Source organism: Prosopis cineraria, unplaced genomic scaffold (genome assembly GCF_029017545.1).
Source record: "Prosopis cineraria cultivar Desert tree isolate PC_DT_omini unplaced genomic scaffold, ASM2901754v1 PC1, whole genome shotgun sequence".
Classification (NCBI taxonomy): domain Eukaryota; kingdom Viridiplantae; phylum Streptophyta; class Magnoliopsida; order Fabales; family Fabaceae; genus Prosopis; species Prosopis cineraria.
This window is the reverse complement of record NW_026555332.1, coordinates 44,210,637-44,282,136: the sequence shown is the minus strand read 5'-3', so window position 1 is coordinate 44,282,136 and position 71,500 is coordinate 44,210,637. Positions and strand designations below refer to the sequence as shown.

Here is a 71,500-nt window from a genome sequence, read left to right as displayed (position 1 = left end):
ATCTCTGAATGTCTCTCCTTTTCTTTTATTCCTTTGTTTATTTATTTATTTATTTTTTGGAAATTTACATCTTATGATATTTTTGCCCTCATTTTCAAAACTTAAATGATCATTTTGTTCCTTACTTGTAAGTTTTTCCCTACCCTCTTCTCTCTCTCTCTCTCTGTGATGTCCCTACTCTATCTATTCTCTCATCCCTCATCTCTTCTATCCTTTATACCCTGCCTTGCGTTCTTCCTCTCCATCTGTCGGACGCAGGTTTCAATTTTTTTTTTTTTTTGCTTAGGCTTTAAAATTCTTCAATTTGTCATTTTTCAATAATTATTTTTATGGATGTTCCTTTTTTTTTTCCTTCACATTTTACACATATATCCGCTTTTAATAATAATTTGTATATTAATAAATTTTTTATTCTTATAAAAATATATATGGTTTTTTTTATTTTTAGTTTCAATTTATGATGATTGAGAACATTATAATTTCACAAATATGAGAATTCAGATTAATGAATATAAGGGATAAAATAATTTTTTTTATAAATATTAAGTTTCTATTTTAGATCAAGATTAGTTTAGAGAAAATACTTATATGTTAGATTGGAAGGAGTATATTTTATCTATATCATACTCCCACTAAACCACAATATAGGGAGTTTTCTAGAAGTTTTTTTTAGTCCTAAATATAGAGCATTTGATGTGTTTTATTATTTTTTCAGTTATATTTTTATTTTATTATATTCCACTCAAGTAATTAATGAGGGTATTTTGAATAACTTAAATATTATATTTAATTCAATCAAGGGTTTGATTGAAACTATGTGAAATTTTTTAGAAAATCAATATTTAACCACCTTTTTTAGAAATATAAATTAGTAAATAATGACTTATTGGTATATTGTGATTTAAAAGGAGAAGTTACTAAATATAAAATAAGATTAAATGGTAATTTAAACTTTAAATTATAGGTCTAAAAATAATTTGAAACCTGAATTTATATTTAATATATTTTAAACCTCCAACAATTAAATTTATACAAATGTGGCTCCTTTTGTTAATTTCAAAATGTGTGTCAATGTACATAGCAAATAATAAACGATTTAAAACTTCAAGCCAAGATTAGCCAATTGAGCAAATATGATGACAAATATGAAGCTAAATGGAGCTCTCATGAACCTAGCTGGGTTAGACTTGATGTTAAGAGTTTAGTTAATACTAATGGTGTTGCTATTAATGAGAGCATTATTAGAGATGATAAAAGAAACTAGATTAAAGGATTTTTCAAGAATCTAGGCTATCACCTTAGTACAACAGTCGAGCCTCTGTGAATGTTAGAAGGTCTCAACCTTTGTAGAAATGAGAATCTTACCAAAATTAATGTCTACTTTGATTTCATGGATATAGTTCGAAGATCTCTATCATGAGAGATGAGATGATCACATTCAATTATGTCTATATAAAAGCTAACAATTGCGCTAATTTTTTTATTTCACAAGACATCTTATGAAGATTTTGATATTTTTATTTTTAACAATCTACCCCACAATTTATATAAGCCTTAAGACTTTAGATATAACTAGACAATAGTCATTTTGTGGCCTTATATTAAAAAAATGTGCATTAATTGTTAATGGTGGCCCAAGAATTTTTTTCCTTCTCATCACTACTCTCTCCTCTACCAGGTGGCTTCCTCCTCTCCTCCCTCTTCTCATTTCTTGGAAAAACTACACTGAAATGTAGAAGGACGACATGGAGCTCCCAAGCCTTTGATGCCAAGTCCCAAGCTTCTGTCTTTGACCCTCCAAAGCGTCAGTGGAAGTATCAACATAAAAGTATGAGATCTACTTGTAATACTCAAGAATTTTAAGTAAAATTTAAAATATATAATAATGTATTTTAATTATATTTGTATTAATTTTGGAAATGTTTAGAGAAGAAGGATCGTTGGTCTAGTGGTAGTTGTGTTGTCAATTACTTCTTTAGGTCCTTGGTTCGAATCTATCTTGTGCAATTTCATTTAATTTGGCTCCAGTGTTTGGGTGAAATTACAAGTTTACCCTTCGGTATTAAAAAAAATAGAACAGAGTGATAGAGATAAAATGCACGATCAATTTCTTCCATTCTCATTTTTTTTTCATTTTCTTCGAAAGCTCCAGAATCAGCTAGCACGTCCTCAACTCCTCCGATTTACCTCCTCCATTTCCCTACTGGTTGACGCCGGCTATCATGAACGAGGAGCCTTCCTCTCCTTCCTCTGTTGTTTTGCTACTTGGGAATGTTGGAGTTCTTCATTATCTCCCTTGTTTCGCATCAGGGATCAATCAACCTCACTAGCTACCAAATCATCATCATTGATAGCTACGATAGCTCCGTTCGCTGCTGATGCGAAGTCTCACAGTGAGCTTTTCTTTCCCTAGTTCTTATGGTTAGCTATTTTTGTGTGCCACTATTTGTTTTTTCCTCCTCCTCTCGTGCTTCTCGTCTCTGATTTGGTTTAAGGGAGTTTAAAATTTTCTCCCTGTTTACAGCGTCCTTTCAAGTGGTTGTAGGAGGTCTATTTTGATGGATGTCATTTTTCCCTATATTTGCCTTCGTCCCTTCCTCTCAGTGTCTACCAGTGTGAACGGAGGTAAAGAGATTTTGAGTCTACTTTTCTCTCATCATTTTTTTTGTGTGTGCGTATCTTAGGACTAAAATGATGAAGCTTTAATTTTTCTACTATCGTGAATTTTTGAAAAGGATGAGAGGTTGATTCAAGATGAAATTTTAATGTTAGACCAAGGTGGTACTTAATTAATTTGAATCCTATGGATTTAAGATTTATACTTTTTTTGGTAGGTATAGGATTTGAGAGGTTGTTTGATTTAAATGTTTATATTGAAAATCTTTAGGAAATGAAATCAAAGAGTAAGGAGTTTGATTTGGGTTTAAGAATTAGTGTTCGGAAGGTGCTTATGATAATGACGAAAAAACTTTACTTAGGTTGTATATTTTTTAACTTTAATTGGTCATTGCAATTAGTATGTTCAATTTAAGTACTATTACTCTATAAACTTACAAAGGGAATTTGAGCATGACATTTGTACAGGAAATTTTGAAATCATAAAAATAAATGGTTGTTGATGAACTATGTGATAAGGGATGTGAATGTAAAAAATAATAATAATAATAATAATAAGAGGGAAAATAAGCCTTATTGTGGAATATTGGAAGTAATGTAGTTTTGGAATTTTGACAAGAAGTTTATTAGGAGATTGTATTTTAGTGGAATGCTGAGTTGTGATCGAATATGATTTTTTGTTAAATTTCATTAACTCTAATGGGTACATACTTAGTTTGGGTATTAATTGTTCATGAATTTAACTTGAATCATATGAAGAATTTTGAGTATGAAATTGTGCTGAGACAAGTTGCATTCTATAAAATTGTATGGATAATAATTATAAATGATAATGTTTAAAAATTTAATTTGGGAATGCCTTTGAGTTGCTTGATAGAAAGGGTGATATGAGAAACTGGAATTTAGAGTGATTAATTATACTATGTGTATATATAATATTAATTAAGTTTTGTTGCTTGCATTTGACAAGAGTTGGAAAGAGTTTATCAAACTTGATTATGACATTGAATTTTCTTTTTATATTAGATAGGGTATTTTGTGGAAGGAAGGTTTGATTGGGTTTTAAAAAGTTAATTTTAGTGCTTGAGCACACTTCAAGTAAGTGGATAGCATCCCAACTAATTTATCAATTAATTTTTCTTATTAAAATTTATTTTGTTACATTGATTATTTTAATAATAATTATGTTGATTAGTGATACTTTGTTAATTAAATTTTTTTCATTTTTAAGTTTTACAATGGTGGCGAAAAATGATTTATCATAACATATGAATGTTTTACCGCTTATGAGAATAGGATTGATAAAATTGCTTTTCATTAGTATTGGTAATTTTTGATTATTTAATAAATGCAAGCATGAGTATTGGATATAAAATTTTATTCTGACAAGTTTTAATGCTTAAAAGTATTCATGCGAGTTTGATTTTAAGAATGAGAATTGTATTTTGAAAGTGATGATTTTCTCACATGTTTGAAAATGATTTTAAGAAAGGACTTTATACAGAACACTGGTTGTTAACGGAAGTTCTATTAGCCATTGGCACATCATGGTACACCTAACTAGCAAGGTGTTTATAGCAGGTGCTAATCCCGTGCGATGGCCAACGCACGTGGAACAGAGGGATAGTTATTTGTAAGCATCGTACTCACGTTTGATTTCATGGCTTTGAGCCGTATTTGGTTATCATTACTCTCGTGGATTGTGTGTCCACATTTATTTTGTGGCTTCGACTGCGTTTGGTTACTTACCCTCGTGGACTGTGTGTCTACATTTATCTTCATGACACAAGTTGCTTTTGGGATATTTACCCTTGTGAATTATGTGTCCACGTTTATTAATTGTTCTAATAAGTTCCTATAATTATGAATATGATTATTTGGTGATTTTATAGGAATTTATTTACAAGTATGTATTTCATTTATGTGACTTCTTAAAAATCAAGTGATATTAATATTTGCTATTATAGTTCAATAGTTTAAGACTTTATTCAAAATTTTATAGAGTCATTTTAGTCTGACATTATACATTTTTTTTAGGAAAATTGTTGTCTCTTTAATTTACATGATTATTTCAAACTTTTTTTTATTCATGTTAAATTATTTATTGTTGAAACGTTATTCACTGAAAAATTGTGTTGATCTCATATAGCATCATTGATTTGTACGTCTTGCTCACCAATGATGGGTGTTTGCGGAACAGAATGGAGGCTTATTCTGTAAATATATCTTATGAATGTAAAGATGAAATTTATGTATTATGTCATGAGATATATGATTAGGTGTTCTACATAACTTATAATTAGAGTCCTTAATTTATTATATATTTTGTCTGTTGGTTGGAAGGAGTCGAGCTCCTGATTGATAAAATGTTTAAGAAAATTTTTTTTTGATACAGAATTTTTGAAAAATCTTAATTAGACAAGAGGTTCTTTCAAAATTTTTATAAAATATTAAAGTAATTATTATATAATTAATATCAATAATATTAAAATGTCAGCATAAAATCGAGTATATTTTAATTAAATAAAATAAACTTTAAATTTATAACTTACGAGATATATGATCTGGTTCGCATTCTGCATTGGTCAACTTTATTTTTTTGGGGCGTGACACTACTCATCAGGCAGACTCCTCTTCTGCTCCTCGCAATCACTTTCAGGTCCTTTGGAAGCTCTGCACAATCATTTTCTCTCTCCTCCCCACGAGCTAGTTTACCGTGCTCCTCCAATGCACCGACTGCCTCTCATTCCGAGCATGGTGTTCACCAACGGCGACTACATCGGCACTGGGAGCTGCATCGTTGACTACTCCAGCCATAGCCTTGTTGATCGTTGACAACGGCTGAGGATTGCTGGGACTACGATGTGCGAGAGCTTCTTTGATTCTATCCAAACTATTCGTGCAAGGTCCAGATCACGGTCTTGTCTATCTTCTAGCCATCACAATCTCCCCCACGCGCAGCCTCCTTCCTGTAGCGGCCAACTGCTTGGCGTTATCCCAATTAGACGAGCACCAAAAGATCAATGCTATGCAGCAAGACGACGTCGTAGCTGTGCCGTCCATCTCGGCTCAGTGGATTTACAACACCGGCTTGTTTTGTTCTCGCCCATCTACACTGCCAACGAAATGAATCAGTTCGATCTCACCTTTACCCCATATAATATTTTCGTTTTCATATTTACTTACACAATTATCATATCAGTATTTAATGATTACTTATCTTGCTCGAGTTCAATAGCGATGCAGGTAAGGTTTGATTTTTTGATTTCGGTGTTTGTATCTAAATTGACAAATTACAGAGTCTCTTCCTCGGAGGAAACCCACAAGAAGAGCCAAACAGCAGTAACCTGAGCAAGAGTCGGGGCTGGAACCTCCAAAAATGTCAGAAGAAAGCGGAGAGGTCAGGCAGCGGAAACCTATCAGGAGATGGTGGCTGATTCTTTCAACAACACTGAGCTCGCAGACAAAGTTCAGGCATTAAGGATTCAAGGTCTCGATCATCTTGGTTGAGGATGTCATTGGGGAGGTTGTCTCCACAAGAAGAAGAAGAACAACACGAAGCAGTCAGCAGAGGAGGAGGACGAGGAGGGAGAGCAAGGGAGTAGAGAAGTAGAGAAGGAGAGAGACGGTGAAGATGAGCCCTTTATTTAGAAAGTAACAACGCTTATTTGGAACTAACGATAAGAGGCTTTTAAGTTTAATTATTCAAAATTTAAAATATATTAAATATAAATTATTTTTGATTCTATAGTTCAGAATTTAAATTATCATTTAACACTATAAAATAATACCCAATCCACCCATTTTTGTTAAACTTATTTTTATAATTACACTCATTAATTATATAAAAATTTAATCATTTATATTAAAGTTTTAAATTATTAAACAATTTGATGCTTTAAATATTTAATAAAATATCATGTTGCTTCATAACAAGTTAACAACATAATGCATAATTTTTTTTCGCTTCATCTTATCATCACTGTAATTGGACAATCATAAACTTTTAATTCCTTAATTAAAATAATTAGCCGAAAAAATTCCTAAATACAAAATTCACGCCTTAGTGGTTGGATTTTATAAAGAGGAACCTTCTACGTATGTTTGTGCCTGAAATTAGGAATATTGAATTAAAAACAAGCTAAGAGAGGTCATGTAGATTTTGAAACTAGTTATATATACTTGCGTGTATTTATGTGTCACAATAATACACTTAATCAAGAACCTATATTGGCTGGCAGGCATTAATGAACACGCACATGATTTTGTTTCCTTGTCCAACTTGTTAGGGAACATTTCCAGTGCTACTCGATCCTTGATCGTAAACTAAAATCCATACGGAAGTTCATTTTGATCATACAAAATTTAAAAATATATAAAAAGAAAATGATAATAATTAAAAAAAAATTGAACACCAATATCAAGGATAGATAGATGATTAGAATAGCCAGGCACATCATTAAGCTTGTTATTATAAAACAAGCAAGAAAAGTAGACAATCAAAACAAGTAATTAAAGAAAGCCGAGTCTTTTTGTTTTTCTGGCTCGAAGAAGGCCATAACAAGTCTTGCAGAACAGATAATAGCTCCATCACTGTTTTTCTGTTCTTAACCAGTACTATTTAAGACATGTCAATGCCTCTCGTATGAAATATTACATGACAAACCATACATATAATGCATATTAATGATACAGGGAAAAAAAACTGCAATCCATTCTCTCACTAGCTCCATTACTTGGTCACGGTCGGACCACAATTACAAAGGAGTATTGGCAGGTCATGGATTCTGCTGTAACCACTATGTATACTCTAGCTTCTGTTCTTGCATTTCTCCATGGCTCTCGGTGCTGAAATTTAAACCCCAAATGATAATTTCAATCTCAGAATATGACGACGTACTATATATATTTACATAATCACTAGATATTTTGATGAGATGATCAATTATAATGGAAAAGTGGGGAAAACGTGTTACTTACCAAGTCCGATAGCCTCCTTGCCTTTCATGATACGCAAACGCTTGCATGATTCCACAAACATCCTGGGTGGACATATGGGAAAAGGTAATTATAATTAGCAGGGAGAGAATACGATACTTATTGTTATAATTAAGGATTGGGTCGTTTTAATTTTTGGGTATAATGATAATGAGATGGAAAAACTTACTCCCAAGGGACGTCGCCCACAAGCATCCAGTCGCCATCTTTGTCTTCGTAGGTTGGGACGTAGTCAAAGCTTTTTAAGAGATTCATCAGCTTACTCTCATTCATGAAATCCTTCATTCCTTGGGATCCACAGTTGCCTTCAATCGACAACGCAACATTAAATAACTAGCAATATATGCAGATCATGAATTTATATATAATTTTATTTGAGTGTTAAGGGAAAAGAAATTAATTAAAATAGAAAAGAGGTGGGGCATATAGGCACGTACCTATGGTGAAGGAGCTGAACATTTTGGCCAAGGCGTCATAGAGATCTTGGTAAGTGTTGTACAACTTGAGGTCCACTTTGCGAAGGTAAGGAGCTCCATCCATGCTCACTTTCACGAAGCTTCCGCTACTGTTAGGGATTCCTTTCTCGCTCTCTTCTCCACTGCTCTTTAATATGTTCTTTCTGAACGATCTCACTGGTGGCCAACCCACCACTTGCGCCCTGTATCATCGATATTCATACAATTCATTAATCATATATACATATGCATGGGTCGCAAGTAATATCAGCAACAGCACCATATTCAGTAGTTTAACTTTTCTATTCCGACTTGCAATTCTTTGAACGGCTCGAAAAGTCAACATGTGACCAAGAAAAGAATACAGAAAGGTTGAGCAGTTAGGATTTTCTATTGATTTCTTTCTTAGTTTATATCCTTCATTTCACATCCCCTTACAAGGCTTTTGGACTTAATGCGCATGTATGAACCGCCTTCGTTTTGTTCACATCCAGCTCACTACCTACTGCAGTTTCACTTTCTTGCCTCAAATATGTCATCATATATACATTCCTTTCACTAAAAGAACGAAAAATATGCCATAACGGCAAGAAAAGCAAATACTTATTCAGTACAAATTAAACCATCTATCAGCACTTGTACAAGTCTAAAATAATGGCTATATATATTGCCTCCCCTACTTGATTTCGTAGATAACAAATATCATTTGCGGCACGAAACCGTGCGAGTTTGATTTAATTAGTTATATTGTAAATTAAACTTTTGTTTCAAAAAGCAAGCCACTCGCTCCTGTTTCTGCGTCTATCTCATGATTATGCTATCTAACCGACCTAAATAATGCGTGGGCACTGTAAATTATTATATCTGGTGGTAGAGAAGAAGATTAAAGAGAACTGTCATAGATAATATACAGAGTAAATGAATACTTACTTGGCTGGAGGCTTGGCAGGATCAGAGGGCAGAAGTGTCTTCTCCTTTGGGGAATTCTTGCAGAGGTTATCAGTTGGATCTGATTCCTTTGACGATGAGAGATTCAACATCAAATCCACACTCTCTGATTCAGTCTCAGAGAAACCTCTCTTCCTAACCACTTCTGTTTCGGCGCCGCCTCCATTATTTCCGGGTAATCCCAGCCTCAGTTCTGTTTCCTCGAAACCCATCTTCTCCTTGTTCACACCTACGATCACTTCCATCAATAACACTGTTCACCTTCTGTGTGGATCGCTTTCTCTTTCTTACCATTCACAAGCTTCCGTCGCCTTTCTGAATCGTGATGATAATATACTAATAGTACGGGTGGGAACGAAGGAGGGTGTACTTGGGCGTGGTGGCCATTAATAGAAGCACACATGGGCCTTTTTTTCTTTCTCTCTTGTGCTGGAATGGGTTCGTGACACGTGGCACGATGCGTGAGCTGGACTTTCCGAGCTTGCTGGGATAGGTGACGGCAAGCTGATGTTATCTCCTAGTGGTTGTTCAGTGGAAAGACGTGAATATGGACACCCCATGTTCCCTGCTTTAATCCTTTTTTGATCAATCCCTAGGGTTTCGTTATTTCATACTAGAAGTAACTAAAACGATCCCTTCTATATTATATTTTTCGCCTACATCATTGCAAATAGCGTAATTATTCCTGTTTCATTTTTTAATGTAAGATGTATTTTTCATTTTACCCGATCATTACACTACCTAAGTCAATATTAATATGCTACATATTATGACCCACATGTCAACTGTCAAATTCTGAACTTCAGTTAGCATATATATCGAATTTACCCAAATATTATTAGTTAGCTGGTATAATTTTAGAAGGCTTTATATATATATATATATATATATACATATATATATAATATCAATTCGTCTTTGGATTTGAGAAACGAGCTTATTATTATATTGATCATGGATCCAAGGTTTGGACACCTAGGATCCATAAGTTTGTAAAACTCAAGAAGTTCACTCCCCAAGTGAACTCGTGGATACTTGAAATAATGACTTCCAAACGGACCACCCTTACTGGGAATTGATAATAATTGAGCAAAAAAAAAAAAAAAAACAAACAAACAAACAAGAGAAATTACATCTTAACCATTCATATATTTTACACACTTTTACCTCTCTTATCTTCACTTTTTAACGTTTGTTTTGATATAATTTAAAATAAATGGGTAATATTTGTGGTAAAAGGATAGATAAATATTTTTAAGAAATTTTTGAAATTTATTGCAGATTTTTCCAAATTTTATTGAATATTATTTTTAATTCCCTAAAATTTATTTTTTATTGATTTGTTATTTTATGTTAGGTGGCTACATGAAAAAGAGAAGAAGAAAGAGAATAAATTGGGAAGTTTTCTTTCTCTCTCTCTTTTTTCCTTTCTTTTTATTTTATTTTCTTCTCCATTTATTTTTTTAATATTTTCCTTAGCCATTCTTGACTCCACATCTATAGTAATAATATCAGTCCTGATTCTAGATGAAGCGGAATTGAATTTTCTAAAGCCATAGCTCAATATTTTTCAACAAACAGTGACCATGTATGAGAGAAAGCATACATGTTAAATCGAGAAGCATGTTGAAAATGACGATTCTTGATCTTTGTGACACAGGTTTTTTTTTTTTTTCCTTTTGCTGCCCTTCGTTAAACAGAAGCATCTATTATGGTCCCTGATAGTCGCCAAATATAAATCTAAGCATATGGCTGGGAGTGCTTGTCCGACTTAATGTGTTGGCTCTTTCAGAAGTAAGCCTTGTCGCCTATTAGCTAGATATAAACAAACGAAGTTATCTCATTCAATGTTCCTAATCTGGAACACATTATTCAAAACCAAGTGAACCTCGTAATTAAATTGACCAAATTTCAGAGACGAAGATAACAGGATTGCTTAATTAATTAGGGGATTGTCCATCACAACAACCATATTGTTTCTGGTTCTTCTCTGATTTGCTTTGTGACTGCATTTTTTATGGCCAATGGGGCATCGTGGACGAAATAAAAGCATCAAAATAAATGGAATGCTCATTGAATTACTTGGCAGTCTTTTGATTAGCTATATATATCTACACAGGACAGTTCTTTTAAAGTGGTGTGGACAAGTTAAAGTGTTTTTGTTGGGATGTACCCCTCCTGGTTTGCTTATATGATAAAGGTGGTTCGCCAAAAACAAAATGGGCGATGCGCAATTATATGAAAGGCACAGCCAACTGTTTTTGTAGCTACAAATAGTGCAGATATATAGCATTTGTGGTGTTGATGTGTGCCATGTTCTTTTCAGAATTGCAGGCACACATGGTGTCCACGTTCACCAATTCTTTTCCAAAATGCATTTTTCTCTCCTCGGCATATATCTATCAATCTAATTAAACCCAAACCAATCTGGGTTGGGAGAAGCATATAATGAAGGAAATTAAAGGCTGCGTCGGTTTTCCTATCTATTTGTCATTCTTGCTTAATGATACTGTGATACTTATTCACGTTAGTTAAATGAAATTAATTTAGAGACTCCATCCATGATCCCGTTGCTGGATACAAAGAAATGATCAGTTAGTGCCAGATCAATTTACATTTCTTAGTCATATATAGTACTTTATGACGAGATACTGATCTCTCTATATAAATAAAACTAATAAAACTTAACTTTCCATGGGAATATAAAAAAAATATATTCTCTTTCTACTAACTGCTAAGTGGTAGGAGAAATGGTATGGGATTCGGACGGGATGGCAGCTGCTGATTTCACCGTATCCCGTAAATGGAAATTGAGAGAGTTGATCAGAATGACAGGAGAGGAAGCAAGTGGGACCCAAAGGGTAAGAGACACACCAAAGCATGTGGTAAGATCCGTTTGGGTCCCACTATAAGTGGACATGTGATTTGTTCTATGCTTGCCAAACCCTTTCCCATGTGCGCCGCTGTAGGGCACCCCACCCTTACTTCCTCATAATTCTTCTTCTACTACTAGTATTAAGAAGCTCAAAATCATTTCTTTAAATTTAATTAATTAGAATCCATTAATTTCAAAACCCTTCATGCTCCCTCCTCAAGGGCTCTGAACTTAATGCCTTGAGATCTTCGCCCTCCACTTACAATGAACATATCCATATGGTTTAGCGATTCTGCGATTCTCCACCATGTCTAACAGAATAATTATGGGCGAAGTTAGGTTTTCAGATTGTGGCTAGGAAGAGATGGAAAGAGACGCACACATCGTACTAGAATTGTTATATACTATAGGTATGATTTTTATTTTCTTTAGCATTGGTTGAGATAATTGTTCAATGATTATGCCTCAGAGATATTGCTAGTTTATTACCCGCGGACGGGGGCTAACTTGGTAGCTCTGTGTCTTAAAACAGTTAACCGTGTTGAGGTCAGAGGGTTGGGTTTTTCTCAGAAGGTAATAAAAAAGAAAAAAAGAAAAAACCCTACACAGAAAAGTGGTCAACAAAATGTTACCAAACACGATCCAAGACTATATTTTCTCAGTCCGCTGACAAGTTTGATACTATTTTATTTTTAATGCGTTAAAAGTTGTATTGCTTTTTCTTGGATCTTGAAGCTTTTCTTTTCTTTTCTTTTCTTGTTTTAATGTGATCCAAACTGCGGCTGCTTTCATGGGGCTCAATATATAGCAGTGCAAATTCGATACGGTTCTTGCATGAAATGTTAATGCACGCACAACGGTTAAGGTTTCCACCGGATCTTTTCATTAGATCATCCTCGAAGTTCGCGAGTGCCCATGATTTCCATGGAATTAAATTTGTCAATATATGTTTCGCATTCAGTTTTGTGTCATCAGTTGAGCACATGCTCTGGGCCGACTTTTCTTTGTGAAATCGGGTTCGTTTTGTACGCTATACTCATTATATCACATGCCTGGCTCGCTCATATTTGGCAACTCAGACCCAGTCACTTATTGCCAATTATCAAACCTGGCAACTATATCTTGATGAACCAGCAAGCTTCCGTTTGACTTCTGCAACAATGAAAATAAAAATACAACTCATGGTTCGATAATTATATATTATTCATAGGGAAAAAATGAAAAAAGAAACAAGCCAGACATAAAGTTAGGCTGAATTTTTTCAGATACCACTGTGTATGAAAAATTTATATATACAGATTCAGATGCACCGTGGAAGAAGAAACAATGAACGTAGTCTTGTTCAATCTAGCAAACTCTGTGTGCCGGCCCTAATACATGCAGCTAAATTCTGTGATCACTTTAAACGAGAACGAGATGTCTTCCATGGTAGGAATCATTTGTGGGTTTTGAATTTGATTAAGGTGCTCTATGGAACACGGACTAGGACAATTCATTGTTCATGCAAGGCAACAACGCATGCATGAGAGCCAGTGTAAGAAATTAATGGGGTCCAATTCAATCCATTGCCTAGCAAGAACCGTCAGAGACCTTATATTATTGATGATGTTAAATTATCTAGGTGATGCTGTTCTTCGTTTCCTTGTCAATGCGAGTGTATGAATATACATAGGCTGGCCAATATCAGAAGCTGACCAACTTTTTCAAATTTTGTCGGTTTTGACCCACGATCTGACTTCAAAGCCCCAACACATGCATGTAGGAATATGCACACAGTCAAAGTCAATATGGAGCTATACTAGGACACTAATACACTATGTATAGGTATGTTATTGAAAACTGTGATTGATTTCAGATCCTGAGACTTTAAAATTAATAACAATCGATGAACATGTACATTCTTGAGTTATACTTCCACTATTCACTTTTCAGTCTTGCCCTAATTCTAAGTTAACATGGGGGAGCTATCGGCTTTCTCACGGCATTAGTTGATCATATTTTATATGGCAAGATCAAGGGCTTTATCACCCACCATTGATAGAAGAATTGAAAATTGTTAGAGATCGCCAGAACACTTTCTGATGAAAATCTACTCCATCAATAATAACAAAATAAACGAAGTAGATTCCGATCTGCATGACGCCCTGTTGTAGCAGTACAAATTAGAACTCAACACTCCTTTACAATGTGTCTACAAGGGGATCTGATATTACACTAACGAATGAAGTAATTAGTGACCATATTTTTTGTCGTTTTGCTTTTGTTGACATTAATTGCTGTTTAGAACAGCAGAAGGACGTTACACTGATTTGACGTGGGGATGGAGATAGTAGTGAAGAAAGCTAAGCAAAAGAGGAATGGCCAAAACAATGAAGATTAGATTAGTTTGGAGAGATGATTAGGCATATGGTGTTGAGAGGTGGTGGGGTAATACGTAGCAGTAGGGACCAAACTCTTGAATGGGATTATTTCATTTATTTGATCCCTTGTTAAGCTACGTACCTTCTTTTAACCTCTAACTCATCTCCCACACCCACGTGTGCCTCTCGCCCCACCTTTCACCATCACTCTCTTCTCCTTCACACGTGTGTCCTCTGATTCGATACTTCCTTCACTTTCCTTCCCATCACCTCAAATTGACCCTTCTTCGCACCCTCTCTTCCTCTTTATTAATATATAAACCTTCTCGCTAGTTTTTTCTTTCTTAATATATATATATATATTTTTCCGTTGACGCTTTAAAACAAAACAAAAGTTCATACAGGAACTTTATATACTAATTAGCTTGCATGTGTTATGCTTCTGAGAGAAGTGACCATCAGCTCGCCAGGATTGAGAAGAGAGTGCGTGTGGTTTTACGATCACGTATGAATCAAAGGCTTCATTATATGGATCTCTTGTGTCATGATACTTGTCATCTGATAGCAATGAGTTGTTTCTGTGCATGCGTCTGTGTTACGTTCTTCCTGGTTGCTTTCGATCTTAATACTGTGGCCCAAACTTATATGTGCTTATTCTCCATCTTATTTGTTCCTTTCTTACTGTACTTTCAGTGCTTCTTCTACGCTCAATAGTCAATATAATCCATCCAACCAACAACTTCTAATTCCTTTGATCTTTCCTTTCATTGTTATTTAATTTTTTGTACCATGCCTCCAGCTGGTTATTAGTTTGAAAAAGATGAACAGTCACGAGTGCTTGGCTTGGGGCACATCAAATTATTGCCCAACCAACATATTTCTTGCGACATGTTGTCAACTTCTTTAGGGAGAAAAAAGATTAATGTGGCCCCCCCCCCCCGGGTACGAAATCGAAGCAATAAGCCAAAATACTTAAAGCTGTATGCATCATTTCATACATATTGCTCTCTTTGTTGAACTTTATTATAAGACAGGTATTGTCTTTTAAAATGTAGTTAATAAATTTTTTTATTTAAGATATCCTATTAAATAAAGGTTAACATATAGAGAATATTCTATGTGATTATAATGTTAAATCTTATTGAGAGTAAAAATTAATTAAAAGTGCCCTATGATACTAAAGGGATAAAGTACTCTGGTCTTAAAAAAAAAAAATACCTCATCAAAATTAAGAAAAAGTTCCTTTTGAAATATGTCACAAGTTGAAAATTCCCCCCTTCAATATAATGTTTGAACTTCTACCTTTTAATAGTTTTATGTATTTAATTATCACTCCATCTAATCGTAAGTGTAAGACATAGTTTAAGGATTTCTTGTAGTGCTAAATGTAGGATATTAGTGCTCAAAATACTCTAATTAATTTTACAGTTTTTCTCACTCGTTTGTTTCCCATATGTAATGCTCTATCAGCTAGCTAGTGTCAGTTCAAAATATAGACATTTAGTAAAAAATCAATAGCATTAAATTTTTTTGATAAATGTTAATTACTCCATCCGACTATAATATACACTATTTTTAATTAATTTATGCTTCTAAGAAAGTTAGTTAAAATATTAATTTTAAAAAAATTCACAACTTTTCAATTTAACAACTCTTGGATGAAATAAATATAATATTTGATTTATTGAAAAAATTCTTATTAATTAATTGAGTGAGATATAATAAATTACGAGTATAATTGTACACACATACATATATATAACCTACTCAATACTCTGTATATTTTGGACAAAGTGAGACTTAACTTTCAAAATGTTTTATATTATGATCCAGAAAAAGCATATAACAGAAAGATGTTATATAAGAAAAGAAATTAAAAGTAATTAAGAATATTAGTTTTAATTAAAGGATGATATTAAAAAATAATGATAATTTTTTATCATTTTAATGAAACGTATTACTTTTAAGTTCTACAAAGTGAATTAAAAGCATTTGAATTGAATCAAGTAAATATAAACACTCACACGCACACTTACCTCACCATACACCAATACTAGTCGCAACCACTTTATCACGCATGATGAATAGAACTTATAACCTCTTTTTGAAACAAGATCGGAAATAATTTGATCATTACGAGCAAATGGGGCAGAAGAGCTGCGATGATATGAGAGTGTGTAATGAACAGTATTTTTAATTTAAGTATCCTGCGTGATATTCTTGCCCTGAGTTAGCCATTCCATTTCTATTTCTGCAAGAGACAGTAGATTCCTTCTTACTTCTTAGGGTTCCAATAAATTCGAGTACTCACAACCTCTTCCTTGCCGTGGTGGGGTGGCATTGAGGGAAATACTCTTGGCCTATAAATTTTATTTATATGTATTAACATTGTGAAAAATAAATGTATACGCATTGAGGGAAGGAGGGGAATAATGAATATTTTTTGCATGATGAGAGAGAAGAATGAAGAGGAGGGATTAGCTGACCGGTTCACATGGTATCCCACATGCGATGTGGCCACAGGCCACATTGAAATTCTGTCAGAGACAACATCCATCCACATGGTCTTGTCCGTCCAATGAACGACACTAACGTGGGTCCCTTCCTCCCCCCACCTCACATGGCCCTGTTCCGCTTGTGGTCCCCATCTCTTTTCCTTCATCATCAGCCGTTGTCACCTCTTCCTCCGACCTCCTTCTCTCTCTTGTCCCTCCAGTGACCGACACTCATATCTGTCCTCCCAAACTCCCCTCACGCGCCCTCCCTTCGTGGCTTGGATCCCTCTTCATTGTCCAAATCTGGTTGGCCGGTGAGGTGTCGCGTGTAACACAAGCAGGTGGGCTTTCACTTTCGCTTTCTGCCTAACCAAGAGAATATGTGAGCTCGATATTGTCCCTTGCCAAGTCTGCTATAAAATTCATGAGCCTGGGAACCAAGTCTTCAATCTCAAAATCTGCATCTCACCAAGCGCTCGGCGATCAACATCTCCACAGCCATCTCTCTCTCGGACACACACGCACTCAGAAATCAGAATCGAAATAACCTTTTGGATTTGGATTAATACACGTACAGCAGCAAGTTCTGGTGCTCAGAGATAATCAAGAAATGGGGATCAATTTCGACGGTGAGTTCATGAATCTGAAGGACACGGAGCTAAGGTTGGGATTGCCAGGAGGGGATGAAGAAGATCAACGTTCATGCAGCGTCAGGAGCAACAAGAGGTGTCGGCGGGAATCAAGTGAGGATGAGGAGTCATGCGTAAGCAAGAACAACGCCTGTAACAGTTCCGACGATCAAGATAACGCCCCACCGGGAAAGTAAGTGATGATAATATTTCATCAGAATTAATTAAACAGGATTTGATTTATATATCTATATATAAAAAAACGTGTAATGACATAGAATTGATGGTGCAGGGTACAAGTAGTGGGATGGCCACCCATTCGATCTTACAGGAAGAATTGTGTCCAGCAAAGAAAGGGATCGCAAGAGGGTGACGGGGCCGGAAATATGTATGTGAAAGTGAGCATGGACGGTGCACCTTATTTGAGGAAGATAGATCTCAAGGTTTACAACAGCTACACACAACTCCTCAAGGCCTTGCAGAACATGTTCAAGTGCACCTTTGGTAAGAAAACCCCACAGATTCTCTACATCGATCAGTTTACAATTTTCGCTTGAGATCTCAAGGAAAACATTTTAGTAATGATTCTGGGTTAATCTGATATGGTACAGGTGAATACTCAGAAAGGGAAGGGTACAACGGATCTGAATACGCTCCTACTTATGAAGACAAGGATGGCGACTGGATGCTTGTTGGAGATGTTCCATGGAAGTAAGTTGCCTGTTTCTGATTTTCTTGATCTTTTCTTCTGAGATCTACCCTTTAAGATTTAAATATTTGTTAGAATATTATGTGTCTCGTATATATTTCCACCATGTCTTATGGAGCTGTTTCTGGTGATATTGCAGTATGTTCATGTCATCTTGCAAGAGGCTGAGAATCATGAAGGGATCAGAGGCTAAGGGATTGGGTGGTAATTTATGATACACAGTCCATCGAAGTTCAACCTCTATCTTTGGGTTAGCGAAGTCTAAAGCATGCGCCTCTGGTGAGAAACAAGACGAGCCAGCAAACACACTTTTCAGTTTCATCTTATAGTCTTCTGATAAGTCCTCGAAAACGCGTCGAGGCCACAAACAAAGACGTGGAGGAAAAAGAAAAAGGCAATTGCTATTTTAATTGTACAGACGATACATGCAGTATATATATCTCTCGTTTTGTCCTAGACTTTTGTTCATCAATTTATATATGAGTATATATATCAAATTTACATTATTATCATCCAAGAGGAGATAGAAGGGCGCTTTCTTTGTTTCTCTCTGATGTAGATCCAACGGAATGACGTGAAAATAAAACGAGTTTTGCATACAAAGATTTAATTTTAGAATTGAGAAGAAGATACTTGAGATATCTATCATTCATTCGTAAGTCTCTGTAAATCAAAAGTTATATATGGCTTTGAAATTAAAATGAACCTTTATTTTTGATATATTCTTTAAAGTTAGAATTTGTGAATTTCCGTAAAGTTTTTTTTTAGAAAGAGAAGATTTTATATTTTATAAAAAGTAATAAAGTGAGCAAAAATACTACAGAGGGATATTCAAAATATTGCTAACTATATAGGGTTAAATTTATGAGTCAAATAATAAAATTATGGAAAAGAGTAATTGAATATAAGTTGAAATTAAAAATTAATATTTTTGAGAATAAGTTTTGCTCCATGTCAAGCAGGGCAATTGCAAAAATATTCATCTATTAAGATGATTAATGAAAAATTATCGATACCAACACTACTGTCGAATAACATCAAAATTAATAAAAATTAAATTTTATAATAAAATGCAACTTAGGCTGTTTCTCTAAAAGTTAATATAGCAACTATTTGAATTATAGTTATAAAAAGGTAAAAAATGAGAAATTTTTTTATGATAAAATAAATTTAAAAAAACTAAATTAAAATTAAATAAAGAAAATTCAGCTGAGAAAATTATCAAGAATAAGTAAAGCAATCAATTACAACTCAATCACCTAATTAAATTTAATTTTCATCATCCACAAAATAAACTAATTATATTAAACTTTATTATTTTAGTTTTATTATATTTTTTTTCAAATTATCATTCAAGAATTAAATAAAAAATTAAGTTATAGATTAATTAAAATCTCCCTTAACCCACAATCTAACAACTGTTTATATACTAAACACACCAGAAATAAAGCTTGAATAATTACCCACGCTAGGTCAAATCACTCTTAAGTTACTATATTAATTGATTATAGTAATTAAAATCTCAAATAAAATTTATAATTCAAAAATCATATAATAAAGTTATTCTAATTAATAATAATAATTAAATCATAAAATTTAAAGATAGAGAGAATAAGAGTAAATTGAAATAAAACTAAAATAAAATCTTTTTTAAATATTAAAGACTCTGATTAAATTTTAAAATTATAATTTATAACTGTTATACCACGAAAATTAGCTCTCCATAACTTAAAACTTGTAAATCACACCAACAAAACATGAAACGAGCGTCACCATGACAGGCTGAACCGAAATTGAAGAAGGTAAAGAGGTTTGCGATAGCACACGTCTCTGCCCTTCTCCAAAATTTTCTGCCGCCAACGCCCCCTCTTTTCAATTCTAAAGTCGTCCGTGTCTTCCCAATTCCTCTCTATTTATTAAAAGTCGTGGGTCCCAGTTTCATTCCCAAAGTTGTGGGCCTCTTGTGCAACCGCGTCTTTTTTTTCTTTTCAAATAAAACCTAATAATTTATTACAAAAACAAAATTACTTCAGATAATCCTAATTAAAAACTACATTAAAAAATTAAAAAATATAAATAAAATTTTTAAAATTTAATTTTTAATTTAATCTTTAAGTATATTCATATTCTTCTTATTATAATAATCCTAATTAAAAACTACATTAAAAAATTAAAAATATAAATAAAATTTTAAAATTTAATTTTTAATTTAATCTTTAAGTATATTCATATTCTTCTTATTTATAATAATTTCTATCAATATTTTTAAATTAAATCTAGAAAAGTTGTACAAATAAAATAAAATTAAATATCAACTGTGTAAAATATTAAATATATTATTTATATTTTAAAATTAAAGATTTAGTTAGTTAAAATTTTAAAACTAAATATTAACTAATAAAATAAAAAAGTATTCAATTAGACTCAATTAATCTCAATTAAATATTTAAAAGTCTAAATTAAAAGGATAAAAAAATATAAAATTATCATTTATCATATACAAAGGTAAAGACTTGCACATGATTTTATTGATTTAAAAAAAATTTATAATTATATATTGAGAGAAGTACTTTAAAAAGCCTTAAAAAATAAGTAAGTTCGAGTTGTCTGTATTAGAGCTATACAAGATATGTATGAGGGTCAACAATTAGTATAAAAATATATAGCGGTGAAACAAAAGACTTTTTTATAAGAATTATACTACATTAAGGATCATTTTAGAGTTCTTATTTGTTTGACTTGGTCCTAGATATTTTGAATGAGCATATTGTAGAGGAAATTCTAAAATGCATACTTTTTACGGATAATATAGTTCTTATTGTAGAGACAAGGGGAGAGATTAACTATAAACTTGAGTTATGAAGAAAGATATTGAAGTAAAAAGGTTTTTACTTGAGTAAAAGTAAGATAAAATATTTATATTATAATTTTGATAAGAGGTTAGTCAATAGTAATTAGGAAGTGATATTAGGAGATTAAATTATAATTCAAGTGATTATTTGAGAGTTATTATTTAACATGATGGAAAAATTAATGAAAATATTGCACATAGGATACAAATTAGGTGGTTTAATTAAAGAAAGGCTAACAGAGTTATTTGTTATTGTAAGGTATCTAATAAATTTAAAGAAAAATTTTATTGAATTACTATGTTATAGGGTAGTGAATGTTGGGCTTTAACAGAACAATAAGAGCATAAAGTTAGAATAGTAAATACAAGAATGTTATATGGATGTGCAAATATATATGTAAAGATAAATTTCAAAATGAGTACATACAAGAAAAAAGTGGGTGTAGCATCTATTGAAGAAAAAATGATAAAAAATTATTTGAGATTTTTTGAACATGTGCAAAGAACATCGTGGTAGACACTAATTATGAGAGTAGAATGAATAATTTTAGGCCCTGTTAAAAGAAGTAGAGGAAGGTCAAAGAAAACACTTACAAAATTTGTTGATTATAATCTCTTAGTTAACAATATTTTAAAATTTGATAAATGATAGAGTATAATGATGTCACACAATTTATATAATCAATCCTATTTAGTAGGATAAAGCTTGTTGTTGTTGAGTGAAGATACTACAAAAAAAAAAATAAAGCAAACTTCACCGAAATTTATCAATTCCAACTTCGGATGATTTAAATTCATTTTTTTTTATTTGGATTCGTTCAATACTCATTCTAAAAGATCCTGTGTGGATTAACATGCTCTGTATATATTTTTATTCCAATTATTATTCGACGAAGGATCTGGCTGTATACAAAGGATAAGAACAAACTATGGAGTAGACAGCATTTTCCAATTGAATAAGAGCTGAGTCTCACAAAAGAAGATTTGATCGACCACTTTATTTGGATCTTACAACACAAATAAGGAGAAATGTTCGAATGCCCTGCTTCAATGAGCTTCAAGATCTTTAACTTCTGATCAAATTTAAAAAGTCTTCTGGCTTTAAGTTCGATTCCCTACTTTTGAGAAATTTGAGATGTTATGTAAATACTGTTGGGATCAGCTAGCATGAAAAGTGTGCGCACAGACACACACTCCCAAGTCTTATACAAAATAAATATATATATATATATAAAAAGTTTTATAAAATCATTTTGAAGTTATCAATTAGTATTGGACAATTAGTTATCAATCATTACTCATTTCTATATTTATTATAAGACATTTTCAACCATTTCAAGCAATTAAAAAAAGTTAATTTTTTTCTTAATATCATAGAAAAAAAAGATATTTTTATTTTTACTCTCTTTAAATCATAATACAATTATATTAAATGCATTCACGTTAATCAAGAAAGGGTAAAATTAAAAAAATTATTTATTTATTATAAAAATTATTTTTAAAAGGTGTTCAACAAATAAGACTCCTATAGGCTACTGGTCAATTGATAATACTAGACAATTGTAATTGACAAACTTCTATTTAACTTGATTGTTTAAAAAAATGAAATAAATTTTTATTTTTAGGCTTACGGGAGTGCGCAATGTAATTTACACCCGTGTTAGTCATCCTCTATTTTAAGGGCTTGACAAGGAAGATTTTAGCTAGCTTGAATTTTTAGCATCTTTGCTCATTCATGAATCCAAGCTTAAGAAACTAAATCAGATTAGTCAATGTAATGTTTCTATCCAATTTGCTAATCTTGTTTCTGACTTCTCTTTTTGTAGTGGCTGGCGTGATATGTCATAAAACTACAAGAAGAGGGCGTTCTGGCTATAGAGGTAATAAGACACCTTATCCTCTTTGTGACAAACTAGGGCACAATGTTAATAACTACTTTAAATAATTTGATAGGTCTTTCAAGCCACCAACCAATAAAAGCAAATTTGACTATGGAAACACATCTTTTGACTATATCTACTATGCATTACTAGAGGTGGTGAATGATGATTTTTGGTACCTAGACAGTGGTACTACCAGGCCACTCATATTACAAATGACTCAACTAGGCTTGAGAATGTAGTTAAGATAGATGTTAAGGTCAAATTATTTGTTGTTAATGGTCAAAATATGCCAATTTAGCAAATGGGCTCTTCTAATATTCAAAACGTGCCTGGTCAATTTGTTACTCTTATAATATTCTCTGTGCTCCTAACACTAAGAAGAATTTGATTAGCATTCCTAAGCTTTCATATGATAATATGCTAAGGTATCTCTAAATTCTTCTGCTATTGTTGTTAAAACATAAGGAACAAAACTACACTGCTCCAAGCAGTGAAACATAAAGGAGGACTATACAAGGTAGATGCAAAGAAGGTCAATTTACAAAAGGACAATTTCAAAGGCTTTCATAAAGCTCTCTTGATAGAACAAGTTGGAAATAACAAGAATAATATTGCTAGTTCTAAATGTAGCTCTATTAGGAAGCTTTAGTATTACAAGCTTGGCCATCTTAGTCTTAGAGTTTTGAATCAAGTTATTATTGCTTGTGATGTGAATTTAAATGAAATTAATGAAGTAAACCTTGTAAATTTAGAAGATCTCACTCACTTCCCTATAAGATTTCTACTTCTTATACACTACGTCCTCTTGATGCAATACATATAGACCTATGAGGTCCTTTTCCAATATAATCTCTATCACATCCCGATAATAAGGGTATGACTGACATGAAATATGAGATGAATTCATATTTTATAAACCTTAATTAGCTAGAGGTTAAGCTAAAATATTAATATCTAGGTTATATATAATAATGATTCAGTTTGTAAAGTTTAAATGTTTTGTAGAAATTTCAACAGAGTCTCCCCTATAATTTAGACTTTCTAAAATTTCTATAATAACAAAACCTGTTAGCCAATCCAAAAAATTCATACTAGCAAGCTGAGGCTAGGATCTAACTACGGTATACATGGAGCGCTAAGTTAACATTTCATAGTACAAAATATATTTATATCAAAAGTAATTAACGCATGCTTCCAAGGTTCTAGAAAAACAATTATGTCCCTTATATCAACAGAAGGTGCAGGGTCAATGTCAATATCTGAGATAAAAAATTTGGGTGAGTATCATCCCAATCAAAGTCATAATTAAAAAAATTATAAAGATAGAATTAATAAATTTAGTTTAAACAAGTTAATGAAATACTGAGACATATACTTGAACTAAGAATAAAGAATAAGTCTTCTCAATAATACAATCATGAAATTAAACAATGATAATAGAACAATAAATTTATTCAAAAATTATACTATTTATAGAACATAAAAATTTCAAGTAATGGTAAAATTAGGTAGAATGCTTTTAGAGAATTAATATAAAAATGATAAATTTTTAATTTAAATTCAGGAGGACTTTATTAAAATGAATAACAAGTGTAAACACATAGTCTACGAAAGTAAATAACCAACAAGTATGGCTTAAAGCCACGAAATAATCAGACACAGCTTAAAGCCATGAAATAAGAGCAGGCACTAAGCCCATGAAACAAGCGTGAGTACGATGCTTACAAATATCGATCTCTCCATTCCATGTGCGTTGGCCTGTTCATGGGGCTAGCAGCTCCTCCAACTACCCTGCTAGCTAGGTATACTAAAGGCTAATGGAACTGCCATTAGCATCTAACGTTTTGAATTCAGTCTTTCTATTTAAATCAAGCGTGCATAGAGTTGAAAAGTAATTTCAAAAATTTTACTTTCAAAATATACAATTCAGTTTTCATGTTTCATTCATATACTCATTTTCTTATCCTTCATGCACGATTTGTTGTATTAAAAACTTGCATACCAAACATAAAGTAAAGAAATTAAGTTGTTTTTAAAAAGTAACATCGTTTGTCATGTATTAACTTCAATCATGACTAATTAATAACATAAAGTATTAGGAAAATCAAGATACCTTCATTAATAACATAATTATTATATAAAACATATTATAAAAATATAGAATGGACAATAATGTTCATATAACTTATAAAGGGCTAATATTATTAAAACTTAGATAAAAGGATTTTTATAAACAGTTTATGAGAAATTTACCTAAGACGTTACCTACTCACTTGAGAAATTCTCTAAGAATTCTTGAACTTGTTTACTTTAATTTCTCACTTTAGTTCCAATAATGCCATTAATTGCCTAACAAGTAAATCAAAAATTCAAAAATTATTTATTTATTCTTTTCTTAAATTAAGTAAATATTTAACAACCTTACCTTCAACACTAATAAAATTCTTTTACCCCAATAAATTCTCTCTACATTTTCTAATTTTGCTTGCCCAGTAATTTTCTCAAATAATTAATGGCATATAAATTGATCCCAAATAATACCATAATTAAATATACACAAGTAACAATTTCATTATCAATTTAGTGACTTGTCAATGATCCAACTAGAGCAACAGAAGACATTTCTATTCCTTTTTATACCTTTTTAATGCTTAATGAAGCACCATAATCATTAGTCAACATTATCTACCTTAAATATACTCCAAGATTCCAATTTAATTTCTTGAGCCACCACTTACACATATTCCTTTAAAACTAATAATATGAAAATTTAGCAATTTGCATTTTTGCCAAATTTTCTCTCAAGCATTTTTTTTTATCAAACACCTTGAGTGCATCAAGGCTCAATTTACAATAAGCATCCAATAGGACTTTAATACTTTCCTAAATCCAGCTCCAATTCCTTTCTTAGATATTTTAACAAACACTTCATGGACATCCCAAGTTAAGTTTAGAAGCAACACATTGATATAAAATAGATAACCCTACTTTCAAGCTCAAATGCAATTTCTTAATGTTTTCTCTTAAAGATCTTGGGAATCTACATCATTTTGTTAGGATTAAAGCATATAGGACCTCTACAGGACTCTATTTAAAGCAAGAAAAATACATTAATGAGCTTCTCAATAGGCTTAGGATATTGAATTGTTCCCCTATTCCTATACCCATGGTAGTAAACAAGAACTTGTCTCTCTATGATAGTGTTCCTCTTTCAGACACTTTTACCTATAGAAGAGCTATTAGGTTACTACAGTATTTAGTCAACATCAAGCTAGATATTATGTTTATGGTCAACAAACTTAGTCAATTTCTTTAAGCCCCTACTACTGTTCATTAGTAGACAATGAAACCTCTATTGTGATACCTAAAGAGAATAAAAGACTTGACACTTTATATCAAACCAAATACTAATTGGGCATGTTGCATAGATGATCAGAAATCCTTTAGGGGTTATTATGTCTTCTTCATAGATACTCTCATAACTTGGTTTGGAAGGAATTAGCACATTGTTGCTAGATCAAGCATGGAATCAGAGAACAAGCCTCTTACATATCTTGTAATGGAGCTTGCATGGCTTCAATCCTTAATAGATGAAATCAGAATCAATCTCAATTATGTTCTAATATCTTGATGTGACAATTTGAGTACCTTTGCTCTCGCTTCTAATCTCATGTATCATTTAGCATCCTCAATTTTCAATTTTGAATTTTTTATATTTAAAAACAGTAAATTGATTAAATTGAGTGATTAATGAATAATAATGTTTTCAAACCAGTAATGAGGTTATTGGGTTATTAGATAACCTTTAAAGAGGGATAGATTGAAGTTCATCCAAATCAAGCATCAAGTAAGGCCTAAAATCATTCTGAGCCTTACTATGTTATCCGTCGTGGCAATGTGTGAAAATCTAAATATATCATATTACTCGCACCAAAGAAACTAGAAGGAGAAAAAGAAATAAAATGGAAAAGGTGATAGAGGAGGCTTATGGCTCTATTAAGGCTTCATCATCTGGGCTTTTAAGGGTAATACAAGCTAGAGATACTATTAGGTAAGCTTCATTTCCCCTCTCCTTCCCTATATTCAAATTTTTGAGGTTGAAGTTAGGTTTAGATGTTATTTTCTTCTTTTTTTATTTTGACATAACCCATTGGCTTAGTTAGAGCCTTAAGGAGTTAGATCAAGTTTTTAAACCTAGGTTTAAGGATTTATAGTGATGATTTTATAGTGATTTGAGATTTTTGACAAGGGTTTAGATAAACCCTAAGTAAAAATTGAAAGATTGAGAGCAATGTGGGTGAAGAATTGATATTATCTAAGTGGTTAGGCAATAAATGAAATTAATGAAGTGTGTTAGAAGTATTAATTTTGCTAAAAAGGAAATTTGGGTATAACATGTACCCAAAATTAGGTTAAAAAAGGGTTTAATTAGAGTTATAATTGATGATAAGTGTTTAATCTTGTATATTAAATACTGATTGAGCCCCGTTGAGCTAGTGGATTATTGTGGAGTAACCAAATTGCCATGATAACCCTTTTGTGACAAAAGGTTTAAGGTAACCGAATAATCTGGTCCTTTTACTTACGTATTTGAAAGGTTATGATCTTGCAAAAATATATATGCAATCTATTTTGAAAAATTTAATTTATCTATGACTTGTTGATGCTTTAAAAAATTTGTGTAAAGTCATGATCTAAAGTATTATTCTATGCTCAAAATCTTTTTTATGTGTATCTTTTACAAATTAAATTGTGAATTAGATACGAATATGAAATGTTACTAAATGTTGTATGATTATTTATAATGAAAAATATATGTTTGATTGAAATGGCATGAGCATGATTGTTACGAGAGGGTAGGAGTTTATCCTAGTGTTGTCAAGAGATATTATATGAAATTCACATGGTATACTTGTACCGTGAAGGCCCTGGTACATAATTTATTTCTTGTTTGAAAGTCTCAATACTATTTGAGATAGATTAAGCATATGACACCCTGGATATTTGAGAAAAGGGAAATCTGTGGTCCATAATGGGTGAAAACACCTTTAGCCAAAGCTACCTCCCATGATTGATGAGTTTAGGCCAGTCCAGTTACATAGACTCAGTCTTATTATGTTATTAGCCTACAAATTCAATCGGAGGATTTAAGGTGGAGAATGTCGTTCATGCATTGTATGGATTAATATATGATAAAAATGTTTCTTTAAGTATTTGATAAATGTTTTACTCGCCACTTCACACACTCATATGCCATTCTCATATATTTATAAATAGATTAGATTATTTGATTACTGAGTTTTCGACTCACCCTCATAGTTATATTTTAAAAGTAAAGACTTTACAAAGGCAAAGGGGAGGAAAATTCTGTTGTGGTTTGAGGATCTTAAGTTTGTATAGTTTTTTCTTCCTTTCTCTTTTAGTATTTTGTAATGAATTATTTGTATTAATATGCCAATTTAGGAATATATGTTGTTTTGAGTTCACTTGCATAAGGATTTATGTTATTTTGGTGTATTTTGATTTAAGATGTTGTATTTGAACTAAAAATTGTTGTTAGAAGCTGAAATACTAATGTAAGTGTAGTTGTTGAGTTAATTATATGTGCATGATTGGTTGGGATTGTTATGTGAGATGTTTGCCCATGCCCCTTGATTATTGTGAAATCGAGGTTTTAGATAGCCAAATTATATATGGAACATAATTGTAGTTTTGTAATTGCTCAATTGGATGTATTATAGTCTAATTGAGTTGGTTCAAGTAGTTATAGGATTATTAACACTTGGTTGATGGTTTTAAACACCTTGGGGTGAGTTTTGAAGGAAAAAGGGGTCCGAATGTCCAACTTTTAAATGGTAAAATGTTTGGTTGTAAAACTAGTACCAATAATTAAGCACCTTAAAGAGTTATATGTGAACATTTGAATTGCTCAAATCGAACGTCATATGGCAAAATAAAACATTTTGTAAGTTAGCCAAAGGTGTTATCATGATAACAACAATGTGCCACAACACAGGGCTTGTGTGCTACAGTGCACTATACAACAAGAGGACTCTCCTCTCTATGCCATCCGCTACAGCTAATGACATATACACTGCAATAGGCAATGCAATTTGAAAGGTGTCTAAATTGTCCTTCTTTGATTTTTATATGTATTAATCTATGTTCTCATGCTTCCATTATTTCTTTAAACTTGTTTTAAACTATCGTTTGAGCTCAAACATCATTTCAAAAAGGGTTTCTTAGGATCCCAACTTTTAAACTAATTTTTCATAAGCCCTTGTGTTATACTAACCTAATATAAGGAACTATCTTAATCTTAGTTACCATAATGATGTTTTGTACTGTGTTCTGATAATGTCAAGGTAAATATTACATATCACACTCAAACCAAGCATATGGAACTTGATGTTCATTTTATTAGAAATAGAATGATTGATCGAAAGCTTCTAGTTCGGTATGTTCCTTGGTGAAAGAATATAGCAGACTTAATCACAAAGGTGATGAGTTCCTCCCATTTTCTAACATTACGAGACAAACTCAAACTTGTGAAAGGCACAATCTCTTGTTTGAGCGAGTGCGTTAAAGCATTGACACACAAGCCCACTAGACGAAGGCCCATTATAGTCTCGTAACCCTAAGCCCATTTGCCTTCAATAGATATCTTATAGTACTATTATAATTTGTATTTATTATTCTTTTTTGTAATTTTGATTATTCATTGTTTGTATTAGAGTTTTTAACCTTACTTTTATATAAGGAAAATAAAGGCATTTGGCACTGTGCACCTTTTTCATCAATTTCTATTCTGGTGTAAGTTTATCTACTTTTATAAATAATAAAGTTTTTGCTTTTTTCTGAGTTTGACTCCTGAAATACTCTATAACTTATTATTATATTAATCCCATATATTTGCAAGAGTGATCATTCATGCAAAATTATTTGCTTGTATGCATATAATAACTGTAAATATATCCTATCATTTATGAATTTTTTACATGTACAAAATCTTGAATGACAGAATGGATGATTTACATTTATCAGTTCAACAGATAATCATTTGCAAAAGCAAAAGCAAAAAACAAAAACAAAAATGACCTATATATTCTACAAAATACATCTCCTCATATTCTTTGAGTCTTTTAGAAATAGGCATATAGGGGACTATGCCACCTCATATAAGGCACTGATAATTAGTCAACAAAATAGCGAATGAAAAAGATAGGAAGGTTGGCCTACCCATAAAAGAACAAAGACGGATTACAAGAAAAAGAATTAATGGTGATAAAAGAAGCCTTCTCTTTAATGACATTATGGAGCTAGCATGAGTACGTAACATCAACTTTATGTGGTTACAGAGAGAGTGAGAGAGAGACTGTGTAATGGTGGGACACTGTCTGATTATATACTCCATAACAGTAGAGCATGAGCAAGGCATGGGGTCTTGCACAGCTGGGAGGGCATGGACATATGTGCCCTGAAACTGTTCAAATCTGAACCAGATGACGAAGAGCTATCTCCAAATGCATGAATCCTTATCTCAACAACTAGCTTGTGATGTAGGACTCTGACCTGTTCATATATTCGCTGCTCCTACTTCCACACGTTACCAACACCGATCGTAGATCAGTCATCTTCCCCCCAAAGTTGTGTTAATAATGCACGAATCCAAACTGTATCAAGTTTGGTTTGCGCATTTCTCATCAATCTCTGTGCCATAATTACACCTGTAGTCATTAATGGTGTATATAATAAACAAACAACAGAATTAGTCATGCCTCTTGCTAGATTAATAAACAAACAGGTCAACATTATTTGGTCCACATGCAGGCTCAAGAGCAGGAAAACAGAAGCAGCGGACATCATCAAAAATTTGACTGTTCAAGTGCGAAAGCCGATTCATCGGTTTCTGCAAAAATACGAAGCTCAAACATGTAACACATGCATCCGCAGACAGCTGTCTGCGTTCATTCCACGTCGATGCAGCTATGACCCATATCGTCTGCGTCCAATTTCTGCTATTTCATTTCAGACGCCTTGGTTGGCCTGTGACTCAGTCACAGATGACTACGGCTTTAATTAAGTGCATGAATATGATCACAATTTAATATAATTTCTTTATAACGATGTTTTGTTTACAACTTTCTTCTTTTTCTTTTTCTTTTTTGATAATTTCTTTATAACTATTTTCATGTCAAATATAAGCAACAATTGTAATTAAAATAATTCTTTGTTATTAAATACTCCATTCATTTTTTTATTATAAGGAAATCCTAAGTGTGGTTTTTATAGATAAGCTAAAACAATTATTACCGAATTTCATATGCATTCAAGCCGTATTTCCAATTTTGCTTCTCTTTAAAAACTCTACTAATTGAGAATCATTAGTTAGGACAAGGTTAAGCATTTTAATCTAAAACATAATTATTAAACTAGACTAATCTTTATATATGGTGTGAAACAATTAAAATTTACTCATATTTAAAGATGAATGAAGTATATGAGTAATATTGGAAACTCCCATGAATGTTTATAATCGTTACGAAAGTACTTCTTGTAAATTATCATTGGACTCTTCATTTTCCAATGAGGAGTAATAACCATTGGTCCAACCACATATTATTGGGAGCAAAACAGAAAAGATAAAATATTTCTTTGATGTTCTAATATTTTTTAATGGCCGTCTAACTTCCCTCATTGCTTTTATGTACGTAATATTCTAAATTTCACAACACTGATATATTATTAGATTATCGAGCAAGGAAAGATGTCTGAACAAATTGATAAATGATAACAAAAGCATGCATACATGACAAGTTATTTTCATAGCTACTATTGGACATTATTTTTCATCTTCAGTAAATGAATTTAAGTAGTTGTGGACTTTTTCAGTGCAAAATCTACATTTAGAATTTCCAAACGTATATTTTCATGAGTAGGCTTCGTTGCCCATAGTAAAGATTATACTCTCCAAAGTGCTAAAAAGTGAAAATGAAAAGCACCTCTTCAACTAAAGTTATTATACGTAAGGGTTAAATTCAAACCTCTAACTATTTACTTAAATAATATAAATTTTTATCATTCGCGCTAACTTTACTTAGTATTATTAGTAGTATTTTTATTGATGCACTTGCTACTTATAATCCTATATCATTTTTAATATATTCACATAGATTAAAAAAGTTAATTAAAATCTAGCAGTCTAAATTTATTAAAAATTATTTCAACTTTGCGAAATTACTTTAGTACTATTGTCTGAAAATTCTTTAATTTTGTTAAATGATACTCTCATTAATTATTTCTTTTAACATCCATTAATAATTAATTTCTCTCCCCGTCTTCATTGTGCATACCTTTAATTGCTCTCAATGTGTGTTACAATTGCATTGCAAAGTAAAAGAAAAATGGGGGAAAAAAAGAATAGGGGACAGAGAAAGAGCAAGCATGAAAAAAAAAAAATTAATGTTTCATTGAGAAATTAGTGTCCCAAGTAAACAACTATGAAAGTGCTTTTATAAACTGCCTTGTATATAGAAGTAGATGGAGTACAACTCACATGTAGATAGTATACCAGTTGAAAAGTTTCTTCCATCTTCACTTACTTAAATTTAACAAATGAACCTTGAAAATGAAGGTCACTAAATGGCCACCATGCCATGAAAATGACCCTCGCACGTTTATTATCATCTTTTCTACACCCCAATTTTCCTACTTATTCCAACATTAGTGAATGGGTGAAGTCCATACCCGAATCTTCACCTTTTTTGAATATTGTATCGCGTTTCTTTGCTGGTAAAAAATATTGCATTGTGCTTAAAAATTCATGAGCACTTGAAAACATGACGAGGTAGGGAACCACATACATAAGTTTCTCCCCATTCATTACATTTAGCTCTCTTTACCATCAATTATTTTTTTCATCAACCAAAGCTTATGTGAAAATTCAAGAAGCCGAAAAGGAGACTTGAGGACAGGGTAACGGGATGCTGGGAGTGACAGTAGTAGTAAGAGACTTAGCGGTAAACTAAGGCGTCAGGCAAAGAGAGTTGATAGAGATGAGAAACAAGCTGCCCTGACACAGTTATATATGTGAAAAAAGAACATAATAATTATATTAAAACAAATACATATTATACATACAAACGAGTCGGCGTATTAGTATGAACACTAATTTGGTGGCCAATAAGTCGGTTAAACAGGACTTGTGCTGAAAATTTCCCAAACAGGATGAACCCGACCCACCAAATTGCTGTTAACTAAGCCTTACTGGCTCCTGGTAGGCTCAATCAACTTAGAGCGCTCTAACAAAAATTTTCCCGAAGTTTAAATTGATCAATGTTTAGCAGAAGTAGATCTCAGAAAGACAATAATTCATCAACAGTCACCATATTTGCAGACATATTGCCACTTTGATCAATAAGGGACCCCATCCTCGCATCAAGAATTGCCAATTGAGATTTGACCCATGGTGGATTGGACCTGCCTTCTACCCAGAGAGCTTCCCCTGTATCTTTATGCTTAAAATCAGGATACTTAGGATTCCTCTGCAAATTATAACAAAGGATTAAAAATCAACACTTAGATGTTTATATAGGATATTCAAGAAATAGGCAGGATCTTTGTTCAACAAAATTCCGATTTCAGCGTTCACCCAAAAAAAAAAAAGATGAAATATGAATTAGGCATGGCTAGACAGAATGTTAAGTTATTGGCGTGTTAGTCCAAGACTCCAAGCAAAGAAACAATGAAGTTTACAAATAATCTTTTGAACAACTATGATAAAACCATCATAATTCATGTTGATTCATTGAATTATAGCTTAGATACCAAGCCAGGCCCCTAAAATAAGTAACGAACTAAATATAAACAAGGTAACAATTTTTGGATGATTTTTTTCGGGTACATGCTTAATTTAGGAGCACACGACTCTTCCATTTACATTGAAGCCAAAACAGTCATAACATGCCATAGCCACGTGAACATAGAAATGTTGAAACTAGGAGGATATTCTAACATGAAAGCGTGGAGAGCCTAGGACAACCAACCCAGTTATAATACGCATGACCACGTTAACATAGGAAATGAAGAAAGGTATACGAATTTAAACAGTTGCAATATTCGATAGCCATGAGATAATCGAGAGGTGAAACCATCACCTGATTCCACAAAGGAACAATGTTATTGCTACCTTTTGTATCCTTTACTTATTTAAAAGTTTACCTTGTTTTTCCTATTGTCCCACCACTCTACAGGATTAGCAAAAAATGCCTGCCATAATTCTTCTGTAGAGCCAGTATTGTTTGCAGCGTAGTTTCCTTTGCTTCCTGAAATCATCCAACAGAAAAAGGGTAAGTTAAGTAATTAATAAACAGAACAACTACTGGAGCTGATGCTTCATCTTAATAAATATGCAAAGCAAGCCTTGCTAGACATCCTGAAAATCAGACTACTAAGTATGCAAGACTTGCCAGACATCATGGAATCAGACTCCTGGTCATGCCAGGACAATGGGAAGGAGCTCTTTTCAATGAAATTCAGTTGCTGACTAACCACCTGCACAAGATCTAAAACTTAGTGATCTGCCAGGGGAAGGCCACAAATATTAATACTCTCTGTGGTCCTATTTATAAGACCCTATCAATTGATTCTTAATACAAGACCCTTTACAAAATTTAATGAAACATTTGCAATCAAATGGCAATTTGGAAAATTGTAAAAAAAAAAAAATTGACATTTAAGTAATTCCAACTAATTTCCTAAATTTCGTGAAAGTAATTAATAAAGCCTTATAAAAGGGACCGGATGGAGCAAATAACTAAAGATTATACCTTGTAGTAAGTGTTCTGTTTCCCGTCATCACTTTCAATTGTATCTGTAACTAAACGACCAGAAACATAAATTTGGTGTCCTTTCTCTAAATGCTGAAAAGCAACATGTGCCAGCTCATCCCAGAACGTCAAATTAATCCTACATTTCAAAGAATAACAAATTTAATGAGGAATTGGGACCGGCCAGAAATTAGAAGCAAAATCACCTGTCACTTCAGTTGAGAGCATGTAAGCATATAACACCATCCCTAACAAAAAATTTCGTTAAAAAGAATCTAATAAAACGGAACTGGCAACAGGGAATACAATCCTAGCTGACCCATTCTTAAATGAAAGGATATCAGTTCACCGTTCTATGTACACCAGAAACCAAAAATACTATCCAGGTGACATCATGAAGAAGTCAAGTGATACTGGAAAATAAAATTATTCTGGGAAATGCAAATGGAACCAGGATGTCCGGGTAGCATTTTTCCTGACGGCGAGGCGGGTCCAAGCAACAACTTTGCCCGAAGAAAAGTGCTTAATTTCAACGGGGGTGGCGACAATGCCAATGAGACTGACGGAGTTGCAAAGCTCTTTATGCCAAGGAATCTCCGAGGGCTTAGGGTAGGCCGCCCGAACCTGATTGTAATGGTCATCGCCATAGGATTGCTCTTTGAAATCTTCCATTGAGCAGTTCAAGCGGCCATTCCACTTCGTTTTGAATCGCCTCCAACAGCGAGAATAGATGGAAGGCACAGAAGCGAGAGAATGGTTAGAGCATTGGATCCCAGAAGGGACAGTAGGTCTTGAACTAGGGCTTTGAGGGTTGAAGTGCAAGTTCCTCAAGCTAGTTGACGCTATTGCTTGCCCCAACACAGCCATTACCCCTAACCAGATTATTTACGTAAAAACGCACGTGAAACGGAGACGATGTTGCTGCTCAAATCGGGAATCCCGGGCGGATAAACATCTTGGTATTGCAGTACAGATATCGCAGCAGCGAGGAACGATGAAGCCCCAAGGAGTCGGTGCGCGGGCCTCACCAACATTGGGCTAGAAAATCAATTAATGACCCTCGGGCCGTTTCTTTGGTCCATAGCTCTTGGGTCGTTGGATTACCCATTCTTCAAATATCTATTTTGGTTCAATATTTTTATTAAATTTGAGAAATTTCAGAATAACCAATTAACCATGTATTCCCTCATTTAAAAATATAAAGTATTTTTTAAAAAATTAAATATTTAAAAATATAAGATATTTTTAACCTTTCAAAGTGTAATCATTATCTTTTTTTTAAAAATACCCCTATTAATAATAATTTTATATTTATTGTAGGGTGTTTAATAGGGGTAAATATAAAAAGATAAGGTTAGTTTGAAAGTAGGTAATTACTTTATTGAAAGGTAAGATTTAATTAAAAATATCTTATCTTTTTAAACGGAGGGAGTATCTTTCACTTCATATATAAAAGCTTAAATTTGATTGTTGACTTGTTGCAAATAAATACAAATTATAATCTCTCTCGAGCTGCATAATGTGATTCGATTGCTAACTCTATTAGTTATCTTGTATAACATCTCTGTAACTAGATATCTAGTGTATTATTAAAAAAAATTGAGATGAAGTATATCACTTAACGTATAAAAATGCACTTCCCCACATTTTTCTCCATATTCCGCTAATTTGATTCACTTTTTTTCTTGGCTATTCCACATAGGAAAAAAAAAAGCTGCATTATCATAATTCATAATTTTTACCGATATTGTTTTCCAACCTCAAGTTTTCAAAAAGCTTGCAATTAATAGGACAGTATACATATTTTTTTAACAAGAGACTGCACTAAATCTTCTAACATAATTAATACATTGAATTATTAAATTATTGTTGAAAAAAGGTTATTGTTTTCAACATTCCATAATCCATACTCCCTTGCACCAAAATAAAGACATCGGTAACTAATTGACTATTCTAAAAAAATATTTATTAAAACCATAATTTTTAAAAATTAATATATTTTTAATTTTACTCTCATTAAATACTTTATATAAATATTTTAAAAATAATAATTAAAATTCTAATGTATCGTTTTTAAAATAATAAAAAAATAAAAATATAATTAAAAAATTATCTAATATCTTATATTTTAGATGAAATAAAACTTTTGAAAAATGTTTTATATTGTGGTTTGAAAAAAAAAAATACTTCACATGTTTTAAAATAAAAAATAATACAACACTCCGAACAGAAAGCAAAAATGCGTAAGAGTGTCTAATTGGCTCTTGTCCCAACAACAATAAACCAAGAGCCAGAGGATCACGCTAGAAGACTATGGAAGAAAGCAGGGGAAAAATGTATCAAAGAAAGAAAGCAGAGCGAAAATCAAAAGTAAAGTACCAAGCTTTATTTTTAAAGTCAAAACCATCTAACACGAATGGGAATCAAATTTTAAAAGAAAACATTAAATTTTTTTTTTTTTTTAAGATGCCTAAAGTCTTAACTTTTTTTGGCCAGACGAAAGGGTAACTCTATCCAAAAGGGGGCAAAAAAGTAAAAGATCTGATATTGACAATTGCAAGAGAGGGGCTTACCTATATGAAAATTCCCTCTCTCGGAAAGATATTATTAGTGAAACTTTACCTATACTATAGGGTGCGTGTACGTGACTTGACAGAAAAGCTTTATCACACGAGAATCGGAATAAAATCATATAACTATAAACCAAGTCCCATGACTTGTACAGTCTAAATGAGTCCCAACGACCTTTTACACGTTATATATAATATATATAAACTTAAATCGTAGAAATTGGACCAGGGAAGACTCGTACAATGATACAAGTATATAAAAAAGTGTGGGTGCGTAGAGAGAGGAAGGGAGGTTCCATTTTCAATGGTTTAGCCCCCAATAATGATCCCGGAGAATAGAGAAAGAAGAGCAATTACTTTTGAATAAACAACCCAGGCACACCATAAACAAACAAAAAGCACCATCATTTTCGGCTGGACTTGGGACGCCCAGCATACTTAAAGCAACCATTATCCATTTCGGCTCTGCATTTAAAAATCTCTAGAATTACATCATTAATTAATAAAAATATATTACACACCATTCTAACCTTTTAACAAGGTCCCACAGCCCACAACGAAAACTAAGCCCCACTATAAAAGTGCTTCCATCATGTTCCACTACCCCCACGCATTCATACTAAAAAGAAAAGCAAATCTATATTAAATGAACTTTGACAATTTCTTACCCTTTAATTGAAATTTGATCAGACATGGTGGGGTCCACTTATATTTTCTTGGGCATTGACATCGAACCCTGTATTGACAAAAGCTGAAAGAAAGGCTAAAAAAGAAAGAGCTATGGCATCTGACTTTGATTGCAACTTGACGCGAGCCAATGACTAAAATCATGGGGGGATTTGGAACAGACAAATAACCTGTGGGTCCCAGCAGTATTAGGTGAGCCGTAGATGGGGCCGTTGGATCGTGAACCCCGGTGCCTGCGTTCTATGAAGGAGGGCTAGTTTCTGGCTTGACTATACTGGAGGTGTCCGGTGGCTGTGACTGGTATATCGCTGATGCCAGCGAGATGGGCATGATGCAAAGAGCCTTTGATTGAAGGAACTGCATGGCAGCCCCAACATTTTCTTCCATAAGCTTGGCCACATGTGTTTCTGTGCCATCATTTGACCATTTCTCCCAAGCTGGTTGATTTCTTCCACCTTCACTTCCTTCTTCCTGATCAATACCATACTCGTCAATACGTGAACTAATAATAAATCTCGGCAAATCATATTTCTTCAGACTAATTACCTCAACCGACGACAATGGAATGTCAGTTACCAGCGGTGCCACTGCACCAGCTCCGCCCAATCTACTCATGCTCAAAACCTGAAAGGCCAGATGATAAATAACTGTCAGTAGAAGTTTTCAACACTCATCAACAAATCCAAGAAAATTGATTTAAATTGGACTCTATAAAATGCATCGGTCAAAGGACTCTAATCCACAGTGGCAACTAACATTAGTAGGGTTCAATGCCAAGCGGATCCCAATCAATAAGCCCAATGAGAGGAAATATAATGGCGTTGACTAAGCAACTTGGGTAACGAGTGAAACCATGAAATCACATTAAAAGCTGTTTTTCATTATGTAGAAAGACAAGGTGTTTAGGATAATATTAAGATCAGTGTTAAGATATTAAAACATGAATATAAAATACAGGAGGAGCACAGGTGCATCTACCTTAACTTGAAGCCTCAAGAACTTGACATAATCCACAATTTCATCTAGCATGGCAGCTCTATCTGTCTGAACAGAGTACAACCGCAGAGCAATATTAGAATCAATGGGATCTTGAAAATGATCTTCTTAAAGTGAGAAACACAAACACTACATAGCCATAATGTTGAGAAACGCAAACACCACACAAGTGAGCCTTAAAGATTGTAAATCACTTCTCCATTTTCTAATTATAACAATAGCTATGTCAGGAATTTCAGTAGAACCAAAAATAATAATAATAATAATTTGCTTGATTAGTTTTTCAACATAATGCATGCAAAATTTGAAGTGTAGCATGAAAACACATTGGATATGTTGGTCAAGAGATTTTATATATAATAATAGAACATACTCAATTTAAACATCTGAGCATTCAATAGGGACCACCACAGCAGGTGCCATTTTCAGGACTAGTTGAACACAGCTATTGTGCTTGATGAATCCAACTAGTTGCATCTAATCATTTGTCAAGAGGAATTCCCATTTTTTTCCTCAAATAACTTCGTATAAAAAGCCACATTCTTCACATTTAATGCTTGGAAAGGAAAGGCTAGAATATCAATTAAAACTCCTTCCTCAATATTATTTGTTCTTGTTGTCGTTGTTGATATTGCCTCCTCCTTTTATCGGGTAAACTATCCTTCCTTTCCAAAAGTAATGAAGATAAAATAAATAGAAAATCAATATATTGACATTTTAAGTTGCCCTTGCACACTTCTGCAAGCTGTGTCAAACAATGTCCAAAGTTCACATTTTGTAAATAATGGCATTTACTTTATTAAACTCATACTGAAGGCAATTGGCTTCACGAAGAAGAAGAGAAGATGGTTATTCTCTACAGAAGTATGAATAATTCATTAACTACCAAAACATCAGTCAAATGCACACCTCTAACTGCTATACTTTCAGCACTGCTTTACTTTTTTTTTTTTTTTTTTTGTAATTGACAGGTAACTCAGTTTTGTTTCTCAGGATATACTTCTAGATATTTACAAATTGGGGCTATAATTAAAGTGCAGCATATCATATTAGATACATCCCTGCAATTGTTATCCAACAAAATCTCTATCTATTCTCCAACTTTTCAGGTCAAACATGAAACCAAAAACAGAAACCCTGAGTTTTCTACTATTTACATGCAAAACTCCACTTGATCAAACAAACACAAAACCACCTTTTCTAATAAACTGTCATATAGGCATGTCGAAGTCACTACCTTATTGACACTGGGAACAAGTTCCTGCAAAGCCCTGATTCTTTCTGCTATTCTTTCTCTGCGCAACTGTCATTCAAAGGTGAAATGAAGAATCAGAAAACATGCGCATAATCAAGGAACTAGTAATTGTGAATTTTCAACAGTTTATGCCCAACTTTAATTGTAAAGAGCACAGAAAGCAGACAATCTTGATTCATGTAAATATTACGAAGCTCACCCGTTCAGCTATACTGTGTGGATCTGTAGCTTGTCCTCTTCTAGCTCGGACTCTTGGACGCATTGCTGGTGGATGTGGAGCAGCAGGAATGGTAGTAGGCAAGGGTTGACCATGAAAAACCTGCAAAAGGATTATCCACCATCAGGACCAATAAATAGTTATTATTTGATCAACAAGTCCCCCATTCCCTCCCAATGAAGGAGAAGACCAAGAACGATTATAAAGAATTTGATTCCCGCCACAAAACAAAAAAATTTAATCTATGGGTTATTCAAAATCAAGCAATCTCCTACATGATCAACAGGTTCAAAGATCCTAGAAAATTGACCAAGAGCAGAAATTCAAATACCTAGTAACCCAATCTTCTATCATGTCATAATCCATCACAGTTTAAATCAATCCATGGAAACAATGTCACAAGGCTAGAGCTATATGTGGCAAAGGTTGACCTCTGGTCTTCAAAAGTCCAGACCTGACCTTAAACTGGAATTCTAATAAATTGTTCAATTTCTAATAGTTGAACTCTAAGTCCTCTGGGAACAAAAATCCACTCCAGGCATGGCAATCTGATGATAATTATCTTTGGTGTCTACAATCAATATCTAGATGGCAACAGCAAAGATATGGCCGATAAATCTTTTAATTTGCCAGCCAATTCAATCTCGTCACTGAGATTCAACAATTTCCCGGGGGGATGGGGGGGTCAATAGATTCACTTAACTACGTCTCCTCTCCTTATTACATTTGAATCAGATTGTATTATGGGATTAGATCCCGACCATGCAGCAATTCCATCATGAAACATCAGTCAAATGCTATCATTAAACAAAATGAATTTAACACAGTTCAATAGTCAAAATCCAAGCTCTTACAATTAAATGTTTAAAAACCTTAAATTTCCATCCCTGTCATATCAGCTATTGAACAAAATATGATATTTGACTTGACCGAACGGAAAATACAGTTTACTTAGCTACAGAACAAAACTATTCTCACCGCATAACAGCGTGATAGAAGCTTAACTATGCTAAATGATGAGTCTTTTCACGAATACATCGATGGAAACGAAAAAGAGAAGGGTGGAGGGGGCAATAATCTGTTTTACAAACTAATTATATACCATATACTATTGCTCACTGAAACAAAAACATGAAACATTGAACCGCTATGCTCGCTTTCAATTGATGATCATAACTCAAAATCGGAAATAAAGTATCCATCAATTCTCTTTTGTGAAAATCAGTTCATTCATTTCAGCGGATTACTGACCACGCACATGGAAGCAAGAAAAAAGCGATAACACTTGTCTTACATTCTTCGCTCTATTATCGATGATATCGTCACGAAATCGCTTCCCACTTCCAGAAGCCTCCTCGGGCTTCAGAAAACCTCCTTTCCCTTGCTCCAAGCTCAGTCCTAGCTGATACACCGGAGCATGAAAGGCACCACTACCGCCGCCAGCGCCAACAGAAGTGAGGTGGTCGGTGCCATCGCCGGAGTTGAGCTGCAGCATCATCGGAGGCGGAGCAGCCGTGCCGGCTAAGCCGGAGTCGGTTGAAGCAAAAGTTGGGAGCCCAAGGATTTGTTCGAGGAAGTCGTCGGCGGGGGCGTCGGAAGGATTATTCGCCATGAGTTCCGTTCAGAGCGAGTTGAGTCGAGTTGAGAAAACGCGTTGAGGAACCAATTCCTATCTACATGAAGGAGAGAGAATTCCTGCAACCTAGAGCTGTGCTTTGTTCTTAGTTCTGCTTTTTTACTCGGGAGAAGTCAGTTCCCTCTGTGGAAACTAAGCTGAGAGACGAGGCTTTATCCTCGGTTAAAAAATTTTGCCTTTTTGTGCCAGTATTTCTTTGTCCAAAAGGGGCTTCATTTTGAGTGATTTACATGCCCACCCATCTCTTCTCTTCTCTTTTCTTTTTTTTCAGGACATTTCGTCCCTTTTATTTTTAAGAACAACTTGCATGTACTCCTTCCGGTTTTATTTCATATGGCACAGATACAATGATCTTTTATCTTATTTATAGTGCATGTTATTAAATTTATATCACATATTTCTCTTTTTATCTCATTAAATATTGATAAAAAAGTTTATTAAAATATGTATATTTAATAATAATAAAATGGAATGCTTTAATTTAAATATGATTGATGAATTTTATGATTTTTCTTATTTTTGATAAAACATATTAAACATAATTTATAAATAAATTTGAACGGAGTAACTCGTTCTTACTGTTAAATATAAAAAATAAATCTAAGGTTGCAAATAATATATGGAATTCACACCTAATTCAGATTAGATTGCCCTTTAGTTCCCAGTATTTGAAACTTCCTGGCGCCAATAACCTCAATGCATCATAATGTCAATGTTAATTGACACTCTGGCTAACCTTTTATTTTATTTTAATCGCAAAGAATTCAAATCTATTTTAAAAGTACACATTTTAGTTTGGTTGTGCATTCTTTTTTTTTTTTTGGCGGTGTATTCCATTGTCGGTTTGTATATTCGGTTTGGGCTTGTCTGTGTATTGTTGTTGAGGTCTTTTCTTTTCCATTGTTTAGAGAATAGCATAGCTATTTTCTAGGGTTTTAATGTTGTAATCTTTTTACTTTATTTTTAAAATATTTTGCTTCATGATAAAAAAGCATGCATTTTAGTTCAATATGTCAAAATAACTATAAAAAAAATTCAAAAATGACGTTTATTTATTAAAATTCATATTAAAGCATGTCTTATTTACTAAACTACCCCTCACTAAATATATTATTGGTTGCACGAATCTTTGATACAGTTAAAATTTATTTTTATAATTTTTTGAATAATTTAGAAAAAATTTTAGCCAGTGTTTGAGTTTAAAATATTACTAAATAAGTAGAAAATATATTTTGAGTGTGTCTTTAAGAGTTAATTTTATGCGTGGGAAAATAATATTTTACAAATCTGAAATCATGTTCATAAAAAAATTAATTTTGAAAAACATAAATTTTTAAATGCATGTTTAATAACATTAAAAAAATATTTAGGTAAAACATAACTTAAGGTCTCTATACTTTATTCACATTTTACTATAAGTTCTTGCATTTTTTTTCGATGTTTTAAAGCATCACACTTTTAATTTTAGTATTTTAGGTCTCTAAATGAACAAAGTGTAGGGATCTAAAACGCCAAAAAATAAAAGTGTAGGAATTTATAGTAAAAGGTGAGCAAAATGCAAAGATCTAAAAATATGTTTTTTCTTTTTTTTATGGTTAATTAAATGTTACTCCTCTGATCCTATTTATAAGTCACTTCCAGCATATTTCGCAAGTACTAAGAAAAATCTTAAAACTCATTAATTCTGTCTTAAAATTTAATAAGTTATTAACTTTGCATCAATTAAATATATATTTTACTAACATATTTTCATTATATTTTCATTCTCTAACATTCAATGAAGGATAAAAGAGAAAATTCATAATAAAAATTTATAATGTAACTTATAAATACGATCAAAAAAATTATTCTATCTCTGTTTTATAAATAAAATTAGAGGGAATACTTGACAATGAAATCGCTGCCAATGCCTTGTGCCCTTGTTACTTGTTGAAGGAAAATGAGGACTCTTTTTTCTCATTAATGAGAAAACAAGGACTTGATTTCAACACTCAGAAATGAATTCTTATTGCCCCCTTTATAGGAAAATATGGAAGACTCTCAAATTAGAAAGGGAATTATCTTACTTTAGCTGGAAGAACAACTTTGATAAAGTTGGTTCTCTTTGCCCTCCCTTCATATTTCATGCAAACTACGCTCTTGCCTAAAAAGCTCATTCATGATCTGGAAAAGGATTGTAAAAACTTTTTGTGGGGTTGAAGTGAAGAAAATTCATCCAATTTTATGGGATATAGTTATTAATGACAAGAGTAAAGGTGCCTTGAGTATCAAAAATCTTGGAAAACAAAATGAAGAGCTCATCATGAAATTATGTTGGAACATTTTCTACAAGATGCTCTGTGGGTGCATATTCTCAAACACAATTATGGTCGCAAGAGTAACTCCTTTCCCAACATGAGAAAAACGAAAGTCTCTTCTTTGACATGGAGAGAAATATGTGCAGTGTAGGAAATGTAACACCCTCAAATTTACAAACCGATTTTTCACAAATTATTAATTCAATAAATTATTTTTTTGAACCCTTATCATGGTAAAAAAATTTCTACCATGGTACATCCAAGACAATATACCACAGGTCTTAAAATATCTCAAAAAGCAATTAGAACCATGAGGGACAGACAGGATTCTCATGGCATGATATTTAAATTAGGTCATGAATCAAGAGGGACAAACATAATCCTCTTGGTCAAATAAATACTTTTAATAAAAAGGATTAGAATTTACATGCTTCACAAAGAAGATATGTCCTGAGTTGGCACAAGATACATTGTATAATTCAAAATAAGAGGTAACATAAAAGATGATGTTTCATACACCATAGTTACACCTTAGTGCTTTCTCGACCGGACTCGCTCCTGTAAAAATATTAACCATGGGGAATGAGACTTAAAAGTCCCAGTAACCAAAAATTAATATGTAATGATGCATGCGGTTGTAACTAATCATGCGATTACTAAGTGGGCACACAAAACATTTAATAAAACTATCTTTTCAAACAAACCGAACAAGTATTTAATTTGCATGACTGCACCTTATATCTTCCTTTCGCCATGCTTGGACGCCAAATCACCCGGCCAAAGGTGAGTTGGACCAAGCGACACGCCACTCATTGGGTCCAATGAGGGCTTACCACGTGGTAATAATTAACCGAACGGAAATTCTCATTAACACCATATATTAAAATACCCTGACAAGTCATGCATCATTCAAATATCCAAACAGGAATATATCTGAACAATAATATCTCATCATGATAAATAAAAATAAATTTTTGACCCACTTGGCAATAATTTCAAACAAGTATTTATACAGTATTTATTTTCATTAATTCATAATTTTTTCAAACAATAAAACAACACATAACCATTCACAAACACACCCATCACAACACATTAATAATGGTTACCTTGTGTCTTGAATAACAAGTTTTCCTTCACAACTCCTTTTTCACCGCTATCTTTGTCAATATAATCTATATAATTATTTCACAATACTATATATTAATTTTACATTAAAATAAATAACTTTAATTTAAAGAGTTAGAAAGTCTTAGATCTATAATCCATATTAACAATAATTTAAGATTTATGCCTCATTTAACTTTTTAAATTCTTTTTCTAAAATTCTCGTACCCTAATAAACTATTTTTTTATCCTCAAATCACTTCTCGTATCACAATTTCATCCTTCTATATTCTAAAAATTCATCCAAAAATAAATTAAAAATTTTAGAATTATCCTGAAGCCTCAAATCACCTTTCTATAACCTCAAAAATACCTATTCATACTTAAATAAATATTTAATAATTATAAATTTATCCCTACATCTCAAATTCTACATAAATTCAACCATATAGATCTAGATTTTAACTTAAAAATTCTTTAACATGAGTTTCAACCTCAAAAAAAAATATTCTATAATATTTATTATACCCCTAAGAGTTTTAACCTATATTTTTAATCCATCATATCATCAGATTAACTATCATATAGAAAAATCCTAATCAGAATATTTACTCTATCATACAAAATAATCATATCACTAGAAAGCTAATATTATTTAGAAAATAACTATAAAATTAATTTTGTAATTAAATAAATTTTTAAATACTAATCTAAACAGGAAAGTTAGAACATACCTGAAGAAAAAGAAAATAATCCCCCCTTGAGAGAAATCGCCGAGCAACATGAGAGGAAGAGAGAAAAATAATATAAAATGGGATTGTGGTCCCAAAATTTATATTAAAAAAAATTATAGGTTTGAATTTAATTATTCAAACCTTTGGGCCATCACTTGCAATTTTCACAAATTGCATTTTGAGCCCTTAGTTGCAATTTTTACAAATTACAATAAAAAATTTCTGATGCTTCCTCCACAATGCACCTCCTCTTTTTATACATGAAGAGGTGCCTTTCATTCCCACATCTAACCGATGTGAGACTAAACCCCCTCCCCTTTTTTTTTCTTTTCTTTTTTTTTACACACACATTAATAATTTTCTTTTCTGTTGCAATTTTCTTTTTTTTTAACTCACACACATTAATAATAAATTTTTTTAAAATTTAAAATTATATCTTAACAAAATATTTCTTATATAATTTTAAACTTAAGTTTTTAATTCATAATTAAATGCCTAGCCATATTATTATTTTCAAATAACGTCAAATAATATAAATTTCTATTATCATCATCATTTTTTTAAAAAAAACTTAAATTTCATAATTTTTTTTTAATCTAAAAATTAGGATGTTACAGGAAACCTTCAAGAAAGAATTAGGAAAAAAAACTGACAATGGAAAAATCCACTTTATTTTAAGAACTATTATGAGATACGAACTCTTCTCATTAATCGCATTTCGGGTATAGAAGGCTTCCTTAATCATCAAGAGAAAGTGAGTGATTACATGACAATGTGGGGATAATGGGACAGAGAAAAATTGAATAAATGGTTTAGTACTTCTATTGCTGATTGAATAACTTGTGCACACCCACCTTGTGAGGAGAGAGGAGAGGATATATTCTTATAGACTTCATCTTTGAATGGATCCTTTTCTATTAACTCTGCCTATAATTTTACTTTTGCAGGTACTGGAGTAGTGAATGATGCCATTTGGAAACTCCTATGGAAATGAAAAATGCTTAAAAAAATTAAGTCTTTTATATGATCTTCACTCATGGCAAAACTCATGCACAACAATTTAAAGTAAGAAGAGGCCTCTCAAACTCAATGGAGTGCGCTTTTAATTGTGAAGATTTGGAAGACCAGATGCACCTCATACAAGATTGCAAAAATGCAAGGGAACAATGGTAATCGATAGTCGAACAGGAATATTAGTACACTCTCTTTACCTTTCAAGGAGTTGAATAGGTTAAATGGAATCTAACTCATAAAGCTGGCAAAATGGCCACTAGGGACATTCTTTGGCCTACACTTTTTAGTTATACTTGTCAGGATATATGGGTAGATAGATGTAATTTTTTCTTCGAGAATCAAGAACCCAAGAATTCTTCCAATGGTAGAAATAATTTTTATCATGCGTGAATGGACGAAAATCTCCATTTGAGTCATACCCTTCATGGTGATGTTAGAGTTGCTCAAGATAGATGGACAACACCAAAGGGAAATAATGTCATATTAGACGTGGATGGCTCTGTTCTTACAAATGCCCAATGTGGATGTGGTGCAGTGTTGCATAATAATAATGCTAAGTGGTTGTAGGACTTCAGTTGTAAGCTGACCATAATTCCTCCAATAATTGCAGAAACTATAGGACTTATCCAAAGGTTGAATATTTGTTGGACTATAGGCTATGGAAATGTCATTGTTTTTATTGATAGTGCAAAAGCCATCAATCCCATCATTAAGGGTTACAATCAAATTCACCTGTAATAGGATATTATTGAAGAAGCGAGGAGTATGATTGGGAGGAATTGGTTTGATTCTATTAATTTCATATATAAGGAGTCAAATCTTGTTGTTGACACTTTGGCCCGATGAATACATAATCAAGATTCAATCTTTTGCATCTATGATCACAAACCATCTTTCATACCAAAAGATGGTGGTTGATGATAGGTTGTTTTGTTTTGTAATATTATGTACACTTACCATTTTTAGTTGTTATTAATAGTCTCAATTTTTACTCAAAAAAAAAGGGAAATGAATTCCTAATGAAGCTAGGCCACTCACTCTCTCGGCCTTGAAGTACAGGCTCAATAAGGTTCCGTGAAAGAGAGAGATTGAGATAGAGAGAGAGAGAGAGAGAGAGAGGAGGAATGGAGCTGGGGGAGACCATTAAAGGCCATTAAAATTTTCATGAAAAATTTGAAGTTTTATTTAGGGAAAATGGTACCTTTATGCCGAACAGGAAGATGGTACTTCAGGGCGCGCAATTATTTTTTTTAACCAAAATTTACATGTTTTAATGGAAATAATAAAATTTATCATAAATATCAACATATGTCAATAGATGAACGATGTTTACACGTATATATAGTGAAACAGAAAATGTATAACCAAATTCTCGTCTTTTATATTACAGGATTGGAGTTTATTTATTCAACACATCAATAAAAAATCTAATTCTTATGCTGACAATTTAACTAAAATGTTATATAGTTTATATGTTAATTTTTCATATCTTTGATCATCCCTTGCAACTCTTTTAAGAGATGGTGAATAACAAGAGAGGCCAACTAAATTTTGCTTTTCTTGTGCAAGTTATTTAAGTTATGAATCATTATCTTAGTAAAGAAGAAGAATGTATCACATTCCATCCACAAAAAAATATGCGTTTAAGAAAAATTCTTAGGTGGATCAGGTAAGTCACATTATTTGTAATATGTTCAATAAAAATATGATATTTAAATAACATTAAATAGAAATTAATTTTAATATTAATTATAGTATAGTAAAAAAAGGTAGGAAATTAAATATAAATTCTGTTATAAGAATAAAATTAATTAAAATAATATCACATAAGATTTTATTCAGATAAATTGAGGTATTTTAATTGAACAGATTACAAATGACATGATACATTCAATCTACTTAAGAATATATTTACGTCATAATTTAAAAGATAAAACTATATAAATAATAAAACTAGCATACAACTCAAACTTTAGCAACATATATATTAATAAATACTCAATTTGATATAGAAAATAAGCATCTTTTGATCCAAAATATAAAAAATTTAGTATTTATAAAAAAATCTTACTTTACTCATTGTATTTAGAGTATCAATTAGGGTTGAGCTCGTCAAGCCGGCCCTTTTAAGCTCGAAAAAAATTAAAAGTTAGGCCTCTTTTTTGAGCTATAAAATGATAAATCGGGCACCTCTTTTAAGCCAAAAAATAATAGCGCCAACCTTTTTAAACCTTTTTATATAATTTTTTAAAATTTAATATAAAAAATAAACAATTCAAAACTAAATGTTATATGTAATAATTGATGAGGCTCAACAACAAGAAGGATCAAATTATACTAATGTTGATGACAATGAAAATCATTAAGATTGATACAAGTAAAATTTAATTATTATCAGTGTCAATTTTGCGATGTCATTACTTTTGATTAGCCTTAAATTTATTATTGTGTATACTGTCTTAAATTTATTATGCTAGATTTAATGTTATGTGTAATATTTTTTAAAACTTTAAATATATTTTTTAAAATTATAAATTGAAAAATAAAAAAATAGGGCCGAGGTCCTGAGAGCTAGAGCCAAGCTAGCTAAAATCGAATTGTAAAGTGAAATTAAACTTTATAGGATTAATTTATTTGGGCCTAATCCTTAAGAATCGACCATAATTGATAGCATTAATTGTATTAATTAATTTAAATTTTTGTGCGCGCACATATGAACGTATGATTTTTTTCTTATTCATTATAAATTAATTTTAAAATAAAAAATAAAAATTTTAATAAAAATAAAATTTTTTTATGCGTGGATTGTTTTAAAGGATGTTTATAGATAAGAAGGATTATATTTACAAATTGCATATTTTATATTTTAAAATGTATATTTACGAAAACAAGTTATTTTAACATGTATATTTACAAAATTTATGTTTAAATGCGCAACGTTCTGACTAGTCACCAGCGATATCCGTCGCAAGGGGGCTGTTCTGTTGAATCGTCGATGATGTGATTTCACGTATCCGCCGAAAAGAGCAAGAAATCCGCTTGGACCTCCTCGCTTCATCTAACTCTACTTATTCACTGGTGGCAAGGAAACAACTGTTTTCATTTACTTCCATACTATCACAGATCTTGTTTTCGGCCTCATTGCTAACATCTCAGAGGTGGGTTGTCTCTGGTTTCGCTGAATGCCCAATACTTGTAAATCGATGGATAGCCTCAAATTTAGTTTTCGTTTATCTTTTTTCTATTCGAATAACTGTGGATATTAAGAAGTTCACACACACACACACACACACACACACGGGGTTTACGAATTCCCTTCATTTGGCTGATTGCCGGAGGTGAAAGTCAATGAGTGACTAGGGCCAATATTTGGGTGAGAACGACTGGGGAAGGTCGGGGCGAGAGAGTTCGGTGCCGCAATGTTGCCGTTGCCTGAGACTTACGGAGAAGAGGGAATCTGCGCCGGGGGTGGCAGCGGTTTGAGATTTCGGTGATTGCACTGTCCTCTGCCTCTCTGCAACAGAACGGGCGTGCAGGTGCAAAGGAGGCTGATTTCCATTTCCCGCTAACGGTTCCTTCCTATCCGTGGGGAGCCATGTCTTGTTTTTAAGAGATTGATATTGATATTAATATTTGTATTCCAAAAAGAACTTGCATTCTCATTTTCAGTGACATTGTGTTATTAAACTCTTAATCTTACTAATCTTCTGCTAATCACTCAGTGACAAACGACCCTTCTTTATGGCTATTGCGCTGAAATCTAGTTTCTTGCAACTGAAGAAATACGAGGTCAATTTCAAGGCGTTTTACCCCTCCAAGATTTCTATTGTACCACTTCGAAGATACTCTCCAATGGCTGCTATCAGCACCACAAAATCTGTTGGGCTCGCCAAAACATTTACCAGACTGAAAAGAGAGGGAAAGGTAAGAACTTTCTTCTATTGCTGCTGTATCTTGCCCTTTTCGTTTTCTCTATGTCACTATTCAACTTGAAGAATACTGGATTATCAACTTGTTCCTTAATATAATATGCATATTTATTGATTGCCTATCTTGTCTTTATCATAAAGAGATTTTAGTGGAGCACTTCTGGATGTAGAAGGCGCCCAGAGTTAATTGTATGCTTATCCTTTCACGCTATTTTCCCAAGAGCATGGTTGATGATAGAACATAATAACATTGTGAAATCTATATAGCCGACTCAACCTAATGGGATAAAGATTTTTATTGTTTCTTCCCCTCATCCACTTAACATTCTTCCTGCCATGCGCAAATTATGCACACTCCTTATCTGGATTTGAATCTTTTCAGAGTCATTTTGAAGATACCGGGATATGAACTGGGCTTTTTGGTATTTGATTTTCAAGAACTTGTTAACTGCATGTTAGAGTAGCGTCAATTTATGAGTGCAGGTAGAGAATTCTGGAGTTTAAAGTTATGCCATGGGTCATGTAGAGTGCTGATTCCCTTATACTATTTTGTGCACATTGATGAATCCTACTCAGAACTTAATTAGTAATAGAAAAAGGGTTATTTCATGCAGATTTATTCACAATGGGATCAACCAGATAATAAAATTGTTTGGTCTATGCTAATTATTACTTTTGAATATCGTAGTAGCATTTCTTAGTCTGCAGCTGAAATGGGGATTAGATAACTTAGTTGACCATTTTTTAACACCGACGCTTTGACCACCTTAAAATATTGCATTTGATTCTTTATAAGTTTTAAATCCTTTTATTTTCTAAAGTTCAAATGATTTTGTTCCTCTAAGAAGTCTTTTTGTGTCAAGGTGGCTTTTATCCCATACATCACTGCTGGTGATCCTGACCTTTCAACCACAGCAGAAGCACTGAAAGTGCTTGATTCGTGTGGCTCAGACATAATTGAACTTGGTGTTCCATACTCTGATCCTTTGGCAGATGGTCCTGTTATCCAGGTTTGAAGGTTTTATGCACTTTGGTGACATGTAATGTCCATTTCTCAAATTGACGAGTCTTTCTATACAGGCTGCTGCTACCCGTTCCTTGGCAAGGGGTACCAATTTTGATGCAATTATATCTATGTTGAAGGAGGTACAACTGTTGAAATATCTTGCTGTTTATTAATTATGAAACTCAAAACCTATGTTCGGTCACTTTCCTGCTGCTCTTGTAATTTTTCTCTTCTCTTTATTTTTCGATTTTTCACTGACAAGGAAGCTGTGCACATACTCAAAAGTTGTTATGAACCTGTGATGGATCCTGTACTCTTTTTTCTCGATGGGAAAGAAAGGAGATGCAATTACACTTAATGGTATCTTGGGAATATGGTTATAGACAAGGATTTGCTGCTAGATTGCATACATGCATATTATTTTGGTCATCATAGTTGAGCACAAGAATGTATGAAACCATAGATTGTTTTACCAATTTGAATCTTTGACAGGATATCGCTCTTGTCTATATAAAAACATACACACACATCTCAATAGTCATCAAGACAATTACTCCAAATGATGGGGATATCTGAGAAATCTCCAGTTATTGCTTGCTTGGGTCAAATTAATTTTACGTTCAAGTTCAGATGACCGTTCTGCATTGTTAATTTGACAGGTTGCCCCACAATTGTCTTGTCCAATTGCTCTGTTTACTTATTACAACCCAATACTCAAGCGTGGTACTGAGAGATTTATGTCCACTATTAGCAGCATTGGTGTACATGGTAAGTCTTCAATAATTACCTGGAGCTTGTTATATCATTCTGATTAGCCCGCTTATTTAGGGACTCTTATACCTAATAATGTGATAGAAAGCATAGATGAGATTAGGAAAGGAGTTTCAATCTCTTATTTCACATTCTACACTTAAAATTGAAGTTTAAAGAGACATAGCATGTCACTTAAGCCTTAAAAGACATCGTTTATTATTTTAGCATGCCAAAATTGTAGAGGTGCAGGATTTGTGTAACCTGCACGGGTTTCACTGTACAAATATAATTAGATGCATGATTCTGATTTCTGAAGGATAAAATAGGAAATTTTTAGCGCTTTTCTGCCTTGTCCTGATTTGAATTGCTACATGAGGTCGACAAAAAAAATTGCCTGAGAAGTGAAGAGGGAAAAACAAAAGTTTAAAAAAAAAAAAAATTGAACTTGGGGTCGCCTGCAAATAGTCCATCGAACTTAAACTTCCAAAACTGGCAATTAGATTCTCAAACTTCCGTACTTCAGCACCTAGATCCTTCAATCTATTGCTAATTTTCACTTGCTGATGTTAATTTAGTTGCCATATCAAAGAATCCCACATTTGACATGTTAGCAAATTGAGCATGAATGGAAACCTGCCACATCAGTTGTGGAGATGTTTGTGGTGGCAAGTGAGGTAGCATCATTGAGAAAAACGTATCAGAGAATGGTTTATTTACTGGAACTTGTAACTGGCTAACTGCAAGGACCTAACTTTGAAAGTAGCGGGGGCCATTTACAAGTGAACCAAAATTCAAGGGAGCTTTTTGCATTTTCCTGGACAAAAGCAACATTTTCTCTGTTTCTTTCCAGTTTAGGTATTTGAATATTATATTACTTTTCCCTATCTTTTCAGGGCTTGTGGTTCCTGATGTTCCCCTGGAGGAGACAACAGCTTTGAGGATAGAAGCTAAGAAGAATGGGATTGAATTGGTTTGTTTACCTTTGAAATGCTGTCTTACTTTGTTCCTGAATTCCAGATGAGGTGTCTTATATTCATTATTGTCATAATGTTAGAGATGTAGTGGTAAACTTCTTTTTTTTATTGTAGTTTGTAATATGAATTTATGAAATGGATCCCTCAAGTCAAGCAGGAGAAGACTTTATAGTGGCGGTGGAACAATGAAATGCTTGTTATGATCAACTTACCTTCTAGTTTTTAGATTTTACATTTTGCAATGTATTTGTTTAATCTGTTAGTCAATGGTGTTGTTTAAAAATATGTTTCTCTGATGTGATTAAGGTACTCCTAACAACGCCCACTACTCCAATAAGCCGGATGAAAGCCATTGTTGAAGCTTCAGAGGGATTTATTTATCTTGTAAGAATCTGTTTCATCTTTCAACCGTGATAGCTCCTTTTTCCCCGTTTCTCCCCTAATTGCTATAACTTTGCACCTGCTGAGTCCTCCCTGCCCCGCTTAAATTGAATTTTTCATAATCAACAAACTCAAGGACATAACAGAATGAAATTCAAATTCCTTTGCTATTAGATTTTAACACGTCTTTTATTAGATGTACTTATTACTTTTATGCATGCATAGGTCAAAAGTTAGGTAATCAGGTGCTTTATCTATGGTCTTATGTTTTGAGGCCTTGTCCTCAATTGCTCTGTTAATTTGCCTTATTTTTGTTTATTAGAGAAAGATCATTTAACTTAGGCCTTAAATTGCGGGCAACTTGGCCCATGAGTTTGGATTTGCTATTCAAATGATGTATTATTGTTGGTAGCTTTTAAAGAATGAATGATCGAATTTATCCTCAAGAGGAAGACAATGCAAAAGAATCACCTGGTTTCGATTAGTTAAAAAATAAGCATAAGAATGAGGGTTGGTGGGTCAATTTGTGGCCATCAGAAGTGGGAAAACTGCATCACCGATGTCAAGAAACCTATGATAATGTTCTTTTGGCTTTTGCATTCTGTCTAATCAGTTGTTTCTGTTTGCACTTTAGCGGATTGGCAGCAATATCGAGTTGCCTCTTGACCCAAAATATTGAAAATAGGATACAAAAATGGTAAAAAACAGAAAATGTGCATCTATTTGGCGATATTATGCTGATGAAATATCATGATTCATGGACCATTTCTTGATCTGCAATATAGGTGAGTTCCGTTGGGGTCACTGGAACTCGAGCAGAAGTAAGCGATAAGGTTCAGGCTCTTTTGCGTGAAATTAAAGAGGTTTGTCTGCTTAATATTTGTCTGTAAGTCTTTCATTTGAAGTGAAAATCTTTTTCTGAAGCCACGTTTTGCTATGAAAGTCTTCTGAACACTTTGAAAAATTCTTATCATTCTTTTAACCTGCTTTGCCACTCTCATCTCTTTGGTGGCAACTTGCTTGTGCTGGCAATTGGTCATATGTATGTTTGGTAATTGGCCACCATGAAACTGGGTGAATATTTACTAGCCTGCACACCATTGACTGCCTCATTTTCCTATCAGGCAACAACAAAGCCTGTGGCAGTTGGTTTTGGCATATCAAAACCAGAGCATGCGAAACTGGTCAGTTCTTTGCCCGTAACTTTTGGTGCTTCTATATTGGTGCAGTTGCTGTACTTTAATTCTAAACCATGTAATTTGATACAGATAGCGGAATGGGGAGCTGATGGGGTGATTGTTGGCAGTGCTATGGTGAAGTTGCTTGGTGAGGCCAAATCTCCCAAGGATGGTTTGAAAGAATTAGAAAACTTCGCCAAGTCGTTAAAATCTGCACTTCCTTGAAAACGAGTTGATGAGCTTGAATAAGATTCATATCCTCCAGACCCTTCTGAACTACCCAGCTTGTTTCCCTTTAGTGTTTGTTCCATCTCTTCGAACAACCTTGGAGACAATAATTTAGCCTCTATAGCTAAGATCTTAATGTACCTTGACAGTAACATGAATTTTGGTAAGTTTATTTCATTTGCCCTCTGTTAGCGTGAACAAACGGCTGCTACGTGACTAATAATATTTCAAAAAAAAAAACAGTAATAAAAAATTTAAATCAATGCAAGACTTGTATTATATGTAAGGCGAAAATTTTAACATTTTAAAAATGATAAATTTTGACATTAAGCAAAAAAAGAAATTGATAAATTGTAATATGACTACTTTTCTTCCTCAAAAGCCAAAAATAAGAGAGAGAGAGAGAGAGAGAGAGTAAAAATGATAACAACTCAAATTTGATGACCCCATGATAATCAATTTAGTTTTAAAGAAAAATGACAATAATTTTTTTTAAAATTATATAAATGAGAATTTGATTTTTCAAAATGTCATAACATCAATGAAGTTTTTAAGAATTTTTCTGTCATTAAAAAATTAATATAAATAATCAAATTATTTTCAATTTAAATATCAATTGTTATTCACAAGATATTTTAAAATTCACAATTTTTTTTAAAATTATAAAAATTTAACAGTAATTTATAAATTTTCATTTAAAATTTTAATATTTCTGTATTACAAATATCAATTGTCATTTATAAGCTTCGTTTTAAAATTTATAATTTTTTTGCTTAAAATCCCAAAAATACAACAATAATTCATAAACTTGCATTTGAAATATTGAACTAAAAACAATTTAATTACTTATATTATTTTTTTAATAACAAAAATTTTTAAAAATTTCAAGAGAATTATGAAATGTCATTCGTATAATTCAAAAAAAAATTATCATTTTTCCTACTTTTCAACTCTCTTTTCCTCTCCTTCATTAAAAATTAAAATATCTCCATCATCTATAAATTAGGGCACATTTAGAAGCCATAAACTTATATGGGTGCAGAATATCGAAGGGACAGTTATTTCGTCAGTAATTCGCAAACGGAGGGAAAAAAAATTCCCCATGCGTTTATTTGCACAGGTGCGTTCATTGCAATGAACAACCTCAAACAAATATTTGTACTGGCACAGCTCCCGGTCCTAGTGCATTGACTGGCGGAAAAAAAATGAATTGATCTATTACCATTAAAAAAGAGAAAAGAAAAGAAAATGAATTGATCATCCACCCATTTTGCTTATTAAAAGATCAAGTAATCACCATCAGCTGGATTTACTCCCGGGATTATGGAGTGAAGTCTTAACATGTACAGCAAACAGGAACATGCATAAAATTACTGAGTTTGAAACAATCATTTGGGGGGAAAAAATGCTTCTAACAGAAGACACAGATGCTTAACGTCTCCCAGATGCCACAGATTCAGCAGAGAATAAATACTTCACTCGCGAAAGAACTGAATCATGTGCAGGATCATAAGGATGGTCTTTAGAAGGAATCTCCAATATCGCAGGAACAGGCTTGTTGTAGCTATCAACTAAAAACCTTATCATGTTTGCAACCTGGTTAATTGACAATAGAGTATTAGATCTTCCATTTGACGCCAAAAATCATAAGAGTACGGAACACAGAAATTCATTGTAAATCATAATAAAGAAATTCCAAGGCTAGATTGCATGAAAACACAACTCCATTCAATGGTCATGAATGAAGTCAGTGGTCAGTTGCATAGGACAGACATGACATATATTAATTGTACCAGATCATATATACAAAAATTTCACATAATCGAAGAGCAAAATATCTGCGATGTTAAATGAGCCCGAAACTTTGGCTCAAAATAATCATATATTGCAGAGAAGGGGAAACCTATAATATGGAAAAGAATGATTTAGGCAGAGTTTCCTAAACATGGAATGAGATCAGTATATTACTGAGACAAACCATACACCATACGGTTAGGACTTTTTTCTTGGCCATGATATGGTCAAGACCTTTGGCATCTAGCAATATGATCGACATGATATGCTTGATACCCTTAACAATTTTTTTTTTTCCATAATTGGGTTAAAGTCGTGTATACCAAAAAAAATAAAAAAAACCTTACATATTGGCTAATCAGCACAATTGCAATATCTTCCCTTGTCGTGAACTCTTTGAATGCATCTTCTATTTGTTTGACAGTGGTTTCTACAAAGACAACACAAGATATGAAACATGAGCATAATCAACATATGTTCAAATCAATATATCGATATAAAGTATAAAATCTATAGCAAATTACACATTTATAAGTCATGAATAATATAACTCATTTTTCATATTCAGAACAATGCACAGGGCTCATATAGTTAAGAAATTAAAACAAATGACAAGAGCAGCTGGCACCATTAGGCCAATGGCAATATCCAATCTCCCGCAAACTGCCTGGTTTCCATCCTATCAACCATTTACTTCCAGGGATTGCTATTCAAGGGATATTCAGCATTGCAACAAAAGGTGCAAGAATATCTTCTACAAATTTATCATGAATCAACATAGGAGGGCGTACACCCCAACTTGTGACATCTTTCAAATCACATTAAAGAATTGTACAGTGCAGGCAGATGTGTGTGAGAGAGAGAGAGAGAGAGTGTGTGTGTGTGAGAGAGAGAGAGAGAGTGAATATGATAATGGAGATAAAATGGAGTCATTCCATTGTCCTAAGTGAACTTAGCAACTTAAAGAGATCCAAATTTCAGAGCCATACTTGAGTCCACAATAAGGTAGTTTGTCTTCCTACGCAAGTCAACATTGCCCACCCCAGCAAGCAAAAATCCAACAACAGTGTCCTGGGTTAAATTCGTAGAATTGAAAAAACATAAGATTTAACATTGTTATATATAGTCAATCAACATGCATACTTGAAAGAAATTAAAAGATTATCTAAATTAATGTTCACGAACTAAAATGAGCTTATATGTTTTAGTGATATTTTCTCACATTGGCATTTGTCAATTGCCATCTATCATACAACAAATTGATTTTGAAGACTCGCTGTTTTCTGATGTATTGGGAAATTCTATAACTTGATCCTGAGGAGATTTTATTCAAAACCCACTTTCTCAACCACTGAAGCTAGGTGCAAATGAAGAAAATGCCACATGAACAATTAAACCCTTCATAAGTCACAGAAATGTCTCAAGACCATGCCGATATAAGCAAACATTTATGCTCGACAAGATACACCCCCTGAAGCATGAGCAGCAAGTGTGGCATTCTTACCTCATCTGCAATCATCGCAATAAGCACGGAATTTCTTGAAGGAATTTGAACTCTGTTGGCCATTAGTATGAAAACGGTGCTACACTAGATAAAGGAAGGCAAAACAGAAAAAGAAAAGGAGACCATATGTTAATTAGCCACTAATATTCCTGAATACAGATTGTATAGCTATAAAATGAAACGCAAGAACTTGATTTCTGGGGTATACAAGGACAAATTTAAACCATATCAATGGAATAAACAGCTACTTGAAACTAGGTGTACAACCAAGTTAAATACATCCTAATAAGTGTTTTCATTTTTACCTCTATCTCTTAACAATGATATAACTATATAACACTCATATATCAACAAATTAAAGAACATTTGACATTATTTTAAGTAGAAAAGTTCGTGAGTATTTGACTTAAAAGTGGGATTCACAAATATCAAGGGAAAAAACAGAAACAAATTCAAAGAGAGATATAATTTGAAGAAGAAATTAAAATGATACTTCAAAGAAGGCAAAAAAGGGGAATGTTAAAAAAAAAAAAACAAGGCTAATATTACTGGAAAAGAAACAAGAGAAGTAACTGACGTGATCTGGGTTTGAACTTAGAAGGATTCAGTGTGAAACAACTCCTGCCAGAAAAAAGACAGACACGGACACAACACACAACCGAGGGTCTATGCTCGAACACCACTTGATCAAATGCCCAGCCATCAACAAAGAGTTCAATTATGTAAAATTAAACTACGATACATTTTTCCTGCTCAATATTTCTCCAATCGAAAATTAAATTCATATTACACGAAATACCCCATCGACCTTCAACCAATAAAAAACTGGCTCCATCTACTGACTACTTCATCACAGAAAAAATAAATCAATGATCTAATACAGTATTTAGAGATTAGATAAAGGAAGCTGCTAGAGCGCACAAATAATCGGGTAAGAGTATACCAAATGTTACGCTTCAGAGAGATGGCGTGGGAGAGATGGAAGTCGATCGATCCAATCGTTTTGTGAGTAACCACTAACCAGGCATATAAAATTACTGAGAGCGCTCCAACAGGCGTAATGTCCTAACTGTGCAAGGGGAGCGCATTCGCGCCGATAAACAGTATTTTCTGCTGAGTGACGGGGCAAGAGCTGGGAAACGGCGAGCTCATCTTAAGAACTTAGGTCCTAGATCCTGAAGCTCAGTTTTTCAAAATTCTCTCAAATCTTTAGATTTAGCTATTAGGGCTTCGGGTCAAGCCTGGATACCTTAAAAAAAAATTAATATTATAATTTAATTAAAATATTTTAAAATTAAATATAAAATAATTAAAGCAATTACTTTAGTTGGCACAAAAAAAAAATTATTTTGATTAAACTTGATAAGAATCAGAACACTTATCCAAGACAATCAAAAATTAAAGTATCAACTATCTAACACCCATGACAAGACAACAATTGAGAGTGAAAAGTAAATCGTGAGAAATATGAGCGAGAGCAGATGTAATAAATATGAGGGGCAACAAGGCAAGCAGATGAGGGAGAGAGAGCCGACTGACTTTGAGTAAGGCAAAAATAAGTGACGACTGACGAGAGAGTAGATGAATAATTGTGAAATCTTTAATTTTTAAATTGAAAGAGTGAGAGTTTCGATTGAACAAAAAAAGTTGAGAGAGTGAAAGTCGAGAAATCAGAAATTAAAAAAGTTTAAGCCTTACATTTTTTTCTATACACATCATTTTTATATAGATTATAAGAAAAAATAATAATAAGGCTTGAAGAACCGTTCGAGCCTGAGTCCATTTTTTAGAATTTATCAGGGCTAAGCCCAGAAGCTCAATTATCTTAAAAACTTTTCATTTTTTAAATTCAAACCTTTATTTAAATAGAGCCTACACGCCTAACTCTTATTTCTAACTCTAGACAGAACCCTAATGTTTTATTATATGAACAATAATAATTTATTATTGATTATATTTTTTTTAATATGTGTGTGTGTAAAGGATTGAAATTTTGTTATGAAGGATAATTTATTCAAATCAATAATATATATACATAAAGGATTAAAAAAATAAATCAGGGTTACAACAATTTGAATGAAAATAAAAATATTAAAAGAAAATAGTAATTTTCCATGCGGATATACAGATTTCAAATATCATAATATATAGAAGCATTTACAGGTATAACTTATGTTATATTATTAAATCAAACTCAATATTTATTAATTTTATATTATAGTTAATTTATTATATTTGTCAATAATATACATTATATTTTGATAAATTTTTTATAAATTTTTAATAATAAATTCTTTATATAATAATGTGAACTAGTCAAACTTTTAAATTTTTAAAAATTTGGTTTATATTTTTTAGGTATGAAATTTTTTTTAACCAATGAACCAAGTTATCCTAATATATATTGATTATTAATTATTATTTTATTTGATATATAAAGACGATTAATTTTTAATAATATATATCAAAATGCAGTATTATAAGTTATAAGTAACGTTACTATCTTTTTAAAATTATGTCTGGTATCTATCAATGCATATGGAGCGTTGAGTAAAATAAAAGTTCTTTGGTCAGAAAACGAAAACGTGGCGCATTTTTTTTTTTTTGTAATAAAGGTGGGCTAAGCCCTGAATACGTAAATAGCTAAGCGAAAAGTGGGGACTGAAATCCCAAGTACCCATGATGCACTAATTCCGTGCAGAAATTGGGAACAGAGTCTGAACAGGAAAACCCTTCTAATTTTTTGACCAACGCAGGAAAATCCTTCCTTTGCCAACATATCAATGGAGCTCAAAATAAAAGTCAAGGTTTAAAAACTCAAATTTAAAAATTCTGTTTAAATAAAAATTAAAATTTTAAAAATAATTTTTTTTAAAATAATTAAGTTTGAGGGCTTGATCTTGATAAATTTTATAAAAAAGTGTTTAAACCCGTGCGTCCCTTCAAGCTCTATTATATTATTATTATTTTTTGGTAAAACACGTGTTTGAAATCAATGACCTGTTCACCTAATCCTACACACATTATAATATTATTAATTTTAATTCATTTTAAATTAATTTAATATAATTTGATAAACATTAGTGTATAGTATAAAATTTTTGATATTTTTTATTTTTCTATAATTATTATGTTTGCGTATTTATAAAAAATAAACTATTTTTAACCAAGATTTGAGTTTTATTACTAGATTTCTAAATGTGTGTTGTTTAATTTCTAAAAAATTATGAGAATTTTTAATTTTTAATTTTAAAATATTTTAATTAATTTATAATATTTAAATTCATCTTATTTTTTAAAAAAAAGGGCTTACGGGCACAACCTTGAACCCTCCACATAAGGGCTAGGCTTGAGAAATAAGACTAAAAATAAAAAATCAAGCTTTTATGCTCATATCCTTAAGGGTTGGACCCATAAGAGCTGGGCTTACCTATATTCCCCACTTTACATATCAACTACCCCATTTTTACTATGGGTATAACTATGGCATTTAATGAATATTTAGCGTGTGTTTGATTTTTAATTTATATTTAACAAATGTATATTTTAAAAATCAACCATTTATTAGATTTAACAAAAATACATTTTAAATATAATTTAAATGTATTTTTTAGAATTATCCAAATAAGCTTTTAGATCCCCACTGTAGATTTCACATCAAACATACAATACCAAGCAAAAAATAGGACTTGGATTTTCTTCCCTGCAGATGAGAGAAAAGGAAAAATCAGTACCGATCTGAATTGTTAAATTAAATTTAAAATTTTGAATTTAATAATTTTAAATATAAATTAAATTTGAATGATTTAAATTTGCGGTGAAGAGGTAGTGAAAAAAAAAAACAAAGCAGAAAAACCCACCCTACAAAAAATATATATTGGCTAGGCAAATGATGTGATATACTTAGATGTCCAGCATATGAATCTAGATACAGATTGACCCAACCCATAATGGAGGAGTCGTAAACAAAGTTTTGAGTAATTGAGTAAATTAGTTTAAAGCTTTGCATTTTAATAGAGTTTACAAAGAAAATATTGATCACTTATAGATATTATGACTTTCTTAAATAAATTATATGATTAATTTATTGTATGATTGTTAAAATTAATTCAGCAAGGATATTAATTGAAACATCTATGTTTTAATTTGAACTTCGGAGGTGACCTTTGCACTCAAATATGAAACCTGTGGTTTGCTCAAGATCTTTCTTGAATCTTGAGAACATGGTTTAAGAAGCTGTTACCAACACCAAGCACACTCATCACAAGACTGTGACGACCATCCATGTTGTGTAGGCCTTAAGGCGGTAGGGCATGACTCTATACAAGTTTAACGGTTAGAGATTTATGGTTTTGAGAAATTTGATATATTAAGGATTTCGGGTCTTGAATTTGCTTTCTCTATGCAGCCATTATTGATATGAACATGTGATAAATGGTGCTTGTTGAATTTTGATAATGTTTTTCCCTCGATTGTATGATTAATTTGAATGTTATCCTCTTTCATTCATGATTTGATCATGGTTACCTGAGTACATTGGTTTCTTTTTGAAGATTACTCCATTCTGGAATCTTCATTCTAGAATTTTGTTTGGTAATGAATCTAGAATCTAATTTGAATGTTATAATGTAATGAGTTTTTCTACCAAAAAAAAACAATGTAGTGCACAAAATGGGTTGGTGCAACCTACCCAAACTCATATGGGCTTACCTAGCCCATTTTCAAACTGGTTAAAATGGGCCACATACAGGTATGGTCTAGCCCATCCCATTTTGTGCAAAATAGGATGGGTTGGTAACAGCCCTTTAAGCTACCTTTCCAGCCCATTGTATAATCCTAATATTGGCTTCTTGCAAGCCGTCTTCTTTGCTCAACCAATGGCCACCTACGTTCTTCTTTGCTCAACAAACGGTGACAATCTTAGCAAGACAAACCCATAGCTTCAAGTTTTGAATCATTTAGTCTATCTTCTTTGTCTGCCTTCATCCTCCTCCTTCTTTCTTCTATGACGCTCACCCAATATGGAGAAGGTTAGGGCCTTCTACAATGTCTTGAAGTCGTTCCTCATCAATTTGAAGCCGCTTGCAGTCGCAGACTCCCCATCTCCCAAACCTGGAAATTAGTCGTGATATGCTACTTTGAACCTTTGCGGCCTTTGGAGCTTTTCTTTTAATGATGGGATTTCATGTTCAGTATAAAAAGACAGGAATTACTTGTACTACTCTCATTTTTTTTTGTATTTTATTTCTGGATTAATGAGTAAAATTGATCTCAAAAAGCACAATGTATTCTAAACTTTTAAAATGTATAAAATAAAATCTAAACTTTTAAATTTATAGCAAATTAAACCCTATCATTATATTTTTTTAAGGGAGAATGACAATTAAAGACCTACTAAGAATATTAATTTCAATTACGGACCTTAAAATTTTGAAATCCTAGTTAAGGACCATGGTCCTTAATTGTGATTAAAAAAATATAATTTGTGAGGTGGGATTCATTATTGCCACTTGAGAATTCACTAACCCAACTTGAGAAAATTTGTAACGTATATTGTGAAAACATAAAACCCCACTTGGAAATAGAATGTTTAACAAAAAGCGCCGCTTGAGAATTCACTAACTAGACTTGAAAAAATTTTTAACGTATATTGTGAAAACATAAAACTTCACTTGGGAATCGATTGTTTAATAAAAAAACATCAATTTGGATAAGTCACTTTTTATTAATGATTCTCAAGCGGGGTTTCATTTTTTCATAATATACGTTAGAAATTTTTTCAAGTCTAGTTAGTGAATTCTCAAGTGGCGCTTTTTGTTAAACATTTCATTTTCAAGTGAGGTTTCATGTTTTTACAATATATGTTAGTCATTTTTTCAAGTTGGGTTAGTGAATTCTCAAGTCGCGTTAGTGAATCCCACTTCACAAATTATATTTTTTTTATCACAATTAAGGACCATGGTCCTTAACTATGATTTCAAAATTTTACAGTCTGTAATTGGGATTAATATTCTTAGCAGGTCCTTAATTGTCATTCTCCCTTTTTTTAACACCATTGCTGTTCATCATGGGCCCCATTTAAATGCTTATGTGTCATTGTTAATTAGTTACAGACCTTAAACTCTTACATGAGTGGCATCCTAAACCTTGAACTTTAAAATTTTGAGCAAATTACCCCTACCATTTATATATATAATGCTAACTATTATGTAAATCAAATTAGCCTCAATGTGATTTGTCTTGATGAATGCATTGTTGGCCGTGACAAACGATCCATAATCTTATGAAATAATGTTTTTTGCCCTTTTCTATAATATTTTCCAAATGATTAATATCTCATATTTCAATATCCTCTATAACTCTAATTTAGTCTTATTTTAAATAATATTTATTTATTTAATGGTAAAAATTTGGGATTCCATTTAAAAAAAGTTTAAGTATCATAGAATTTTACAGACAATAGATGCGAAAGCCGATGATTTCATCAATGAATTAAAACCCAAATTAATCAGTTTTAAAATCCTTTGATATTTAAACTTTTTTTTAATAGAATCCCAAATTTTTACCATTAAATAAAAATTTATTCAAAAGAAGACTAAATAAGAATTATAGAATATATGAAAGCATAGGATATCAATCATTTGAAATACATTGTATAAAAAAAGGCAAAAATGTCATTTCATAAAATTATGGATCATTTACTATAGCCAACGATGCATTCATCCCAGCAAGCTACGCTGAAACTAATTTGATTTATATAATAGTTAACATTCTATACATAAATGATAGGGGTAATTTGCTCAAAATTTTAAAGTCCAAAGTCTAAAACACTACTAGCATAATAGTTTAAGGTCTGTAATACTAATTAATAATGACACATTAGCATTTAATTGGGGCCTATATTGAACAGTAATGACGTTAAAAAAAATAACAGTAAGGTTTAATTTATAATAAATTTAAAAATTTAGGATTTATTTTATATATTTTTAGAGTTTAGGATCTAAGGCATTTTTCGAGCAAGAATTTAAGGTCCATTTTGCTCATTAATCCTTTATTTTTCATAAGAGTTTTAAGATCATTTTTTAATTGATTTAAATGTCCTACTTGTATTTATTAGAGAAGTATTTTTTTTTAAAATTCATGATAGTTTTTAGATGGCAGAAATAGAAGACAAAGTACTTTTTAGACTATTGTATTTATTTAATTTTATTATCTTGTTTACCAAAATAATTTTAAAAGGTTTCCGATAATCAAGAAGAAAAGACTTTGTTGTTAAATTAATTTTCCAAACTTTGTTTTTAATATTGATGAATTTTTATGATTTATTTCATGCATTTTAGTGTATGTTGTTGTATTTAATTATCTTGTTCAAAAAATTTTAATTTTTAAGTTAAAAATTAAAATGGCTTAAAATAGAGAAAAATACTTCAATTTTTTTTTTTATAATCAAGCTGGTCTAAATAAACCTGAAAGGCTGAAGTGCTATGACCGGATTTGGTTAAGTTTTTTTTTTTATAAGTTCAAGTATTTTTAAGCCCAACTTGAATAAGCCAAACTCACTCAAATTATTAGCTCTATCATGTACTCTCTCTATTAAAAAATATAAAGTATTTTTAACTGGATCACATCTTAATAAAATAGTTAATTATCTTCTAATTTACCCCAATTAAGGTGTTCCACTTTAAAATAAATATAAAGTGACTTATTTATTAAGAACACTTTTGATGAAAGTATATTAATTACACCTCAAAATACTAAAGATACATTACATTTTTAAAACATCCAAACCTTAAAAAAATATCTTATATTTTTTAATAGAGAGATTACTAACATAAATAAATATAAATAATGATTTTTATATTTAAAAGTTTATCAAACAAATAGCAATCAGCTCAATGACAAATAAATATTGGAAGAGAAATTTTTTATATACATAAATTTTTGAAATTTCTTTAAACACTTACTAAGAAAAGGATTAAGAAAGTAAAGAATAACATAAATCATAAAGATCAAGACTAGGCGCGGTTTTTTTCCTCATAAACACAGAAACACATTCAAGTTTCTATAACAGTACTTGTCTAAACTACATGGATGACGCCCATGACATTTTGAAACAAAGAACCTCCACTACTCATAAGACAATACTTCCTCCTCCCTTGCCAGCTACCTGCCTGCCTGCCACCTGCAACACACACACACACACACACATAATGAATATATTCAGTGTATGAAAATATATAATATTACAATCTTCTAATACAACTTCGAATTTTGATCCATTGCATGATTGTTACACCGTAATTCTTCCAGATAAAACAATATCTAAGTCTTGCTGCTTACACATTCTGTATAACTTTCTGAATTACAATAGATATATTTTATAATAAAAAATTTAAATGATTGCACATTTTGTGTTTGTGCGCAGTACTTGTGAAGTGTTTTGAAAATTGCTACAGGAAGAGTTTGAAAAGTGGACGTCGTGCATGCACGAACATACATATACACATAGATTAGATATACAATGGATTCAAATGTTCAGGGTATATATAGCTTCTCAGGAATATGCATGTTCATCAAATATCAGCAAGTTTCAGATTAACGGTAGAATGGAAAACCATTGATTGCCCATAAACGACTTTGAAGCTTGAAGGAGATATACGATATATGTGGAAATGAAAGATTACTAACCAGCTAAGCAAGCTAGCAGCGGACGATGTTATCAGAAGTAAAAGTAGTCATCCTTCTTGCAGCTGTTTCTTGTGGACAAAGGGACATAAGTACCTTGATCAACTTCCTTTCCTGCAGACTTACTGCCCATTCTCTTGCGTTTCGGTTTTGAAGTAGATCGTCTCTCTTCTTGAACCTTCTCCAAGTTATTCACAGCATCTCTCAATCTGCATACCCACCAACACTTATATTCAGCCCTGGTTCTCATAATCAATATAGTAAGAAAATCAAGTAAAAATCTTCATAAATGTAATAATGAGAAAGTATCAATTATATGTGTATATAGATCACACATGCTCCAGTATGTAGTCGCCATAAATTAACCGTTAATCAATCCATATATAGTTATATTAGATGTTCCTTGTTAAGCTCAAATAACATGTTTGGCATGTTATGCATTAGATTTTTTCTTATCAGATTATCACCAGTACACTGATGACGAACTTGGTTCTTTCATTAATTGATTCATGGTAAAAAAACAACAACAACAATCAATAAAAGAGCCTGCTCATAATCCGGACCCAATGTTTCCCCTCTGACAAGACTCCAACGACCTCCCCGTCGACCTTTCTAGGTCTGGTTCAATGGTATATCATTGTTCATTTTTGTTCTTGGGTCTTCTCTCGATATTTATATAATTTTCACTTGTACTCAACATATAGCTTTTTGATTTTTTAATTTTGGTTTGAATGACTTAAAAGGCTATATATATATATATATAAACAGCCCAGACTATATACACAAGACAGAAGTAAGCCCTAGGGGAGATAGACGGTTCTTACTCTTGGAGATGTTGCTCTATTTGGGTTTGAGTTGCTAGCAGTTTTCTGACTTCCCTCTCCTTCAAATCCTCAGATCCCTCGTCATCATAGTCGATCTGTAACAATCAAATTAACTTCATGACCTTGCAGAACCGACAATATATTGTGAATAATATATATAATCGAAGTCGTCTAAAACAAATCTGATAAGTTGGAAAAGGGTGACAGTGGTTCAACCTAATCAACAATTCCTTTAAACATAGAAGTTTGTGATAAGGTGGAGATCAGTGTGCTACTGGAAGAGAAAAAAAGAAAAAAGAGAAGAAGAACCTCGTACCCTGAACCAGCCTCTGTTAGCATCATAGTCAACAACAGTTCCCAAGTAACCAATCCCAGCACATTTCTTATAGACCAATCGACCTATGAGTGCCTGAGCACTAGGAGGTAATATCTTTCCCTATAGGAGGGGAGGGAATTAATTGTCATTAAGAAAGTAATCAAAGTTTTAGAAATTAATCAAGTTAAAGAGAACACAAATATTAAATGCATGCGTACTGCTGGTTGCACTCCACTCTCGAAATTTAAGTGGATTTCGATCCTTGGAGGAGGTTGATCAACTTCTTGATCAGCTATTTTTGTCCAGTTTTGAGGCTCAGGGTCTTCAATGCATGAATATGCGTCTTCAACTATTCAAAGAAAATCAAGAATAATATTGTTACATATGTAAACATTGCATTAATGTATCATGTATACTTGGTTCACGATGGAAGAACAGAGAAAGAATAGTATATATGAAAAATGAATTGAGAAATCAATACAAACACATATCGAAGGCATTTCATGGACGTCAAGGGGATTTCCCCAACAATCACGTATACGGTGATCAATTACGTGGCTTATGTATTATTCAGATGGGTTACAGTCATGGGGAATTTAACATTGAAGATTGAACCGCAACAAACACACAACCTTTGAACAATAACACATAGTACATGTCTATGCTTATTATATATTTACGCACACTGACACAGCGATGTGTGTGTGTTAGGTAATCACACACACAGAGATATCACACACACACATTTGTAATTTTCAATGCCACCAGAAAATATTTGGGGCATAATATAAACAGCGAGTCCATACCATTTATACGTGCATAATATAATCAAAATGAACATCAGCGGTCGCACTAAATTGACCATTACATTTTCTGAAGAGAGTTGCTTCAAGGAATCGCTACACAACTTCAATTAGTGGCGGAGTCACCTTACAGGGAGGGTGCAAAAAATTATAAATAGGATATGTAAATTTTTCCTTATTCTTGATATTTTGTACTCTCTAGATTAAATAAAAAATATTTAGGCCCAAACACTTATTAGATATGTATTATTTTAATAATTGAGATAAGCAATGAAAAGTATATATTTTAGTAAAAGATGATATCAACCTTCTTAATAAAAATTTTTAAAAAGAAAGATGATGATTAACCTACTTATAGTACTATAATTTTAGTCCAAATTTAATTATTATTTTTAAATGAAATGATTTTACACCCTTGATCTCATGGTCCAGGCTCGCCACTGACTTCAATAACCCATTCAGGATTCATAAAGACGGACCATTACCGACTCTTCGATACATATTATATGGTATCAGAAACACAGCCTTGGTTTTAAAAAAAAAAAAATCTGAATTTTTTATTTTCTGTCGAAAAGAATTTTAATGTGCCTGATCTCTGATTAAGGACGAATCAATTCCATTTTCATGGTGATCTTCTCCCTTTTGTTACTCTCCATCAGTGGATCTAGATCCGGACCCGACTAATCACCCCGAGAGAAGGGCAAAAAAGAAAATTCAATGGTGTAACGCACCGATTTGCAATCTTAATGATGGAGCAGAATCAAATCAAAGCAAAGAAGAAACTCCCAGGCACAAAAGAAGGAGATCGATAACATGCAATGAGATAATTGAGTTGAAAGAAATGAAATGGACTAGGGGCCAAAGATTATTTCACCATTCAAGGCGTTCTGGCGAAACCGACCAGCAGCGTCGGCCATTTTCAGCCAAAGTTGTCAAATAACCTACTCGAGTCAAGCCAATCATTCAACGGATCCAGAAAAATTGTCAGAAATTAAACAATTCAGAGAAACCATAACACTCACTACTAGTAGGCCCACCTCTTAAACACCGAAATTGAGTCAAACTCAGTGTGACCTCCAGCAGCAAACTGTGTTTGACACTCAATGAATTGAGGCTATATATACACTAAACCACACACACACCCACACAGGAGGCACGGACACGCACACTTTCGTAATTTAATATAAAAAATTAATGTGTATATTTATATATATATATATAACAATTGCAGTTCAATTTGTTTAGGTCAACTTCAGGTGACCGAGGACTACTGCATGCAAGCGAATTAACTCCCTCCTGTCCAATCATACGTTGCCACGTGTATTTTAATGAAGAAAAAAATACCACGAGTGATGGGTGGATTATGGTGACTGGGTGGAGCGCATGGTTTTCTACGAGTGATATTTTCACGCGCATCCTTTGAGAGTGATACTCCGGCGGGGTATATTTCATTTTGTTTTGGCCCAGGAAACTGTCCGAATTCAATTTCGTTGACGTTTTTGATATTTACCATATTTTCAAACCTGGTTGAATCTTCTCAAATTTACGTATATCCAAAAAGAGGGGCTTTTGGTTAGGGATTGATCGGTAACACCCTTCCTTTGTCAATTGTCATTGCAAGTTTGCAACTATGGAAACCTTAATTATTCTTACCGACGTTCGCGCGGATTCACTTGTTTTAAAGACAGCAATGTGTTATGTAATGATCTTTTATTGGATATCCTCCTCAAAATATGATTTCACTACAAACTTCAATTAAGAGGAAGTAATTTGGGCTTCACATACAAGAACAATAAGTCCCGAGTTTTCATTTGGACACGCTTTTTTTTTTTTATACACCATTTGGACATGTTTTTTGTCTGGATAAGGAATAGATTAAGTCAACAGTAAACATTAGATATTTTAGGCAAAATTAAAGTAGACAATTTTTTAATTAAGTCGCCATTTACACAGGAATTGAGATTT

At 32.6% G+C, this 71,500-nt stretch overlaps 6 protein-coding genes and 1 long non-coding RNA gene across 11 annotated transcripts in view; 2 read left to right on the top strand and 5 right to left on the bottom strand.

Annotated features, from left to right (window-relative positions):
- LOC129301721 (uncharacterized) overlaps window positions 1-6,208 on the bottom strand; it is an 11,223-nt gene extending 5,015 nt beyond the window's left edge. Inside the window, exons 1-3 of one of the 2 annotated variants that reach the window (XR_008591088.1) lie at window positions 5,964-6,208; window positions 5,169-5,726; window positions 1,537-1,787 (exon numbers count right to left, since the gene is read on the bottom strand). This is a non-coding gene — a long non-coding RNA (uncharacterized LOC129301721). Of the gene's footprint in view, window positions 1-1,536; window positions 1,788-5,168; window positions 5,727-5,963 lie in introns of those variants that run through there. The other variant, XR_008591094.1, reaches the window with a different exon arrangement.
- An 815-nt stretch (window positions 6,209-7,023) lies between these two features.
- On the bottom strand, window positions 7,024-9,385 carry LOC129320271 (auxin-induced protein AUX28-like). Its single transcript, XM_054965638.1, has 5 exons — window positions 9,000-9,385; window positions 8,052-8,272; window positions 7,784-7,919; window positions 7,597-7,658; window positions 7,024-7,464 (listed from the first exon to the last, which is right to left on the bottom strand). Exons 1-5 carry the CDS (start codon window positions 9,260-9,262, stop codon window positions 7,427-7,429), a joined length of 720 nt encoding a protein of 239 aa, XP_054821613.1. The 5' UTR covers window positions 9,263-9,385; the 3' UTR covers window positions 7,024-7,426.
- A 7,801-nt stretch (window positions 9,386-17,186) lies between these two features.
- Window positions 17,187-18,591, top strand: LOC129323118 (auxin-induced protein 22D-like). The gene is made up of 4 exons (XM_054969691.1): window positions 17,187-17,569; window positions 17,669-17,880; window positions 17,988-18,087; window positions 18,225-18,591. Exons 1-4 carry the CDS (start codon window positions 17,358-17,360, stop codon window positions 18,298-18,300), a joined length of 600 nt encoding a protein of 199 aa, XP_054825666.1. The 5' UTR covers window positions 17,187-17,357; the 3' UTR covers window positions 18,301-18,591.
- A 14,309-nt stretch (window positions 18,592-32,900) lies between these two features.
- On the bottom strand, window positions 32,901-35,619 carry LOC129320993 (protein OSB1, mitochondrial-like). Its single transcript, XM_054966715.1, has 5 exons — window positions 35,099-35,619; window positions 34,648-34,786; window positions 34,284-34,372; window positions 34,040-34,139; window positions 32,901-33,363 (listed from the first exon to the last, which is right to left on the bottom strand). The coding sequence occupies exons 1-5, from the start codon at window positions 35,512-35,514 to the stop codon at window positions 33,175-33,177; spliced, it is 933 nt and encodes a 310-aa protein (XP_054822690.1). The 5' UTR covers window positions 35,515-35,619; the 3' UTR covers window positions 32,901-33,174.
- A 2,005-nt stretch (window positions 35,620-37,624) lies between these two features.
- On the bottom strand, window positions 37,625-42,161 carry LOC129294781 (transcription factor UNE12-like). The gene is made up of 6 exons (XM_054933273.1): window positions 41,667-42,161; window positions 40,355-40,474; window positions 40,138-40,203; window positions 38,883-38,948; window positions 38,451-38,528; window positions 37,625-38,375 (listed from the first exon to the last, which is right to left on the bottom strand). The coding sequence occupies exons 1-6, from the start codon at window positions 41,982-41,984 to the stop codon at window positions 38,145-38,147; spliced, it is 879 nt and encodes a 292-aa protein (XP_054789248.1). The 5' UTR covers window positions 41,985-42,161; the 3' UTR covers window positions 37,625-38,144.
- A 7,951-nt stretch (window positions 42,162-50,112) lies between these two features.
- LOC129304312 (tryptophan synthase alpha chain-like) lies at window positions 50,113-55,786 on the top strand. 3 transcript variants are annotated; one of them, XM_054943971.1, is made up of 10 exons: window positions 50,113-50,318; window positions 50,941-51,084; window positions 51,953-52,099; window positions 52,170-52,235; window positions 52,755-52,863; window positions 53,742-53,818; window positions 54,129-54,206; window positions 54,989-55,066; window positions 55,328-55,387; window positions 55,472-55,786. In XM_054943971.1, exons 2-10 carry the CDS (start codon window positions 51,013-51,015, stop codon window positions 55,604-55,606), a joined length of 822 nt encoding a protein of 273 aa, XP_054799946.1. In that variant the 5' UTR covers window positions 50,113-50,318; window positions 50,941-51,012; the 3' UTR covers window positions 55,607-55,786. The 3 variants fall into 3 exon arrangements, with proteins under 3 accessions (XP_054799946.1, XP_054799943.1, XP_054799945.1); XM_054943968.1 differs by having other exon boundaries at window positions 50,883-51,084; XM_054943970.1 differs by lacking the exon at window positions 50,113-50,318 and adding an exon at window positions 50,443-50,696 and having other exon boundaries at window positions 50,883-51,084.
- Window positions 55,787-56,853: 1,067 nt separating this feature from the next.
- Window positions 56,854-60,085, bottom strand: LOC129308761 (V-type proton ATPase subunit F-like). Of its 2 annotated transcripts, none has more exons than XM_054950115.1 (5): window positions 59,851-60,085; window positions 58,908-58,986; window positions 58,393-58,474; window positions 57,751-57,833; window positions 56,854-57,205 (listed from the first exon to the last, which is right to left on the bottom strand). In XM_054950115.1, exons 2-5 carry the CDS (start codon window positions 58,968-58,970, stop codon window positions 57,041-57,043), a joined length of 393 nt encoding a protein of 130 aa, XP_054806090.1. In that variant the 5' UTR covers window positions 58,971-58,986; window positions 59,851-60,085; the 3' UTR covers window positions 56,854-57,040. The 2 variants fall into 2 exon arrangements, with proteins under 2 accessions (XP_054806090.1, XP_054806085.1); XM_054950110.1 differs by having other exon boundaries at window positions 58,908-58,991; window positions 59,851-60,084.
- Window positions 60,086-71,500: the final 11,415 nt, after the last annotated feature.

Coding starts and splice junctions, on each gene's coding strand:
- LOC129323118 (XM_054969691.1), top strand. CDS start 17,358: ATGGGGATCAATTTCGACGGTGAGTTCATGAATCTGAAGGACACGGAG. Junction 17,570..17,668: donor GATAACGCCCCACCGGGAAA/GTAAGTGATGAT, acceptor TTGATGGTGCAG/GGTACAAGTAGTGGGATGGC. Junction 18,088..18,224: donor GTTGGAGATGTTCCATGGAA/GTAAGTTGCCTG, acceptor GTGATATTGCAG/TATGTTCATGTCATCTTGCA.
- LOC129320993 (XM_054966715.1), bottom strand. CDS start 35,514: ATGGCTGTGTTGGGGCAAGCAATAGCGTCAACTAGCTTGAGGAACTTG. Junction 34,787..35,098: donor AATGCTACCCGGACATCCTG/GTTCCATTTGCA, acceptor TTTGAAATGTAG/GATTAATTTGACGTTCTGGG. Junction 34,140..34,283: donor GATTCCATGATGTCTGGCAA/GTCTTGCATACT, acceptor GATTTCAGGAAG/CAAAGGAAACTACGCTGCAA.
- LOC129308761 (XM_054950115.1), bottom strand. CDS start 58,970: ATGGCCAACAGAGTTCAAATTCCTTCAAGAAATTCCGTGCTTATTGCG. Junction 58,475..58,907: donor TTGCGATGATTGCAGATGAG/GTAAGAATGCCA, acceptor AATTTAACCCAG/GACACTGTTGTTGGATTTTT. Junction 57,834..58,392: donor CTACCTTATTGTGGACTCAA/GTATGGCTCTGA, acceptor TTGTCTTTGTAG/AAACCACTGTCAAACAAATA.
- LOC129294781 (XM_054933273.1), bottom strand. CDS start 41,984: ATGGCGAATAATCCTTCCGACGCCCCCGCCGACGACTTCCTCGAACAA. Junction 40,204..40,354: donor CACACAGTATAGCTGAACGG/GTGAGCTTCGTA, acceptor TTTGAATGACAG/TTGCGCAGAGAAAGAATAGC. Junction 38,376..38,450: donor TTCCATTGTCGTCGGTTGAG/GTAATTAGTCTG, acceptor GGTATTGATCAG/GAAGAAGGAAGTGAAGGTGG.
- LOC129304312 (XM_054943968.1), top strand. CDS start 50,902: ATGGCTATTGCGCTGAAATCTAGTTTCTTGCAACTGAAGAAATACGAG. Junction 51,085..51,952: donor GACTGAAAAGAGAGGGAAAG/GTAAGAACTTTC, acceptor TTTTGTGTCAAG/GTGGCTTTTATCCCATACAT. Junction 52,236..52,754: donor TTATATCTATGTTGAAGGAG/GTACAACTGTTG, acceptor TTAATTTGACAG/GTTGCCCCACAATTGTCTTG.
- LOC129320271 (XM_054965638.1), bottom strand. CDS start 9,262: ATGGAAGTGATCGTAGGTGTGAACAAGGAGAAGATGGGTTTCGAGGAA. Junction 7,920..8,051: donor GTTCAGCTCCTTCACCATAG/GTACGTGCCTAT, acceptor TGTCGATTGAAG/GCAACTGTGGATCCCAAGGA. Junction 7,659..7,783: donor GTGGGCGACGTCCCTTGGGA/GTAAGTTTTTCC, acceptor ATGTCCACCCAG/GATGTTTGTGGAATCATGCA.